The sequence below is a fragment of the Salvelinus alpinus genome, chromosome 35 (assembly GCF_045679555.1).
Source record: "Salvelinus alpinus chromosome 35, SLU_Salpinus.1, whole genome shotgun sequence".
In the NCBI taxonomy this organism is placed as follows: domain Eukaryota; kingdom Metazoa; phylum Chordata; class Actinopteri; order Salmoniformes; family Salmonidae; genus Salvelinus; species Salvelinus alpinus.
In genome coordinates, this window is record NC_092120.1 from 11,790,105 (window position 1) to 11,862,193 (window position 72,089).

The 72,089-nt window shown below is 42.9% G+C and overlaps 2 protein-coding genes and 1 pseudogene across 5 annotated transcripts in view; 1 reads left to right on the forward strand and 2 right to left on the reverse strand.

Moving 5' to 3' along the window:
* Positions 1-8,776: 8,776 nt before the first annotated feature.
* On the reverse strand, positions 8,777-39,524 carry LOC139564254 (fucolectin-6-like). 3 transcript variants are annotated; one of them, XM_071383630.1, is made up of 7 exons: positions 39,294-39,429; positions 38,586-38,625; positions 38,093-38,169; positions 22,381-22,675; positions 21,905-22,059; positions 21,428-21,710; positions 8,777-9,957 (listed from the first exon to the last, which is right to left on the reverse strand). In XM_071383630.1, the coding sequence occupies exons 3-7, from the start codon at positions 38,166-38,168 to the stop codon at positions 9,786-9,788; spliced, it is 981 nt and encodes a 326-aa protein (XP_071239731.1). In that variant the 5' UTR covers position 38,169; positions 38,586-38,625; positions 39,294-39,429; the 3' UTR covers positions 8,777-9,785. The 3 variants fall into 3 exon arrangements, with proteins under 3 accessions (XP_071239731.1, XP_071239730.1, XP_071239729.1); XM_071383629.1 differs by lacking the exon at positions 38,586-38,625 and having other exon boundaries at positions 39,294-39,508; XM_071383628.1 differs by lacking the exons at positions 38,093-38,169; positions 38,586-38,625 and having other exon boundaries at positions 39,294-39,524.
* Positions 39,525-41,106: 1,582 nt separating this feature from the next.
* On the reverse strand, positions 41,107-46,521 carry LOC139564255 (fucolectin-4-like; annotated as a pseudogene).
* A 15,785-nt stretch (positions 46,522-62,306) lies between these two features.
* The window catches only part of LOC139564490 (SWI/SNF complex subunit SMARCC1-like), a 17,868-nt gene continuing 8,085 nt past the window's right edge, over positions 62,307-72,089 (forward strand). The window contains exons 1-19 of one of the 2 annotated variants that reach the window (XM_071384044.1): positions 62,307-62,492; positions 64,178-64,297; positions 64,520-64,605; positions 64,818-64,992; positions 65,098-65,167; positions 65,534-65,603; positions 65,716-65,791; positions 65,922-66,047; positions 66,292-66,410; positions 66,558-66,688; positions 67,325-67,384; positions 67,515-67,552; positions 68,605-68,726; positions 68,824-68,895; positions 69,078-69,191; positions 69,453-69,606; positions 69,895-70,065; positions 70,166-70,424; positions 70,945-71,106. In XM_071384044.1, coding sequence (XP_071240145.1) covers positions 62,307-62,492; positions 64,178-64,297; positions 64,520-64,605; positions 64,818-64,992; positions 65,098-65,167; positions 65,534-65,603; positions 65,716-65,791; positions 65,922-66,047; positions 66,292-66,410; positions 66,558-66,688; positions 67,325-67,384; positions 67,515-67,552; positions 68,605-68,726; positions 68,824-68,895; positions 69,078-69,191; positions 69,453-69,606; positions 69,895-70,065; positions 70,166-70,424; positions 70,945-71,106 — 2,311 coding nt within the window. The remainder of the gene's footprint in view (positions 62,493-64,177; positions 64,298-64,519; positions 64,606-64,817; positions 64,993-65,097; positions 65,168-65,533; positions 65,604-65,715; positions 65,792-65,921; positions 66,048-66,291; positions 66,411-66,557; positions 66,689-67,324; positions 67,385-67,514; positions 67,553-68,604; positions 68,727-68,823; positions 68,896-69,077; positions 69,192-69,452; positions 69,607-69,894; positions 70,066-70,165; positions 70,425-70,944; positions 71,107-72,089) is intronic. The other variant, XM_071384045.1, reaches the window with a different exon arrangement.

Sequence of the window (72,089 nt, forward strand, 5' to 3'; positions counted from 1 at the left end):
CAAATACATGGACATACAATACATTACAATGATAGGAGCCATTACAGTAAGTACAGTTTCAATTAAACAGATCTAAATGAATGTACTCAATATAACTATATTTACAATGTGAAATAACAAATACTCAACTGTTAATACATTTAAACATGGATTTTTCCCTACACATAGCTCCTTTACTTCTAAGAGTGTATCTAGAACCTTAAAGGGTTCTTCGGCTGTCCCCATAGGAGAACCCTTTGAAGAACCCTTTTGGGTTCCATGTAGAACCCTTTTGGGTTCCATGTAGAACCCTTTTCCTCATGGAACCCAAAAGGGTTCTACCAGGAACTTAAAAGGGTTCTCCTATGGGGACAGCTGAAGGACACCCTTTTTTCTAAGAGTGTGGAGAATGTTACCTACAATATAATTTAGGGTGGCAGGTAGCCTAGTGGTTAGAACATTGTGTCAGTAACCAAAAGGTTGCTGGATCAAATCCCATAGCTGACAAGCTAAAAATGTGTCATTCTGAACAAGGCAGTTCACCCACTGTTCCCCAGTAGGTCGAATTGTAAATATGAATTTGTTCTTAACTGACTTGCCTAGTTTAAAAAAAAAAGTAATATAAGTTATCTATCACGTCCAGAAAACAGTGTGTGCTCCAGATTACATTTTGGTAATAAATGCTCTGGATCTATCAGTCCAGTGGTGACCCATAGACCTCCACCTCACACACGGTCAGGTATTCACTTCTTCCTGGAAGGACCACGTTGACGTATCGACCCTCCATTCCGTTACACTGGAAGGTGCTGGAGAAGCCAGCTGGAATAGAAGAGATCACAGCACACCTGCAGGAGGAAATCGAAACTGCTTTAGAACAGTAACTATGACACAAGCAGCTCCATGTTAACTCATCAGACTCATATAGTGAACCACTCAATAATGTTGACAATTCAACACTTTTCCTGGTGTTGTAAGTCAGGCTGCACCATAGAGATAGAGGACTCAAGTGACCAAAAGCCCGTTTTAGCATATGGAGTGCCATTGAGGACTTTTGAAGTACTCAAATGGGTGGGACTTTCTATGGGTTAAGGAAGGATCACATAATTCCAGGAGGGATCAGCCAATGAATTATACTCGTGAGCAAATATTCTGTAACTGCAGGAGGCAGTAAATAGTCAACCTTGGCTTTATACCCGTTCAAACAGCACATTCAACGTGGCAGTACGCATCCTTTCAGTTTGTTTATCAACTCATAGAAGTAGTAGAAAATAGAATGTGCTACTTCAAAATAGAGATGGCCTCAATGGCACTGCTCATGCTCTCAGAGACGCCATAATGGGACAGATAGAATGTTGTGTCCTCTAACTATCTCTACAGTCTGTACACCGTTGTGCTAACCAACCTTTTGTCAAATATAGCATTGACTTTAACTCCCACAGTTCACCTGGGATTGCTGTTGCCATTGTTCTTGTTTTGTCAGGGCATCACCAATGCGGAACTCAGAACCATTCAGTCTACTGAAAGTCCCGTCCATTCGGTTGGGGATGGTGATGGAGAACACTTTATGAGTCCACAGAAGGTCCAACTGCCATCAAGGGTTAACTTTCACTTTGGTGTTGGTGCAGGAGGAGGAACCATCTTCCCAAATATCGTTGTGATTCCCATCAATGGCAAAAACCAAACCCACACAATGATGACTGGGTGGGTTTTCCCTGTAAAGCTGCATTATTTCCTGGACAAGAGAATTGTTAGCACTTGCATTCGTATGCTGATGTTCATGTAATCCCCCTTGTAATTGAAGGAGTATATATATTTTTTTGATTTATTTATTAATTTCACCTTTATTTAACCAGGTAGGCCAGTTGAGAACAAGTTCTCATTTACAACTGTGACCTGGCCAAGATAAAGCAAGCAGTGTGACACAAACAACAACACAGAGTTACACATGGAATAAACAAACATACAGTCACTAACACAATAGAAAAGTCCCTATAAAGTGTGTGCAAATGATGTAAGATTAGGGAGGTAAGGCAATAAATAGGCCGTAGTGGCGAAGTAATTACAATTTAGCAATTAAACACTGGAGTGATAGATGTGCAGAAGATGAATGTGCAAGTAGAGATACTGGGGTGCAAAGGAGCAAAACAAAAAATAATAATATGGGGATGAGGTAGTTATACGAGCTATTTACAGATGGGGTATGTACAGGTGCAATGATCTGTAAGCTGCTCTGACAGCTGATGCTTAAAGTTAGTGAGGGAGATATGAGTCTCCAGCTTCAGTGATTTTTGCAATTCGTTGCAGTCATTGGCAGCAGAGAACTGGAAGGAAATGCGGCCAAAGGAGGAATTGGCTTTGGGGGTGACCAGAGAGATATACCTGCTGGAGCACGTGCGACGGGTGGGTGCTGCTATGGTGACCAGTGAGCTGAGAAAAGGCGGGGCTTTACCTAGCAAAGACTTATGGGTTTGGCAACGAATTTGAAGCGAGGACAAGCCAATGAGAGCATACAGGTCGCAGTGGTGCGTAGTATATGGGGCTTTGGTGACAAAACGGATAGCACTGTGATAGACTGCATCCAATTTGCTGAGTAGAGTGTTGGAGGCTATATACATCTTCAAATTTTACGGATTCGGCAGCCGGCTTTAAACCAATGTTTAACTACTGTTGAGGCAATGATACATGATTTATAATGTATCGTATCATACAGTATGTATATCCAAGACATCACTTGAATATTTGTCTGCATAAAATGAGTCAGTAGAAGACATGATTGCTCTGAGTTACTTACTAAAAGTATTTACTTCAATAATATTCAAATGGAATTAAACGTGATGGGGCTTATCCTTACCAGTTGGGGCGAGGTACTCATAAACCTCCACTTCACAGAACGATAAAAAGACTGTTCTGACCTGGAAGAACCACAGTCACATAACTTGCTCAGTCAGAGATCTACCATCGGAATAACACTGGTGCACCAGTTCCTTGTTATTTGTGAGTGATAAGGATTGTTTATATTACAGGTGTGTCATTAACAAGACAAGAGAACTCTTGGCTACTTGTGAAATGATAAAACTTTTACTGTTGATAACTATAGGTGTTTCTCTGTCAATCTAAATGGCATCATATATCTGGAGATAATAACAAGAGGAAGTGTTTACTTGGAACAATGGCACCAGTAGGCGTTCCTAGAAGAGCCAGCAAAAGGAAGAACATGGCCTGTCTCATCATCCTGGAGGGGAATCACAGAACAAGCCAATGTACAGCTACTGTCGTAGGAGATACAGTGGTACAGACACATTGCAGATACAGTGGTACAGACACATTGCAGATACAGTGGTACAGACACATTGCAGATTCAGTGGTACAGACACATTGCAGATACAGTGGTAGAGACACATTGCAGATACAGTGGTACAGACACATTGCAGATACAGTGGTACAGACACATTACAGATACAGTGGTAGAGACACATTGCAGATACAGTGGTACAGACACATTACAGATACAGTGGTAGAGACACATTGCAGATTCAGTGGTACAGACACATTACAGATACAGTGGTACAGACACATTGCAGATACAGTGGTACAGACACATTGCAGATACAGTGGTACAGACACATTGCAGATACAGTGGTACAGACACATTGCAGATACAGTGGTACAGACACATTACAGATACAGTGGTACAGACACATTACAGATTCAGTGGTACAGACACATTACAGATACAGTGGTACAGACACATTACAGATACAGTGGTACAGGCACATTGCAGATACAGTGGTACAGACACATTGCAGATACAGTGGTACAGACACATTACAGATACAGTGGTACAGACACATTACAGATACAGTGGTACAGACACATTACAGATACAGTGGTACAGGCACATTGCAGATACAGTGGTACAGACACATTACAGATTCAGTGGTACAGACACATTGCAGATACAGTGGTACAGACACATTGCAGATTCAGTGGTACAGACACATTGCAGATACAGTGGTACAGACACATTGCAGATACAGTGGTACAGACACATTGCAGATACAGTGGTACAGACACATTGCAGATACAGTGGTACAGACACATTACAGATACAGTGGTACAGACACATTACAGATACAGTGGTACAGACACATTACAGATTCAGCGGTACAGACACATTACAGATTCAGTGGTACAGACACATTACAGATTCAGTGGTAGAGACACATTGCAGATTCAGTGGTACAGACACATTGCAGTAACGTATAAACATACATTTTTGTTTGATACCATTTATATTCTTTGCAAAGCAGTGCTCCCTATTTTATATTTTTATATGTATGTATTGTAAAACAAAAAAGCAAATAGACTTTCCTCACAGGTAAGCAGTTTAGTTATCTGTGGCAGGTTTGATTAAATCTACAATTACATTCACTGCTGAATTATTACATTGTTATTATGCCATAACTTTTATGTAAATCAAGGGTTGATATATGGTTGTAGTAAGGCAGAAAATATAATATAAAGTAATTCGAACTAGTAATAGATTTTCATATCTTCACACTCAAAATAACAAAGTCACTGTTGATGTTGATGTGATGTGATGTGATGTAGTTAAAGGTCCTGACTAAACTGAATCTGACAGAGTTATTTATACCCCAGTTACCAAATCAATGACCTTGAGATCTTTGTTTTCAACATGTTAAATGTCCGGCACATGCTATTATCAGAATAGGTAAGGCTGAGTAATCTTTGAGATAGATAACTAAAACGTGATTCCAATTTTATGGAGACATACAGACAGTTTAATTGAATGATCAGGATATAGTGATATGGAAGGTAATAACAGGAAACATCTAAACATGTTCAACTTGCAACAGTGTAGTTGTTAACATTACTACACATAGAATCCCAAGAGCATACAGGAACCAGACCTATTATACACTATGTATTCGTATTCATCTTCAGATATTCTACTGTGGTTGATGATTCAATTCGATAAGATTTGTAGTAGGTGTCCAACTTAAAGTGTCTAATCGTGAAATTACTGTACTTCAATGTTTCCTTAAATCTGTGGTCCTGGAGCAATTGCAATCCACATTGTTGCATGACCAAGTGTGTGTGTGTGTGTGTGTGTGTGTGTGTGTGTGTGTGTGTGTGTGTGTGTGTGTGTGTGTGTGTGTGTGTGTGTGTGTGTGTGTGTGTGTGTGTGTGTGTGTGTGTGTGTGTGTGTGTGTGTGTGTGTGTGTGTGTGTGTGTGTGTATACAGTGCCTTCGGAAAGTATTCAGACCCCTTAACTTTTTCCACATTTTGTTACGTTACAGCCGTATTCTAAAATGGACAAAATATTTTTGGGGGAACTCTTAAAACTACACACAATATCCTTAATGACAAAGCGAAATCAGTGTTTTTGAAAATTGAGCAAATTTATTAGAAATTAAAAAACAGAAATATCTTATTTACATAAGTATTTAGACCTTTTGCTATGAGACTCAAAATTGAGCTCAAGTGCATCCTGTTTCCATTGATCATCCTTGAGATGTTTCTACAACTTGAGTCCACCTGTTGTTAAATTAAATTGATTGGACATGATTTGGAAAGGCAAACACCTGTCTATATAAAGGTCCCACAGTTGACAGTGCATGTCAGAGCAAAACCAAGCCATGAGGTCGAAGGAATTCTCCGTAGAGCTTCGGAATAATGATGGCGCCGGAGGGTAGGGCTGCCGTCTTATCGGCTCTCAACCAACCAGGCTATTTTGTTTGTTTTTTCGTAACTTGTTTTGTGCATAATGTTGCTGCTACCGTCTTTTATGACCGAAAAGAGCTTCTGGACATCAGAACTGGGATTACTCACCTCAAAATAGATGAAGAGTTTTTCTTCAATGAGTCGGACGCGAGGGATATACTGCAGACACCCGACCAGGCCCCGATCCCCGTGATTCTGGAAAAGGAAACCGAGATTGAGGCAAAAGATCAGAGTGCCTTGCGAGGATCAGGCAACGAGTGGCTAATCTGCCCTTGCCTTCCGTTCTGCTTGCTAACATTCAATCGCTGGAAAATAAATGGGACGAACTGAAAACACGTATATCCTACCAACGGGACATTAAAAACTGTAATATCTTATGCTTCACCGAGTCATGGCTGAACAACGACATTAAGAACATACAGCTGGCGGGTTATACACTATCGGCAGTACAGAACAGCAGCCTCTGGTAAGACACGGGAAGGGGCCTAAGCATTTATGTAAACAACAGCTTGTGCACCATATCTAAGGAAGTCTCAAAGTTCTGCTCATTGAGGTAAAATTATCTCATGATAAGCTGTAGACCACACTATCTCCCTAGAGAGTTTTCATCTGTATTTTTCGTAGCTGTTTACATATCACCACAGAGCGAGGTTGGCACTAAAACTACACTCAATGAGCTGTATTCTACCATAAACAAACAGGAAAACGCACATCCAGAGGCGCGGTTCCTATTGGCCGGTGACTTTAACGCAGGGAAACTTAAATCAGTTTTACCAAATTTCTTTCAGCATGTTAAATGTGCAACCAGAGAGAAAAAAATCCTAGACCACCTTTACTCCACACACAGAGACGCATACAAAGCTCTCCCTCGCCCTCCATTTGGCAAATCTGACCATAATTCCATCCTCCTGATTCCTGCTTACAAGCCAAAATTAAAGCAGGAAGCACCAATGACTCGGTCTATAAAAAAGTGGTTGATGAAGCAGACGCTAAACTACAGAAATGTTTTGCTAGCACACACTGGAATATGTTCCGGGATTCTTCCGATGGCATTGAGGAGTACACCACATCAGTCACTGGCTTTATCAATAAGTGCACCGAGGACGTCGTCCCCACAGTGACTGTACGTACATAACTCAACTGTTGTTTCAAGGAGCGGGACTCTAACCTGGAAGCTTACAAGAAATCCCGCTATGCCCTCTGACGAACCATCAAACAGACAAAGCGTCAATACAGGACTAAGATTTAATTAAAAAGACATAGTGTTATCTATTAAGGTTGTACCTTTTGTTCCTCCTACTTACCGTAGTTGTATGCACAGAGCATCATTGTTATTGTTGTGTATGAGATGTGTACATTGGTTGAACTGGTTGAACTGATTCTTGCTCCTGTCTCATCATTATTGAATTGTCATAGCTACTGACATGGTCATGAAACCCACGCAGTGGTGCGTACTCATGGATGCCAAGGGAAGCCCCTAAAAATTGACCAAGAAAAATAAAATACTAATAATGTATCTTTCGTCTCTGTGTCATTTTCCTTGAAATCACAAGAGGCTGTATGTATTGTGGAGGATGAATCAGAATTAGTTGGGTAACATACTGTAGATAAATAAGATGTTTTATTTACATAATATGCTTATGTGAGATACTTGTCATTAGAATGTCTCCCTTTGGACTATACTGTTGGCAGTTGCACTTTTCCCTTCTCAGCTAGGGAAAAGTCACTTGGGGCCCAGAGAGGGGAGAGGTCAGGCTTGTATTTTACATGTCTGGTAATATGCAGAATATCAGAAAGGGAGACGTCAGAATGGAACATTGTCTTCATATGTGAATGTATCTGTTGAACCATGTGAAGGGATGGTGTGATTAAGGGGGAACCAATTATCTCTTGGCTCCACAATGTCTGTACGCCAGTCACTCCCTCCTTTTCCCATTGGGGAGAGGAGCATGGCAGTGTCTGGAACCATTGTATGTCCCCTCTGATGTTGCACTTATCCTGAGATAGTATATGATCTAGAGCAGGGGTGTCAAACTCATTCCACGGAGGGCCTAGTGTCTGCAGGTTTTTGGTTTTTCCTTTCAATAAAGCCCTAGACAACCAGGTGTGGGGAGTTCCTAACTAATTAGTGATGTTAATTCATCAATCAAGTACAAGGGAGGAGCGAAAACCCGCAGACACTCGGCCCCCCGTGGAATGAGTTTGACACCTGTGATCTAGAGGCTCACTCCCCTCAGTGAGCTTGTCCAGGAGTGGGGTGTACTTGAGATGGGAGTATCTAAAGTTGACATTTGATATATGCCATTGGATGAGTTGATGTTTTTGTACTATGAAGTACCAGGAACGAGATTAGAACCTCGTCTTTCTGGGTAAGTCTCTAAGAGCTTTCCACACCTGGATTGAGCAACATTTGCCCATTATTCTTTTCAAAGTTGTTCAAGGTCTGTCAGCTTGGTTGTTGATCATTACTAGACAACCATTTTCAGGTATTGCCATAGATTTTTAAGTAGGTTTAATTTAAAACTGTAACTCGGACACTCAGGAACATTCACTGTCTTCTTGGTAAGCAACTCCAGTGTAGATTTGGCCTTATGTTTTAGATTATTCTCCTGATGAAAGGTGAATTAATCTCATAGTATCTGGTGGAAAACAGACTGAATCAGGTTTTCCTCTAGGATTTTGCCTGTGCTTAGCTGCATTCCGTTTCCTATTTATCCTGAAAACCTCCCCAGGCCTTAACAATTACACAAATACCCATAACATGATGCAGCAACCATGTGGAAAAAGTACTTTCAAAGGCACTGTATTCCTTCTCATGTTAATAACCCCATGGTGTTGCCTATGGTAGTATTCACTTGATTTTTCATGTTTGTTTTATTAAGTACAATTAAAATACACATTACGTAAACAAATTAGCATCACTAGTATTATGTCCAAATAAGGTTAAAGGCATTCAATGGACTACTGGAGGATTCTGTCATATTCTCTTACCTAACGTCCAGTGGAGTTTAAATGTGTCACGATCGTCATAAGGATCAAAATGCAGCGCAGTATGTTTCCATCCTTTTTATTAGGAAGAAAAAACTCAAATAACAAAAACAATAAAGCGAACAAACGAAACGTGAAGCTCAGAGTAGTGCTCACAGGCAACTATACCTAGACAAGATCCCACAAAGCACAAAGGGGAATGGCTGCCTAAATATGATCCCCAATCAGAGACAACGATAAACAGCTGCCTCTGATTGGGAACCATAACAGGCCAACATAGACATATAAACACCTAGATGACCCACCCTAGTCACACCCCGACCTAACCAACATAAAGAATAAAAAGCTCTCTATGGTCAGGGCGTGACAAAACGTATGTTGATGTATGCTTGATTTGGTTTGGTCCTCGTCTGGTCATCTGAGTAGCATTCAGCCGTATATTAATGCAGCTGGTAAATATTTGCTTATGTTTATGGTCCTTCAAACTTTGTTCACCATGTCTTATGATACGAGGCCAGCAAGCAATAAAGCTGCAAGCAATAAAGTAATCTGCAGTAATTCCGACCACAATTGAATAATTTAGAGTAGAAGATAGGGTTACAACTTTAGAGGGAACAGGATGTGGCAAAGAGTGGATTATTGTACAGAGGCCAAAATGGACCTATTTACAGACTACAAGCACAAACAACCAAATACATAATGGAATAATTCCAGATCCAAGATATCACCTTTAATTCATTTTAGCATAATAGCAATACTATTACAGCATTATATGTATTTCTAAGTATGAATGAGAACCATCTCACCAATAATTCAGGCTACATAAAATGTATGAATATATTGTTTTTAAGTGTTACAAAAAAATGTTGGCCAATTTATACCCAAACTTCCAAAAACAGTGTGCAAGAAGAACTTCCAGAATAGTGGACCAAATTTGTTTTTGTATACTGAAAGTAAATACACATTTTTGATAATTAACATACTGGAAGTATACTAAATAATATTAATTGTTTTTCGTAAGACAATACATTCCCCAAACATTGCAGGGTGCTGTTAGAATTAATGATGTGATTTAGTTACATGTAGGCCCAGTCCCATCCAGGGGTGACCCGTACACCTCCACCTCACACAAGGTCAGGAACTCCTTCCTCCCTGGAATGACCACGTTGACATATCGACCCTCCATGCCGGTACACTGGAAGGTGCTAGAAGTGCCAGCTGGGATAGAGGAGATCACAGCACACCTGCAGGATAAAACAGAAACAAACTACTATAGTACCTACTGATAGCAACTTCTGTTCAATTCCAAATGGATATTAAGCCCCTATCTCAGGGTACTTAAAGTAGTTAAATAAAGGTTAAATAAAAATAAGAAAGTGCCCATCTGCCAGACACCCCACCAATGTTTTGGTAAAAAGCTGAGGATGAGGCTGGATTAATGTAACCTCTTTCAAATTCATATTCAGAGCTGTGGATGCAAGGACTGACCATCCATAATATGAAAAGTAGAGTTTTAACAATGTTTTGAGGCTATAAAGTGTTTATTTAAATCTAAATTGTTTACAAACATTGGAGAAAACTATTTTAGATTGTGGGTTCTTATGGGGTATTACAGTTGAACTAAGCTTATGAGGTATTTATGAGTTATATACTTCTAAAAAAATCAGCATTACTTTGGGTATGAATCGTTAATTTAAAAGTATAAAAATTGATGTACCAATCACAGATTGCCCCTTTAACATAACCATTAAGTAAATTAGGCAGGATTTAGTGCCTTCAGAAAGTATTCAGACCACTTGACTTTTGACATTTTGGTAGGTTACAGCCTTATTTTAAAATGGATTCAATAGTTTTCTCCCTCATCAATCTACACACTCAATACCCCATAATGACAAAGCAAAAACAGGATTTTAGAAATGTTAGCAAATGTATAAAAAAAACTGAAATATCAAATGTACATAAGTATTCCAACCCTTTACTTTGATGAAGCACCTTTGGCGATGATTACAGCCTTGAATCTTCTTGGGTATGACGCTACAAGCTTGGCACACCTGTATTTGGTGAGTTTTTCCCACTCCTCTCTGCAGATCCTCTCAATCAGGTTGGATGAGGAGCGTTGCTGAACAGCTATTTTCAGGTCTCTCCAGAGATGTTTGATCAGCTTCAAGTCCGGGCTCTGGCTGGGCCACACAAGGACATTCAGAGACTTGTCCCGAAGCCACTCCTGCGTTGTCTTGGTTGTGTGTTTAGGGTCGTTGTCCTGTTGGAAGGTGAACCTTCACCCCAGTCTGAGGTACTGAGCACTCTGGAGCAGGTTTTCATCAAGGATCTCTGTACTTTGCTCCATTCATCTTTACCTCGATCCTGACTACTCTTCCAGTTCCTGCCACTGAAAAACATCCCCAAAGCACGGCTGCTGCCTCCACCATGCTTCACCGTAGGGATGGTGCCAGGTTTCCTCCAGAAGTGATGCTTGACATTCATGCCAGAGAGTCTTGTTTCCCATGGTCTGAGAGTCTTTAGTTGCCGTTTGGCAAGCTCCAAGTGGGCTGTCATGTGCCTTTTACTGAGGAGTGGCTTCCGTCTGGCCACTCAACCATAAATGCCTGATTGGTGGAGTGCTGCAGAGATGGTTGTCCTCCTGGAAGGTTCTCCCATCTCCACAGAGGAACTCTAGACCTCTGTTAGAGTGACCATCAGGTTCTTGGTCACCTCCCTGACCAATGCCCTTCTCTGGACTTCTCTGGAGGCCATTTTTTGGTACCCTTCCCCAGATCTGTGCCTCGACACAATCCTGTCTTGGAGCTCTACAGACAACTCTTTCTACCTCATGTCTTGTTTTTTGCTCTGACATGCACTGTCAACTGTGGAACCTTATATAGACAGGTGTGTGCCTTTCCAAATTATGTCCAATCAATTGAATTTACCACAGGTGGACTCCAATAAAGTTGTACAACATCTCAAGGATGATCATTGGAAACAGGATGCACCTGAGCTCAATTTCGAGTCTCATAACAAAGGGACTGAATACTTATGTAAATAAGGTATTTCTGTTTTTATTTGTATTAAATTAGCAAACATAAAAATAAAAAAACAGTTTTTGATTTGTCATTATGGGGTATTGTGTGTAGATTGCTGAGGATGTTTTTGTATTTAATCCATTTTAGAATAAGGCTGTAACGTAACAAAATGTGGAAAAAGTCAAGGTGCCTGAATACTTTCCGAAGGTACTGTATTTATTTATATGTTTATAGCTCCACCTTTCCTGCTGATAGGCTACGTTGTTTTTCCATGCTTCATTGCTTCAACTAATCTTTAAAATGTATGATGCCAGATTCAAAACTTATAATTTTTCAATTTAAATTATTATACAAGTTATTGCAACCAATAGAATGTTATATACAGTATATGGGGGATACAACTGTCATGACGTGGCCCTCTTTGGGTAGAGCGAGTGCCTTCCCCTCTCTCCTCTCCTACACCCAGATTCTGTTATCTCAGGTCGTAAATTCCTGTCCATGCAGAAAGAGACACAGAGAGAACAAAGGAACATCTTCTACATCACAGATCTTGAGAACTGAACAATATCCATGTTTTGGAGAATGTGTAAACGGTCGGTGGAGAAGCCAGCTACGACCCGGTCCATTTTGTTTCATGTTTGTGACCTCATGAAAGACAATACAGCCACATTACCATAACTTTGTTTATACAGGTGCCTGAGGTTTGCATCTAATTATTGTATAAAATGAATGAGTAAAGATGAAACTATTTGTGAAATGATGTAAGGTGATGTTGAACCGTTAATGTGAGAAAATTGTTTTCCCTTTAAAGTTTAACTAAGTTATTGGCCATGGACAGAATAAGAGCAACTCTTCGATACTAATTACTAGTCTGCAGCTAGGAATGATGTCAACCTGACATGCGAAGACCGACAACCGCCGAAACATCTATTCTATAAGAACATTTCTGAATGGTACTCTGAAGTAACCATTCTAACCACGAAAGACTTCAGGAAAGCAGAGAGAGAGACGTGCGGATGAACGTTCCAACAGAAAGACGGACGATTCCAACAGAGATCACGACGACACACTGAGCGTAAATATATATTGATTACAATTATTCCCGAATGAGTGAGTGTTCATGTGCAAAGGATTAGAATTTTAATTAATAAAATTATCAACTGTGTAGTGACAGCCTTTTCATTTTTCCCGCCCTTCTCAGTCCACATCCACTTCCCTTTGTCCAACAAGCCGTCATATCGGCGTAGCCCACTAGGGAACCTCCCCTAACCTCCCCTATATTTAGTTAGTTGTAAATATTGATTTAGTTAGTTAGTATAATCAATTGATTAAGACAATTGATGTATGGATGATTCATAGTAAAGGCTGGGTTCGTGCAGATAATCAACAATTTACGACGTTTGGAATGAGACTAACGTGAGGTAAAGAATAATTCATTAATTAGATGACTAATTGATTAGATATTAAAATATCTGAAGAGTTATATCAGGAAAAGTATAACTTTGGAATCTGAAGATTTTCCTTGGTGCCCCGACTTCCTAGTTAATTACATTAACATGATTCGTTTAATCACGTAATAATAATTACAGAGAATTGATTTGATAAAATAACAGTCTTCACGTTAATGATGCCAAAGACACGACACAACCATACCTGTAACGATCTTCTTCATCTGAGGAACAGGACAGATCGGACCAAAACGCAGCGTGGTAAGTGTCCATGTTCATTTAATATAACTGAACACGAAATACAAAATAACAAAGTGAAACAACGAAAATCGAAACAGTCCTGAAAGGTGACACAAGACAAAACAGGAAACAACTACCCACAAACACCAGGTGGAAAAAGGCTACCTAAATATGGTTCTCAATCAGAGACAACGATAGACAGCTGCCTTTGATTGGGAACCATACCAGGCCAAACACATAGAAAAGAAAACATAGGAAAAAAACATAGAATGCCCACCCCAACTCACGCCCTGACCAAACTGAAATAGAGACATTAAAAAGGAACTAAGGTCAGGACGTGACAATACCAGCAATGCATATTTTGCTGCGAAGAGACAGAATCGTTAGAGTTTTGGGACAATGTAAAGTCCATGGAGAATAAGAGCACCTCCTCCCAGCTGCCCACTGCACTGAAGCTAGGAAACACTGTCACCACCGATAAATCTACGATAATCGATCATTTCAATAAGCATTTTTCTGAGGCTGGCCACGCTTTCCACCTGGCTAGCCCTACCCCGGCCAACAGCTCAGCACCCCCTGTAGCAACTTGCCCAAGCTCCCCCCCCCGCTTCTCCTTCACCCAATCCAGACAGCTGATGTTCTGAAAGAGCTGCAAAATCTGGATCCCTATAAATCAGCTGGGCTAGACAATCTGGACGCTCTTCTTTGTAAAATTATCAGCCGAAATTGTTGCAACCCCTATTACTAGCCTGTTCAATCTCTCTTTAGTATCGTCTGAGATCCTCAAAGATTGGAAAGCTGCTGCAATCATCCCCCTAATCAAAGGGGGAGACACTCTAGACCCAAACTGTTATAGACCTATATCCATCCTGCCCTGCCTTCCTAAAATCTTTGAAAGCCAAGTTAACAAACAGATCACAGACCATTTTGAATCCCACCGTACCTTCTCCACTATGCAATCTAGTTTCCGAGCTGGTCATGGGTGCACCTCAGCCACACTCAAGGTCCTAAACGATATCATAACCGCCATCGATAAAAGACAGTACTGTGCAGCCGTATTCATCGACCTGGCCAAGGCTTTCGACTCTGTCAATCACCGCATTCTTATCGGCAGACTCAATAGCCTTGGCTTCTCAAATGACTGCCTCGCCTGGTTCACCAACTACTTCTCAGAGTTCAGTGTGTCAAATTGGAGGGTCTGTTGTCCGGACCTTTTGAAGTCCCTATGGGGGTGCCACAGGGTTCAATTCTCGGGCGGACTCTTTTCTCTGTATATATATCAATGATGTCGCTCTTGCTGCTGGTGATTCTCTGATCCACCTCTAGCATCACTACTCTGGACGGTTCTGACCAAGAATATGTGGACAACTACAAATACCTAGGTGTCTGGTTAGACTGTAAACTCTCCTTCCAGACTGTAACGGCTGTCGTCTTCCTCGTCTGAGGAGGATAAGTTAGAAGGATCGGAGGACCCCCCCCCCCCCAAGGTGCGGACTCCGGCCGCAAAACCTGAATCTATAGGGGAGGGTCTGGGTGGGCATCTGTCCGCGGTGGCGGCTCTGGCGCTGGACGTGGACCCCACTCCACCATTGTCTTTGTCCTCTTTCTTAGCGTCCTTTGAGTGGCGACCCTCGCCGCCGACCTTGGCCTGGGAACCCTAATAAAGGGCCCCACCGGACTGAGGAGCGCCTCTGGACTGAGGGGCGCCTCTGGACTGAGGAAACTCCTCCGGACTGAGGGACAGCTCCGGACTGAGGGGCAGCTCATGACTGAGAGGTAGCTCATGACTGAGAGGTAGCTCAGGACTGAGAGGTAGCTCAGGACTGAGGGGCAACTCCGGACTGAGGGGCAACTCCGGACTGAGGGGCAACTCCGGACTGAGGGGCAGCTCCGGACTGAAGGGCAGCTCCGGACTGAAGGGCAGCTCCGAACTGAAGGGCGGCTCTGGACTGAAGGGCGGCTCCGGACTGAAGGGCGGCTCCGGACTGAAGGGCGGCTCCGGACTGAAGGGCGGCTCCGGACTGAAGGGCGGCTCCGGACTGAAGGGTGGCTCTGGCAGCTCCTGACTGGCGGAGCCGTTACAGTCTGGAAGGAGAGTTTACAGTCTAACCAAACACCTAGGTATTTGTAGTTGTCCACATATTCTTGGTCAGAACCGTCCAGAGTAGTGATGCTAGAGGTGGATCAGAGAATCTGGCAGCTCCTGACTGGCGGGCGGCTCTGGCGGCTCCTGACTGACGGGCGGCTCTGGCGGCTCCTGACTGGCGGACGGCTGTGGCGGCTCCTGACTGGCGGACGGCTCTGGCGGCTCCTGACTGACGGACGCCTCTGGCGGCTCCTGACTGGCGGACGGCTCTGCCGGCTCCTGACTGACGGACGGCTCTAGCGGCTCCTGACTGACGGTCGGCTCGCATTGGTCCTCTTTGCTCAGGACAGACGGGCGGCTCTGACGGCTCAGGACAGACGGGCGGCTCAGACGGCGCTGGACAGACGGGCAGCTCAGAAGGTGCTGGACAGACGGGCAGCTCAGATGGCGCTGGACAGACGGGCAGCTCAGGCGGCGCTGGGCAGACGGGCAGCTCAGGCGGCGCTGGACAGACGGAAGACTCTGGCCTGCTGAGGCGTACAGTAGGCCTGGTGCGTGGTGCCGGAACTGGTGGTACCGGGCTGGGGACACACACCTCTGGGCAAGTGCGGGGAGCAGGAACAGGGCATACTGGGCTCTGGAGACGCACAGGAAGCCTGGTGCGTGGTGCTGGCACTGGTGGTACTGGGCTGGTGCGAGGAGGTGGCACCGGATAGACCGGACCGTGAAGGCGCACTGGAGCTCTTGAGCACCGAACCTGCCCAACCTTACCTGGTTGAATACTCCTCGTAGCCCGGCCAGTGCGGCGAGGTGGAATAGCCCGCACTGGGCTGTGCTGGCGAACCGGGGACACCATGCGTAAGGCTGGTGCCATGTACGCCGGCCCGAGGAGACGCACTGGAGACCAGATGCGTTGAGCCGGCTTCATGGCACCTGGCTCGATGCCCACTCTAGCCCGGCCGATACGAGGAGCTGGAATGTACCGCACCGGGCTAAGCATGCATACTGGGGACACCGTGCGCTCCACCGCATAACACGGTGCCTGACCAGTACGACACCCTCTCTCTCCACGGTAAGCACGGGGGGGGTGGCGCAGGTCTCCTACCTGGACTCGCCACACTCCCCGTGTGCCCCTCCCCAAGACATTTTTGGGGCTGCCTCTCTGGCTTCCAGCCGCGCTTCCGTGCTGCCTCCTCATACCACCGCCTCTCGGCTTTAGCTGCCTCCAGCTCTTCACGAGGGTGGCGATATTCTCCAGCTTGAACCCAGGGTCCCTTACCGTCCAGAATTTCCTCCTATGTCCAGGAGTCCTGTGTACTTTGCCGCTGCTGCTGCTGTCCTTTACCACGCTGCTTGGTCCGGTTTTGGTGGTTGGTTCTGTAACGGCTGTCGTCTTCCTCGTCTGAGGAGGATAAGTTAGAAGGATCGGAGGACCAATGCGCAGCGTGGTAATTGTTCATCTTACTTTAATAAAGGTGAACACTCAAAATACAAAACAAAATACAAAACAACAAAAGTGACAACTGAAACAGTTCTATCTGGTGCAGACACACAAAGACTGAAAACAACCACCCAACAAAACCCAACACAGAACAGGCTACCTAAATATAGTTCCCAATCAGAGACAACACAAAACACCTGCCTCTGATTGAGAACCATATCAGGCCAAACACAGAAATAGGAAAACATAGAAATACAAACATAGACTGCCCACCCCAACTCACGCCCTGACCATACTAAATAAAGACAAAACAAAGGAAATAAAGGTCAGAACGTGACACAGACTCACAATAAGCATCTCCAATCCAAAATGTAAATCTAGAATTGGCAACCTATTTATTAAAACTGACTATCCTAACGATCCTTGACTTCGGTAATGTAACTTACAAAATAGCCCCCAACACTCTACTCAGCAAACTGGATGTAGTCTATCACAGTGCTATCCATTCTGTCACCAGAGCCCCATATACTACCCACCACTGCCACCTGTATGCTCTTGTTGGCTGGCCCTCACTACATATTCGTCGCCAAACCCACTGGTTCAAGGTCATCTATAAGTCTTTGCTAGGTAAAGCCCCACCTTATCTCAGCTCACTGATCACCATAGCAACACCCACCCGTAGCACGTGCTCCAGCAGGTATATTTCACTGGTCATCCCCAAAATCCAACACTTCCTTTGGCCGCCTTTCCTTCCAGTTCTCTGTTGCCAATGACTGGAACGAATTGCAAAAATCACTGAAGCTGGAGTCTTATATCTCCCTCTCTAACTTTAAGCATCAGCTGTCAGAGCAGCTTACCGATCAATGTACCTGTACACAGCCAATCAGTAAATAGCACACCCAACTACCTCATCCCCATATTGCTGTTCATCCTCTTGCTTTTTTGCACCCCAGTATCTCTACTTGCACACCATCATCTGCACATCTATCACTCCAGTGTTAATGCTAAATTGTCATTATTTCGCATCTATGGCCTATTTATTGCCTTTACCTCCGTACTCTTCTACTTTTACACACACTGTACATAGATTTTTCTATTGTGTTATTGACTGTACGTTTGTTTATGTGTAACTCTGTGTTGTTTTTGTCGCACAGCTTTCCTTTATCTTGGCCAGGTTGCAATTGAAAATGAGAACTTGTTCTCAACTGGCCTACCTGGTTAAATAAAGGTGAAATAAAAAATGTAAATATATCATTTGTTTTGGTACTTTCCATATGTAGCTTTTTTTGGTTGCAGGTCTAGAAATGGCTGAAGAATTGCTACATTTACCTGGAGCTAACTCTGCAGATAGCACTACAGGGTGATTTGAAAAGTCATAGTCAATCGATCGATAATATAAAAACCTTTGGCACTGTATGTATATATATAAACTCAGCAAAAAAAAGAAACGTCCCTTTTTCATGGAACCTGTCTTTCAAAGATAATTCGTAAAAATCCAAATAAGTTCACAGATCTTCATTGTAAAGCGTTTAAACACTGTTTCCCATGATTGTTCAATGAACCATAAACAATTAATGAACATGCACCTGTGGAACGGTCGTTAAGACACTAACAGCTTACAGACGGTAGGCAATTAAGGTCACAGTTATGAAAACTTAGGACACTAAAGAGGCCTTTCTACTGACTGAAAAACACCAAAAGAAAGATGCCCAGGGTCCCTGCTCATCTGCGTGAACGTGCCTTAGGCATGCTGCAAGGAGGCATGAGGACTGCAGATGTGGCCAGGGCAATAAATTGCAATGTCCATACTGTGAGATGCCTAAGACAGCGCTACAGAGAGACAGGAAGGACAGCTGATCGTCCTTGCAGTGGCAGACCACATGTAACAACACCGGCACAGGATCGATACATCCGAACATCACACCTGCGGTACAGATACAGAATGGCAACAACAACTGCCCGAGTTACACCAGGAACGAACAATCCCTCCATCAGTGCTCAGACTGTCCGCAAAAGGCTGAGAGAGACTGGACTGAGGGCTTGTAGGCCTGTTGTAAGGCAGGTCCTCACCAGACATCACCGGCAACAACGTCGCCTTTTGTCATAAACCCACCGTCGCTGGACCAGACAGAACTGGCAAAAAGTGCTCTGACAAGTCGCGGTTTTGTCTCACCAGCGGTGATGGTCAGATTCACGTTTATCATTGAAGGAATGAGCATTACACAGAGGACTGTACTCTGGAGCGGGATCGATTTGGAGGTGGAGGGTCCGTCATGGTCTGGGGCGGTGTGTCACAGCATCATCGTACTGAGCTTGTTGTTATTGCAGGCAATCTCAACGCTGTGCGTTACAGGGAAGACATCCTCCTCCCTCATGTGGTCCCCTTCCTGCAGGCTCATCCTGACATGACCCTCCAGCAAGACAATGCCACCAGTTAAACTGCTCATTCTGTGTGTGATTTCCTTGCAGACAGGAATGTCAGTATTCTGCCATGGCCAGTGAAGAGCCCGGATCTCAATCTCATTGAGCACGTCTGGGACCTGTTGGATAGGAGGGTGAGGGCTAGGGCCATTCCCCCCAGAAATTCCAGGAACTTGCAGATACCTTGGTGGAAGAGTGGGGTAACATCTCACAGCAAGAACTGGCAAATCTGATGTAGTCCATGAGGAGGAGATGTACTGCAGTACTTAATGCAGCTGGTGGCCACACCAGATACTGAATGTTACTTTTGATTTTGACCCCCCCCCTTTGTTCAGGGACACATTATTCCATTTCTGTTAGTCACATGTCTGTGGAACTTGTTCAGTTAATGTCTCAGCTGTTGAATCTTGTTATGTTCATACAACATGTTCACATGTTAATTAAGTTTGCTGAAAATAAACGCAGTTGACAGCGAGAGGACGTTTCTTTTTTGCTGAATTTATATACACTACTGGTCAAACATTTTAGAACACCTACTCATTCAAGGGGTTTTCTTTATTTTTACTATTTCCTACATTGTAAAATAATAGTGAAGACATCAAAACTATGAAATAACACTTATGGAATCATGTAGTAACCAAAAAAGTTTTAAACAAATCAAAATATATTTTATATTTGAGATTCTTCAAATAGCCACTCTTAGCCTTGATGACAGCTTTGCACACTCTTGACATTCTCTCAACCAGCTTCATGAGGTAGTCACCTGTAATGCATTTCAATTAACAGGTGTGCCTTGTTAATTTGTGGAATTTCTTTCCTTCTTAATGTGTTTGAGTCAATCAGTTGTATTGTGACAAGGTACGGGTGGTATACAGAAGATAGCCCTATTTTGTAAAGGTCCAAGTCCATATTATGGCAAGAACAGCTCAAATAAGCAAAGAGAAACGACAGACCATCATTACAATAAGACATGAAGGTCAGTCAATGCGGAACATTTCAAGAACTTTGAAAGTTTCTTCAAGTGCAGTCGTAAAAACCATCAGGCGCTATGATGAAACTAGCTCTCATGAGGACCGGCACAGTAAAGGAAGACCCAGAGTTACCTCTGCTGCAGAGGATAAGTTCATTAGAGTTACCGGCCTCAGAAACTGCAGCCCAAATAAATGCTTCACAGAGTTCAAGTAATAGACACATCTCAACATCAGCTGTTCAGAGGAGACTGCATGAATCAGGCCTTCATGGTCGAATTGCCGCAAAGAAACCACTACTAAAGGACACCAATAAGAAGAGACTTGCACGAGCAGTGGACATTAGATCGGTGGAAATCTGTCCTATGGTCTGATGTGTCCAAATTTGAGATTTTTGGTTCCAACTGCCGCGTCTTTGTGAGATGCACAGTAGGTGAACAGACAATCTCCGCATGTGTGGTTCCCACGTGAAGATGGTGTGGGGGTGCTTTGCTGGTGACACAGACACTCATTTATTTAGAACTCAAGGCACATTTAACCAGCATGGCTACCACAGCATTCTGCTGCAATACTCCATCCCATCTGGTTTGCACTTAGGGGGACTACCATTTGTTTTTCAACCGGACAACCTCAAGGCTGTGTAAGGGCTATTTGACCAAGAATGAGAGCAATGGAGTGCTGCATGAGACGACCTGGCCTCCACAATCACCCGACCTCAACCCAAATGAGATGGTTTGGGATGAGTTGGACCGCAGAAGGAAAAGCAGCCAACAAGTGCTCAGCATATGTGGGAACTCCTTCAAGACTGTTGGAAAAGCATTCCAGGTGAAGCTGGTTGAGAGAATGCCAAGAGTGTGCAAAGCTGTCATCAAGGCAAAGGGTGGCTACTTTGAAAAATCTCAAATATGAAATATATTTTGATTTGTTTAACACTTTTTTTGGTTACTACATGATTCCATACGTGTTATTTCATAGTTTTGATGTCTTCACTATGATTCTACAATGTAGATAATAGTAAAAATAAAGAAAAACCCTAGAATAAGTAGGATCTTAAAGTTAAATGGACCTCAACTCTCCTACATTAATTCACCTAGGATTGTCGATGCCATTGTTTTCCAGGGAGTTTCCAATGCGAATCTCAGCTCCATTGAGTCTGCTGGAAACACTGTCGACTGTGTTGGTGATGATGATGGAGAACACTTTGTAGGTCTTCAGAAGGTCCACCCTCCACCAGGCGTTGATGTCCTGTAGAGTGTGGGTGCAGGACCCTCCCATCAAAATAGCGTTGCGATTCCCGTCAATAGCATTGCCTGGAATGCCAAACTCATACAAAGATGACTGGGTGGCCTTTCCATATAGAGCCACATTATCTCCTGGACAAAATAGAGCATAATGCACATTAACTATCATCTTATCAAACAATTTGTTTGAATTTGTGTAAGCATTTGCATGCACTGTGATCGTAGAGGTTACTTTCAGAGTGGATCATGTTTAACCTACCATTACAGAGAGAATAACAAAAGTTGCACTTTAAGATACTGTTCATAATATGAATATAAGTTCTGACCGGTTGGGGCAAGGTAGCCATAAACCTCCACTTCACAGAGTGTCAGAAGTCTATGCTGGCCTGGTAGAACCACAGTCACATAGCGTCCTTTGAAGCCTGGGTCAAAAGCCAGGGTGAGAGAACTGCCAACTGGAACGGAGGAAATTGTTTTAGCCCTGGAGAGAGAAATGGGTTTTACTGACCTCTGTCAAGATACTGCATCATATGCTATATAACTTTATTTAAACTAAATAAACAAGACACAGGAGATGATATGCTGATATCTACAACTGTGCCTGTGTTCTGGTGGTAACCTGTGAGTGGGGTTGAAACTTTTCACCAGCATTGCTTGATTCTATCTGTCCTGCCTGCATGGGTTTTTATCTACAGTATGTCCACTATGTATATTCTGGTCACTCTAATTGAGTTCTTCATGGACATAAACAGTAACAACACATTGTAAATGCAACTTAAAAAACCACAGTATCTTGACTCACAGAGGGTTATGAATGCCATTGTCCACTAAAGAATTTCCTATTCGTATCTCAGCCCCGTTAAGTCTCTCAGGAACAGCATCCCCTCTGTTGGTGACGGTGATGGAGGTGACTATGTAGGTATCAAGCAGGTCCACTCTCCACCAGGGGTTAGTGGATTCCTCAGTGGCAGTGCAGGACCCATGATGAAAATGTGAATCGCGGTTCCCATCAATGGCATTGGAGGCATGACTGTAACCGTGCCATATGCTCTCAATGAGGTCTGACTGTGTAGCTTTTCCACGCAAGGCAAGATTTCCTGCAGGGAAACATATCATTGAGTGAGTATAGAGGAGCAATTTAATGATGCTGTCAAAACAGAATAACAAAGTTTTCTAATCTGCTGAAAGTCCGGGCGGGGCCTTAGCGAAATATATATGTTACGTGGTAGATAAAAGTATGACATTTGGAACAAACATGAATTCAGGTGATATGAAAACATCCTAGAAGGGATGCTCATTGCAAACTTAACGTGGAGGCGCAAGACTGAATGGCCGCCGATGTAGATGATAATGAATCCATAGTCATGTTTAAAATAACGTATTAAGTGACATTTTCATAAAATAAAATGACATTAAGTAATAATACATTAAATGTATTCCTTAAGTTCTGATACGTGGAGAAAATAAAATACTCAAGGCTCTGGTTCACACAATGGCACAATGGCACAATGGCATAATGCAGTGCATGATAATCCAGCATCCAGCCATCATCACTTCTGAGAACAGAGCGGATCACTTTTGCAGCGGTATTGAAACTACAACATGAAAAACGGTTTGGTTATAGAATTTTGTTACTTTTGGTACTTCTATTAAATTTGTCTCACGTTTGGAAATCAACTAAATGTATTTAACTTATTATAAATTATTAAATTTGCTCTGTGTGTGCGGTGCGGGTATGCTTTCCTAAGAACTTTTTCATTTAAAAGTTATCTACAAAGTGGCCTATGCCTACCTGTCAGAATCATGATTATTTGCATCAATCCAGTGGCCATGTGTTTTGCAAACTCCATCACATGTGTGTGTGTGCTACAGAAATGCTGCTAACCAAACAAAAATTGTCACGTCCTGACCATAGTTCTTATGTGTTTTGCTTGTTTAGTGTTGGTCAGGACGTGAGCTGGGTGGGAATTCTATGTTGTGTGTCTAGTTTGTCTGTTTCTGTGTTCAGCCTGATATGGTTCTCAATCAGAGGCAGCTGTCAATCGTTGTCCCTGATTGAGAATCATATATAGGTGGCTTGTTTTGTGTTGGGGATTGTGGGTGGTTGTCTTCTGTCTTTGTGTTCTGCACCAGATAGGACTGTTTTCGGTTTTCACATTTATTGTTTTGTTGTTTGTATTGTTCACATATTCTTTATTAAATTATGTTGAACACTAGCCGCGCTGCGTTTTGGTCCTCTCCTTCATCCCAGGAAGAAAACCGTTACAAAAATGTTAAGTGCATGCGCACTTGAATTAAAGGTTAACAACACTCAAAATATTATTTTTGCCGTTGTATGGTTTTGGCATCATATATCATGATACTAAACCTGGTATCGGTATCGAAATAAACTTTTTTGTATCGTGATAACACTAGCAGGCAGTTTGGCACCCTCTGGTAAAAGCGTCCACAAAGTTGTAATGGGCACGTTTTGCGGTCCCCTGACCAATTGTGCTATTGTGTGTGTTTTATCAAGTTATTTGTAACTTATTTTGTACATAATGTTTCTGCCACCGTCTCTTATGACCAGGCAGAGCTTCTAGATATCAGGACAGCGATTGCTCACCCTGTACTGGAAGAAGATTTTTTTCTTTAACGAGTCTGACGAAAAGGATTTACTCCAGACACCCGATAAGGCCCTCATCCCCGTCATTCGCTGGAGAAAGAGAGGGAGATATCGGGGACGTAGGTCTGGGTGCCTTGTAAGTATCCGACGGCGAGTGGGTAATCTGACTTTACCATCGGTCCTATTAGCCAAAGTACAATCATTGGATAATAAAATGGACAAACTACGAGCACGTATTTTCTACCAACTGGACATTAAAAACTGTAATATCTTACGTTTCACCGAGTCGTGGCTGAACGACGACATGAATAACATACAGCTGGCGGGTTTTACACTTATTCGGCAGTATAGAACAGGCGCCTCTGGAAAGACGAGGGGTGGCGGTCTATGTATATTTGTAAACAACAGCTGGTGCATGACATCTAAGGAAGACTCGAGGGTTTGCTTGTCTGAGGTAGAGTATCTCATGATAAGTTGTAGACCACACTATTTACCAAGAGAGTTTTCATCTATATTCTTCGTAGCTGTCTATTTACCACCACAAACCGTTGCTGACACGAAGACCGCAATTAATGAGCTGTATACGGCCATAAGCAAATAGGGAAAGCTCATCCAGAGGCGGCGCTCCTAGTGGCCGGGGACTTTAACGCAGGGAAACTTAAATCCGTTTTACCTAAAAAGATCTCTAGACCACCTTTACTCCACACACAGAGATGCGTACAAAGCTCTCCCCCAGCCTCCATTTGAAGCAGATGAAGCAGATGCTAAGCTACAGGACTGTTTGCTAACACAGACTGGAATATGTTCCAGGATTCTTCCGATGGCATTAAGGAGTACACCACATCAGTCACTGGCTTCATCAATAAGTGCATCGATGACGTCGTCCCCACAGTGACTGTACATAAATACCCCAACCAGAAGTCATGGATTACAGGCAACATCCGCACTGAGCTAAAGGGTAGAGCTGCCGCTTTCAAGGAGCGGGACTCCAACCCGGATGCTGTTAAGAAATCCCACTATGCTCTCTGACGAACCATCAAACAGGCAAAGCATCAATACAGGACTAAGATTGAATCGTATTACACCGGCTCCGACGCTCGTCAGATGTGGCAGGGCTTGCGAACTATTACAGACTACAAAGGGAAGCACAGCCGCAAGCTGCCCAGCGACACGAGCCTACCAGACAGTTAAATCACTTCTATGCTCGCACTCGAGGCAAGTAACACTGAAACAGGCATGAGAGCATCAGCTGTTCCAGAAGACTGTGTGATCATGAGCTCCGAAGCCGTTGTGAGTAAGACCTTTAAACATGTCAATATTCACAAGGCCGCAGGTGCCAGACGGATTACCAGGATATGTACTCCAAGCATGCACTGACCACCTTGCAAGTGTATTCACTGACATTTTTAACCTGTCCCTGACTGAGTCTGTAATAACAACATGTTTCTAGCAGACCCCCAAAGTCCCTGTGCCCAAGAACACTAAGATAACCTGCCTAAATGACTACCGACTCATAGCACTCACGTCTGTAGCCATGAAATGCTTTGAAAAGCTAGTCATGGCTCACATCAACACCATTATACCAGAAACCCTAGACCCACACCAATTTGCCCACCGCCCCAACAGATCCACAGATGATGCCAACTCGATTGTACTCCACACTACCCTTTCCCACGTGGACAAAAGGAACACCTATGTGAGAATGCTATTCATTGACTACAGCTCAGCGTTCAACATCATAGTGCTCTCAAAGTTCATCACTAAGCAAAGGACCCTGGGACTAAACACCTGCCTCTGCAACTGGATCCTGGACTTCCTGACGGGCTGCCCCCAGGTGGTAAGGGTAGGTAACAACACATCCGCCACCTCAACAAAGGGGCCCCTCAGGGGTGCGTGCCTCATATACTCCCTGTTCACTCATGACTGCATGGCCAGGCATGACTCCAACACCATCATTAAGTCTGCCGATGACACAACTGTGGTAGGCCTGATCACTGACAACGATGAGACAGCCTATAGGGAGGAGGTCAGAGACCTGGCTGTGTGGTGCCAGTGTAAGAGAGTTAAAATGGTTATTACATCAAACTAGTGCACAACGCAAAACAGAACCTCCAGGTTAAGGGTCAGTGGCCCAAGCCCGCAAAAAGGAATATTCCAAGTTCAGACAGAAGGGGGGAGTCAGATCGCTATGATCGCCAGGAACTTAACCTTTGGTTTCTATTTTCAATTGTTGCGCTACTAGTATTGCCTGTTAATGTTAAGTAGGCAGCTACAGTAGCTTGATGATATTAACATCTTCGGTTTTTCTTTCATTGAATGTATTTTATTTAATCTGGGTGCTTACGTCACCTACTAACACCCTGATACTAACCGTAGCTACCGTTCTTCTCAGTCCAAGAAAACACAGAGAGAAAGGTATGTGTCGCAGATTACTCCGGTGTAGAAGTCCGTAATGTTAAATAAATAAAGCATCCCAAGGTGAATCATATAGGTATTGTTATAAGGGAGTGTGAGACGATTGAAACAAGTAAGTTTCAGAGTTTTATCATTGCTATTGATATAGTTTTACAGAGTGCTAAAAAGTATTGCTGTCTGTAAAACTATATCAGCACTCTGTAAAACTATACATATTGGAGTGCCAACAGAGGAAGCTTGTCAAAGGTAAGGCATGAATTATATCTTTATTTCTGCGTTTTGTGTCGCGCCAGGAGGGTTGAAATATGATGGTCTGTGATTGTTTGCTTGGGTGCTATCCTCAGATAATAGCATTGTTTGCTTTTGCCGTAAAGCATTTTTGAAATTTGACACGTTGGCTGGATTCACAACAAGTGTAGCTTTAATTTGGTATATTAAATATGTGATTTCATGTAAGTTAAATTTTTATAGTAATTTATTTGAATTTGGCGCTCTGCATTTTCACTGGATGTTGGCCAGGTGGGACGCTACCGTTCCACATATCCCAGAGAGGTTAAACAGCCAACACTAACATAGACAGGCTGCTGCCAACATACATACTCAAATCACTGGCCACTTTTAATAAATGGATTTAATAATGGTATCACTAGTCACTTTAAATAATGCCACTTTAATAATGTTTACATATCCTACATTACACATCCCATATGAATATACTGTATTTTATACCATCTATTGCATCTTGTCTAGGCCGCACGGCCATTGCTCATCCATATATTTATATGTACATATTCTTATTCCATCCCTTAACATTTGTGTGTATAAGGTAGTCGTTGTGAATTTGTTACATTACTTGTTAGATATTACTGCACTGTCGGAACTAGAAGCATAAGCATTAAGCTACACTCACATTAACATCTGCTCACCATGAGTATGTGGCCAATAAAATTTGATTTGGTGTGTGCTTGTCTCCACCCCCCTCCAGGTGTCGCCTATCTTCCTCATTATCCCCAGTGTATTTATAACTGTGTTCTCTGTTTGTCTGTTGCTAGTTCATCTTGTCTTGTCAGGTCTTACTAGCGGGTTTTCCCTTCTCCCTGCTTTCTCAAGTTCTGTTTCCTAGTTTCCCCGGTTCTGACCATTCTGTTTGCCCTGACCCCGAGCCTGCCTGCCGTTCTGTACCTGCCTGACTCTGCCCTGAATTACGGACCTCTGCCTGCCTTTGACCTGTCTTTTGCCTGCCCCCTGTTTGGGTCAAGAAACATCTGTGACTCTAGCTGTCTGCATCTAGGTCTTATCCTGAGTTCTGATAGTCTCTTCATTGTTGGTAAGCAGGCCTACTATAGTTGTGTCGTCTGCAAACTTGATGATTGAGTTTGAGGCATGTGTGGCCATGCAGTCATGAGTGTAAAGGGAGTACAGGAAGGGGCTGAGCACACAACTTTGTGGGGCCCCTGTGTTGAGGATCGGTGAAGTGAAAGTGGTGTTACCTACCTTCACCACCTGGGGGCGGCCCATCGGGAAGTCCAGGACCCAGTTGCACAGGGCGGGATTCAGATCCAGGGCCCTTACATTCTTACATAGGTATTCCTCTTGTCCAGATGGGATAGGGCAATGTGCAGTGCAATGGCGATTGCATCATCTGTGGATCTTTTGGGGCGGTAAGCAAATTTAAGTGGGTCTAGGGTGTCAGGTAAGGTAGAGGTGATATGATCCTTAACTAGCCTCTCAGAGCACTTCAGGATGACAGAAGTGAGTGCTACGGGACGATAGTCATTTAGTACAGTTACCTTTGCTTTCTTGGGTACAGGAACAATGGTGGACATCTTGAAGCAGGTAGGGACAGCAGACTGGGATAGTGAGAGATTGAATATGTCGGTAAACACTCCACCCAGCTGGTCTGCTCATGCTCTGAGGATGCGGCTAGGGATGCCATCTGGGGCGGCAGCCTTGCGAGGGTTTACACGCTTAAATGTCTTGGCTGGTTTTCCCTTTGTAGTCCATGATTGTCTGTAGACCCTGCCACATACGTCTTGTGTCTGAACCTTTGAATTGTGACTCCACTTTGTCTCTGTACAGAGGAAATAACTTCACTGTTTGTATTCAAGCATATTCGCAGTCACCTTGCCATGGTTAAATGCGGTGGCTTGCGCTTTCAGTTTAGCATTAATGATGCCATCTACCCACGGTTTCTGGTTTGGGTATGTTTTAATAGTCACAGTGGGAACAGCATCCCCTTTACACTTCCTGAGGAACTCAGTGAAGCATGGATTCTGATTGGTTAGACCAGCGTTGAATAGACCTTAGCACAGGTACTTCCTGTTTGAGTTTCTGCCTATAGGAAGAGAGGAGCAAAATGGAGTTGTGATTTGATTTGCCGAGGCGGGGGAGGGCCTTGTAGGCAAAGAATAGCAGTGGTCGTGTGTTTTCCCTTCACTACAGTCAATTTGTTGATAGAACTTCGGTAGCATTTTCCTCAAATTTGCTATGTTAAAATCCACAGCTACAATAAATGCCGCCTCAGGATATGTGGTTTCAGTGCCACTGACATGGCCCGCTACTAAAACCTGCGGGCTCTCCTTCACAGCAGCCAACGTAAGTAAAACATTTAAATGTGTTAACCCTCGCAAAGCTGCCGGCCCAGATGGCATCCCTAGCCGTGTCCTCAGAGCATGCGCAGACCAGCTGGCTGGTGTGTTTACGGATATATTCAATCAATCCCTATCCCAGTCTGCTGTTCCCACATGCTTCAAGTGGGCCACCATTGTTCCTGTTCCCAAGAAAGCTAAGGTAACTGAGTTAAACGACTATCGCCCCGTAGCACTCACTTCCGTCATCATGAAGTGTTTTGAGAGACTAGTCAAGGATCACATCACCTCCACCCTACCTGACACCCTAACCTATCTGGACAAAGAGGAATACCTATGTAAGAATGCTGTTCATCGACTACAGCTCAGCATTAAATACCATAGTACCCTCCAAACTCTTCATTAAGCTCGAGACCCTGGGTCTCGACCCCGCCTTGTGCAACTGGGTCCTGGACTTTCTGACGGGCCGCCCACAGGTGGTGAGGGTAGGAAACAACATCTCCAGCCCGCTGATCCTCAACACTGGGGCCCCACAAGGGTGCGTGCTCAGCCCTCTCCTGTACTCCCTGTTCACCCATGACTGCGTGGCCATGCACTCCTCCAACTCAATCATCAAGTTTGCAGACGGCGCTACAGTGGTAGGCTTGATTACCAACAACGACAAGACGGCCTACAGGGAGGAGGTGAGGGCCATTGGAGTGTGGTGTCAGGAAAATAACCTGTCACTCAACGTAAACAAAACAAAGGAGATGATCGTAGACTTCAGGAAACAGCAGAGGGAGCACCCCCTATCCACATCGACAAGACAGCAGTGGAGAAGGTGGAAAGTTTTAAGTTCCTCGGCGTACACATCACGGACAAACTTATATGGTCCACCCACCCAGACAGCGTGGTGAAGAAGGCGCAACAGCGCCTCTTCAACCTCAGGAGGCTGAAGAAATTTGGCTTGTCACCAAAACACTTACAAACTTTTACAGATGCACAATCGAGAGCATCCTGTCGGGCTGTATCACCGCCTGGTATTGCAACTGCTCCACCCACATCCGCAAGGCTCTCCAGAGGGTAGTGAGGTCTGCACAACGCATCACCGGGGGGCAAACTACCTGCCCGCCCTGACACCTACGCCACCCGATGTCACAGGAAGGCCAAAAAGATAATCAAGGACAACAATCACCCGAGTCACTGCCTGTTGTCCCCGCTATCATCCAGAAGGCGAGGTCAGTAAATCAAAGCTGGGTCCGAGAGAATGAAAAACAGCTTCTATCTCAAGGCCATCAGACTGTTAAACAGCCATCACTAACATTGAGTGGCTGCTGCCAACATACTGACTCAAATATCTAGCCACTTTTAAAATAAAAAATGTGATGTAACAAATATATCACTAGTCACTTTAAACAATGCCACTTTATATAATGTTTACATACCCTACATTACTCATCTCATATGTATATACTGTACCGTTCGGCCATCGCTCATCCATATATTTATATGTACATATTCTTATTCATTCCTTTACACTTGTGTGTATTTTTCTGTACATTTTTTAAATTTCACCTTTATTAACCAGGTAAGCTAGTTGAGAACAAGTTCTCATTTACAACTGCGACCTGGCCAAGATAAAGCAAAGCAGTGCGACACAAACAACAACACCACAGAGTTACACATGGAATAAACAAGCGTACAGTCAATAACACAATAGAAAAAAAAGAAAGTCTATATACAGTGTGTGCAAATGGCGTGAAGAGGTAAGGCAATAAATTGGCCAAAGAGGCGAAGTAATTACAATTTAGCAGATTAACACCGGAGTGATAGATGAGCAGATGATGATGTGCAAGTAGTGATACTGGTGTGCAAAAGAGCAGAAAAGTAAATAAAAACAATATGGGGATGAGGTAGCTAGATTGGGTGGGCTATTTACAGATGGACTATGTACAGCTGCAGCGATTGGTTAGCTGCTCAGATAGCTGATGTTTAAAGTTAGTGAGGGAAATGTAAGTCTGCAGCTTCAGCGATTTTTGCAATTCATTCCAGTCACTGGCAGCAGAGAACATACAGGAGCATACAGTGAGGGAAAAAAGTATTTGATCCCCTGCTGATTTTGTACGTTTGCCCACTGACAAAGAAATTATCAGTCTATAATTTTAATGGTAGGTTTATTTGAACAGTGAGAGACAGAATATCAACAAAAAAATCCAGAAAAACACATGTCAAAAATGTTATGAATTGATTTGCATTTTAATGAGGGAAATAAGTATTTGACCCCTCTGCAAAACATGACTTAGTACTTGGTGGCAAAACCCTTGTTGGCAATCACAGAGGTCAGACGTTTCTTGTAGTTGGCCACCAGGTTTGCACACATCTCAGGAGGGATTTTGTCCCACTCCTCTTTGCAGATCTTCTTCAAGTCATTAAGGTTTCGAGGCTGACGTTTGGCAACTCGAACCTTCAGCTCCCTCCACAGATATTCTATGGGATTAAGGTCTGGAGACTGGCTAGGCCACTCCAGGACCTTAATGTGCTTCTTCTTGAGCCACTCCTTTGTTGCCTTGGCCGTGTGTTTTGGGTCATTGTCATGCTGGAATACCCATCCACGACCCATTTTCAATACCCTGGCTGAGGGAAGGAGGTTTTCACCCAAGATTTGACGGTACATGGCCCCGTCCATCGTCCCTTTGATGCGGTGAAGTTGTCCTGTCCCTTTAGCAGAAAAACACCCCAAAAGCATAATGTTTCCACCTCCATGTTTGACGGTGGGGATGGTTTCTTGGGGTCATAGGCAGCATTCCTCCTCCTCCAAACACGGCAAGTTGGGTTGATGCCAAAGAACTCCATTTTGGTCTCATCTTACCACAACACGTTCACCCAGTTGTCCTCTGAATCATTCAGATGTTCATTGGCAAACTTCAGACGGGCATGTATATGTGCTTTCTTGAGCAGGGGGACCTTGCGGGCGCTGCAGGATTTCAGTCCTTCACGGCATAGTGTGTTACCAATTGTTTTCTTGATGACTATGGTCCCAGCTGCCTTGAGATCATTGACAAGATCCTCCTGTGTAGTTCTGGGCTGATTCCTCACCGTTCTCATGATCATTGCAACTCCACGAGGTGAGATCTTGCATGGAGCCCCAGGCTGAGGGAGATTGACAGTTCTTTTGTGTTTCTTCCATTTGCGAATAATCACAGAAACTGTTGTCACCTTCTCACCAAGCTGCTTGGCGATGGTCTTGTAGCCCATTCCAGCCTTGTGTAGGTCTACAATCTTGTCCCTGACATCCTTGGAGAGCTCTTTGGTCTTGGCCATGGTGGAGAGTTTGGAATCTGATTGATTGATTGCTTCTGTGGACAGGTATCTTTTATACAGGTAATAAACTGAGATTAGGAGCACTCCCTTTAAGAGTGTGCTCCTAATCTCCGTTCGTTACCTGTATGAAAGACACCTGGGAGCCAGAAATCTTTTTTGATTGAGAAGGGGTCAAATACTTATTTCCCTCATTAAAATGCAAATCAATTCATAACATTTTTGACATGCATTTTTCTGGATATTTTTGTTGTTATTCTGTCTCTCACTGTTCAAATAAACCTACCATTAAAATTATAGACTGATAATTTCTTTGTCAGTGGGCAAACGTACAAAATCAGCAGGGGATCAAATACTTTTTTCCCTCACTGTACATGTAAAGCATACAGGTTGCAGTGGTGGGTGGTGTAAGGGGCTTTGGTAACAAAACAGATGGCACTGTGATAGACTGCATCCAGTTTGCTGAGTAGAGTATTGGAAGCTATTTTGTAGATGACACCGCCGAAGTCGAGGATCGGTAGGATAGTAAATTTTACTAGGGTAAGTTTGGCTGCGTGAGTGAAGGAGGCTTTGTTGCGAAATAGAAAGCCGATTCTAGATTTGATTTTGGATTGGAGATGTTTGATATGAGTCTGGAAGGAGAGTTTACAGTCTAATCAGACACCTAGGTATTTGTAGTTGTCCACATATTCTAGGTCAGAACCATCCAGAGTAGTGATGCTAGTCGGGCGGGCAGGTGCGGGCAGCGAACGGTTGAAAAGCATGCATTTGGTTTTACTAGCGTTTAAGAGCAGTTGGAGGCCACGGAAGGTGTGTGGTATGGCATTGAAGCTCGTTTGGAGGTTAGTTAACAGTGTGTCCAAAGAAGAGGTAGAGGTGGATCAGGGAATCACCCGCAGCAAGAGCGACATTGTTGATATATACAGAGAAAAGAGTCGGCTCTAGAAATGAACCCTGTGGTACCCCCATAGAGACTGCCAGAGGTCCGGACAACAGGCCCTCCGATTTGACACACTGAACTCTGTCTGCGAAGTAATTGGTGAACCAGGCGAGGCAGTCATTTGAGAAACCAAGGCTATTGAGTCTGCCGATAAGAATACGGTGATTGACAGATCCGAAGGCCTTGGCCAGGTTGGTGAAGACGGCTGCACAGTACTGTCTTTTATCGATGGCGGTTATGATATCATTTAGGACCTTGAGCGTGGCTGAGGTGCACCCATGACCAGCTCGGAAACCGGATTGCACAGCGGAGAAGGTACGGTGGGATTCGAAATGGTCAGTGATCTGTTTATTAACTTGGCTTTCGAGGACTTTATTAAGGCAGGGCATGATGGATATAGGTCTATAACAGTTTGTGTCTAGAGTGTCACCCCCTTTGAAGAGGGGGATGACCGCGGCAGCTTTCCAATCTTTGGGGATCTCGGAGGGTCCAGATTGTCTAGCCCAGCTGATTTGTTCGGGTCCAGGTTTTGCAGCTCTTTCAGAACATCTGCTATCTGGATTTGGGTGAAGGCGAAGCTGGTTGACGCTCGGGCAAGTAGCTGCAGGGGTTGCGGAGCTGTTGGCCGGGGTTGGGGTAGCCAGGAGGAAAGCATGGCCAGCCGTAGTCTAAAATTTCAATAAGCATTTTTCTATTATGGATTTATCGGTGGTGACAGTGTTACCTAGCCTCAGTGCAGTGGGCAGCTGGGAGGAGGTGCTCTTGTTCTCCATGGACTTTACAGTATCCCAAAACTTTTTGGAGTTAGAGCTACAGGATTCAAATTTCTTTTTGAAAAGCTAGCCTTTGCTTTCCTGACTGATTGGTTCCTGACTTCCCTGAACAGTTGCATATCGCGGGGACTATTAGATGCTATTGCAGTCCGCCACAGGATGTTTTTGTGCTGGTCAAGGGCAGTCAGGTCTGGAGTGAACCAAGCGCTATATCTGTTCTTAGTTCAAAATTTTTTTGAAAGGGGCATGCTTATTTAAGATGGTGAAGAAATAACTTTTATAGAACGACTAGGCATTCTCGACTGACGGGATGAGGTCAATATCCTTCCAGGATACCTGGGCCAGGTCAATTAGAAAGGCCTGCTCGCCGGAATGTTTTAGGGAGCGTTTGACAGTGATGAGGGGTGGTCGTTTGACAACGGACACATAGCATATGCAGGCAATGAGGCAGTGATCGCTGAGCTCCTGACTGAAAACAGCAGAGGTGTATTTGGAGGGCAAGTTGGTCAGGATAATATCTATGAGGGTGCCCATGTTTACGGATTTAGGGTTGTACCTGGTGGGTTCCTTGACAATTTGTGTGAGGTTGAGGGCATCTAGCTTAGATTGTAGGACTGCTGGGGTGTTAAGCATATCCCAGTTTAGGTCACCTAACAGAACGAACTCTAAAGATAGACGGGGTCAATCAATTCACATATGGTGTCCAGGGCACAGCTGGGAACTGAGGGGGGTCTATAACAGGCGGCAAAAGTGAGAGACTTATTTCTGGAGAGATTAATTTTTAAAATTAGAAGCTTGAATTGTTTGGGCATAGACCTGGAAAGTATGACAGAACTTTGCAAGCTATCTCTGCAGTAGATTGCAACTCCTCCCCCTTTGGCAGTTCTATCTTGACACAAAATGTTGTAGTTGGGTATGGAAATCAAATTTTTGGTGGCTTTCCTAAGCCAGGATTCAGACATGGCAAGGACATCAGGGTTGGCGGAGTGTGCTAAAGCAGTGAGTAAAACAAACTTAGGGAGGAGGCTTCTGATGTTAACATGCATGAAACCAAGGCTTTTTCGATTACAGAAGTCAACAAATGAGAGTGCCTGGGGACACGCAGGGCCTGGATTAACCTCCACATCACCCAAGGAACAGAGGGGGAGTAGGATGAGGGTACGGCTAAAGGCTATCAAAACTGGTCGTCTAGTGCGTTGGGGACAGAGAATAAAAGGAGCAGATTTCTGGGTGTGGTAGAATAGATTCAGGCCATAATGTGCAGACAGGGGTATGGTGGGGTGCGGGTACAGTGGAGGTAAGCCCAGGCACCGAGTGGTGATAAGAGAGGTTGCATCTCTGGACACGCTGGTTATACTGGGTGAGGTCACCGCATGTGTGGGAGGTGGGACAAAGGAGGTATATGAGGCATGTTGAGTGGGACTAGGGGCTCCGCAGTAAACTAAAACAATGATAACTATCCTAAACAACAGTATACAAGGCATATTGACATTCAAGAGAGACATAAAGCGAGGCATAAAGCAATCACAGGTGTTGATTGGGAGAGCTAGCTAAGATAACAACAGCTAATCAGCTAAGATAACAACAACAGGTAAAATGGCGATGAATGGGCAGAGAGTGTCGGTTAACTACAAACAGGGCCTGAGTTCGGGGCTAGGGCCGACGGATTAACAAAAAGTAAACAAAGTGGAGTACCGTGATAAATGAACAGTCCAGCAGGCATCAGCTTTGTAGCCAAGTGATCATAGGGTCCAGTGAACAGCAATCGATGGAACAGGGAAGCCGCGGGGTAGTAGTTACTACGCTAGCACGCGGGAGACACGGCGTTTAAAGTTAGCAGGCCAGGGTAAGTAGAAGCGTCTGCTCCGACATCCGGCAAAGGCCGGTTGAGGGCACAGCGGATGGAATTACGTTTGCGGACTAGTCGTGGTGGTACGGCGGGGCGCCGTGTCGACGAAGGGGTCGGGCCAGATGGCGAAAGAGGTATTGTAGTTGTAGTAATTTCGTTTGCTAGCCGGGAGATGCGCCTGGCTCAGGGCTAGCTTCGGGGCTGGGTCACTCAGCGGCAGCTAGCTAGCTGTGATGATCAGGAGTAATGGTCCAGGGTTTCGTTGTAGTGGAGAAAAACAGTCTGAGGCTGGCAGGTATTATCCAGGCTAAAAAACGGCTGGTGCCTGTGCAGGTAAAAGGTAGAAGGTAAAAGGCGCTAGCAGTGGCTAACAGTGACTAAATAGCTAGTAGCTAATTAGCTGGTTAGCTTCTGATGGCTAGCTTCTGATAGAGGTTCTGTCTAAGGTCTAAAAAAATAAATTGCGGATCCGTGTCACATTGAGAGAGGCAAGGTTACCGGAAGGTATATTTAGTTTAAAAATGGAAAAGAGATTGAAAAATAAATTGAAATATATACAAAAAGGACGAAAAATACAAAAAGTAAAAGAGAGGACGACAAACCACGTCTGCACTGCTACGCCATCTTGGAAAAAAGAGGTAGTTGTATAAGGTAGTTGTTGTGAAATTGTTAGATTACTTGTTAGATATTACTGCACGGACGGAACTAGAAGCATAAGCATTTCGCTACACTCACATTAACATCTGCATATGTGACCAATACAATTTGATTTGTCTACTTTATTGTCCAGAGTCTGAACTTTAGCAAGTAATATACTCTGAAGCAGTGGATGGTGTGCCCGCCTCCTGAGTCGGACTAGAAGTCCACTCCGAATACCTCTTCTTCGCCGGCGTCGTCTTGGAGCAGACTCTAGGATAAGTTAAATTGCCCTGGGTGGTGCGAACAACGCAACCAATTCAGGAAAGTTGTAATCCTGGTCGTAATGCTGGTGAGTTACCGCCACTCTGATATCCAAAAGTTATTTCCGGCTGTATGTAATAACACAAAAAACGCTATGGGATAATAATGTTAAAAATTCCACACACAAAAACGAAATACTGCAAAGTTGCTTAGGAGCTGGAAGCAGAGCTGCCAGGTCAGTCGGCGCCATCTTTCAGCCATCACTTTTTAACACCAAGGCCAATGATATGATCCTAGTACATAAATCTGCAAGTTGTGTCATAAATACATTGAGATATAATATTACCTCACATTTCATAGTAAGAGACCTTGCCCTGTTAATTTAAAGGGCATTATATCTCAACCTGGTCTCAGAGCATTTCATATTATTCTGTATGTAAATGCATAACACACACATTTAGCACGATATGTTATGTTTCATATGGTATGTATTAATTTGTGGATGTTCATCACTCATTTCGTATGATATGTTAAGAATTACAATTCGTATTACATATTACGAATTTGCTAAACGTTTTATATGTTACATATTTGCAAACTTATGATATGTTACGAATTTGCTAAAAGTATGGTATGTTACGAATTTGAAAAAGTATGATAAGTTACAAATACTAGCTAGGTGGCTAACGTTAGCTAGGCTAGGTGTTAGGGTTAGGAGTTAGGGTTAAGGTTAGGGTTAGGGTTACTTTTAGGAGTTAGGTCAAGAGTTAAGGTTAGGGTTAGGGGAAGGGTTGGTCGAAAAAGGTTGAGGTTAGGTTAGTTAATATGCTAAGTAGTTGCAATGTAGCTCAAAAGTAGTAAGTAGTCAAAAAGTTGCCAATTAGCTAAAGTTGTCCATGATAGGATTCGAACTCACGATTTTAGGGTTGCTAGAGGTTCGCGTTATACGTCCGCCCATCCATCCAACTAACCACACTACTATAGTTTTCGCCTTAAGTAACCATCTGTCTTATGTAACCATATCAAACGTAACATATCATACTAAATGGAGAGTCTTGGATTTATGTACAGAATGATACGAAATGCTCTCAGACCAGGTTGTATATCTATCAGTTAACAGGAGGAAAGGAATTAGAGATGTGATTACTTGGGATGGTCGCACCAATAGAGCATGCCAGTTCCAGCAGAGTCAACAAGATGAACATCATGGCTGATCTCACCATCCTGGAGGAAAAGCCCAGAGCAAGTCAACAATGGGTCTGATAGGAACCAGTCCACAGAAACATTGACAGAAAAACTGAAACTATCTGTTAGGCTGCAATTCAATCACAATTTATAATTTGTATAAATTCAGCTCACTTGAACAAAGACATTTTAAATATTGTTTTACTCACCGCTCAAGAAGAACAATAAACACCAAGAGAGTGCATTTTGGGTAGTGTAATATTTAAATGTTTTATACTATTCATTTCAACTCATTTTAACATTCTGTCATAAAGAGCACATGTTGACGTTCATTTTATAATTTTTTTCAACATTTCTAGTCTATCATCTATGTGTAACATTGTTGACGTGTTATTCTTCACTTGCTCAGTTTTCCACCATGTTTTAATTGAAAATATTATTTAAAAAGTAATCACCATATGACAATAAGACTTCAGTTCCCGTAGCATAGTTGAGCTTGAAAATGAGGGACAAATGTAAATGTATCACTAATCTCGTGAAATTAGTAATAATCTTCAGAAATGACATTGTCAATGCAACAAAATAACTAGTGCTTTACTATTATGGTGAAGACCTGGGGAAATTTTTGGGTTAAAATCTTCCTCAGAAAAGGGACATGTCAAAAGGCAGATGGCTTTGGCTATTTAGAAATACTTTATTCATATAAAAAATCTGATGTATAAAACTTTTCTTTAAAGGCACTTATTTTAATATAACAGGCTTAAATGTCTGCAAGAATTCTACTTAATAAAGAACGTAATTCAAGAGAGTATGATATTAGCAGAAAGGACAATGAGAGGTATTGCATTACTCTTAGCACTATTCTCTCCTTTCATGAACTTGCTACTTTTAAAAATAGAATACAAGTCTTTCAGTATAAAATACAGTCCAGCTTGTTGTCTCTTTGCAATCACAGCCTCCTTGCAAACACATCAGCATGCATTTAAGTAAAGGATTATGGGAACATCATGCCCATCTGAATTCAATCCACTGCTGAATTAAGACATTATTATTATGAAATAACTGTTATGTAAATCAACAGTTAATGTGTGGTTGTGTAAGGCAGAAAATATAACGTAATAGAAGACAATTTCAAATAGTATTAGATTGTAATATCCTCTTACCTTCACACTCAACAAAAATAAGGTCACTGTTGATGTTGATGGTGATGTAGGTAAAAGCTCTGTAGACAGCTGAATCTGACTGATTCATTTATACACCAGTCACAAAGTCAAACACCCCCCACCTCTCGTCTCCAAAGACATCCTCCTAACAATTTACCATACCATGATAATTAGTCACCTGCACTACTGTTCCATAGTTTGACTTCCAGCCCTACATCAGTGCGATAAGACAGGTCTCAACCAGCTCCAGTTAATCATCAACAGGGCTGCTTGTTTCATGACCGGGCATTCATGGAGGGAACACAAGAGAAACTTCTGTAAAATGCTGGAATCTAACCACTGACGGACAGGATCCATTACAACATCCTAGTGACGTTTCTTTGGGACCATTAAAGACATCCTGACAACTGATACACTGAATGTCCTGAGAACGTCCTAAAAACATCCTTATCTGGTCCTCAATGACATCCCAGGACCATCCTGGGAACTAGACAAAAGCCTCCTAGAGAAAGTGCCCTTGTGACATTCACACATTCGTCCCGATGACGGGAACAATAATGTGTTGGCTTGTGTCTTGTAGAAGGCTACAAGAGTGGCTCTGGCTGTCCAAGGACACCATGTGGGAGAGCTGCTAGCAGGTATTGGAGGACTTCATGCTCAAGTGGACTTTGGTATTTGCTATGAGTAAATATGGGTTTTTATTTATTTTTGTGTGAAACATTTGCTTCAGTGGATCCTTTTTGTAACCTGCCTTCTGGCCTGCACTGCTTAATGTGCCCCTTTGTTTCTTTGGTTTAGATTATATGTTTGTCTGATGATTTGAAGTAACATGGTTTTTAAATTAAAAGTAAAGAGAACATTTTATTCGGAGATAAAGCATTCTCACTGAATTGTGAAAACGAATTGAGAACGTATTGAAACTTGATTACTGAAACGGTGACAAGTGAAAACCACGCCGTATGAAAATAAAAAATATACCTTTTGTTGTTTGCCTCTGCTTCACTCTGCTCAACTCAAACCTTAGAACATGTCACTTTTCCACCCTGTGACATAAATAATTAAACATGATTCCAATTTATCGCAAGATACAGACAGTATAATTGAATGATCAGGATATAGTGGTGTGGAAGGGAATAACAGGAAACATGTTCAATGTGTTACAGAGTAGTTGTTAACATTGCTACTTATAGAATCTCAAAAGCATACAGGAACCATACATATTGCATGTATTCTTATTCCACTTCAGATATTCTATTGCAGTTGATGACTAAATTCAATTCAATAAAAATAGACTAAAAGGGTATAATTATAAAATTACTTCAATGTCTTCTTACTGTCTAGTGCAATTGCAATCCACACTCTTCTACCTGACCAAGTGAGTGTGTATACAGTATGTGTGTGCTTGCATATGTGAGTGTGTGTGTACATGCTTGACACCATGAAATGCTTCCGAAACGTAGGTGCTGTGTTACACTTTATCTTCTCCAAATACATGGACATACAATACATTACAATGATAGGAGCCATTTATAAATGTACTCAATATAACAATATTTACAATATGAAATACAAATTCTAAACTGTTAATGAATTTTAACATGGATTTATCCTACACATAGCTCCTTTTTATCTAAGAGTGTATCTAGAACCTTAAAGGGTTCTTCGGCTGTCCCCATAGGATAACCCTTTGAAGAACACTTTTTGGTTGCAGGTATGTAGAACCCTTTTGGGTTCCATACAGAACCCTTCCTAAAGAGGGTTCTACATAGAACCCAAAAGGGTTCTACCTGGAGCCCAAAAGGGTTCTCAAATGGGAACCGCCGAAGAACATTTTTGGAACCCTTTTTTCTAAGTGTACATAACTACAATATAAGTTATCTATCAAGTCCAGAAAACAGTGTATCTTGTTCTCCAGATTACATTTTGGTAATAAATGCTCTGGATCTATCAGTCCAGTGGTGACCCATAGACCTCCACCTCACACAGGGTCAGGTATTCACTTCTTCCTGGAAGGACCACATTGATGTATCGACCGTCCATGCCGTTACACTGGAAGGTGCTGGAGAAGCCTCCAGGTATAGAGGAGATCACAGCACACCTGCACAATCAAACACACTGATAACTTACTGCAGCAAAGGTGTCTATGACACTGTTTGCACCCTGTCATATGTGGATTACACACTTTAGCGTTGACCAATTTTACACTAAACCGACAGTAGCAAATCTGATCGGTTAGAACGCTTATTGGTTCCAGGTATAACTCTTTTAGGTTCAGTGTAGAACCCTCTGAGTAAAGTGCTTTACACTTTTGTTCACCTGGGATTGTTGTTGCCATTGTTGTTGTCCTTTGAGTCTCCGATGCGGATCTCAGCTCCATTCAGTCTGTTGGGAACACTGTCCACTCTGTTGGTGATGGTGATGGAGAACACTTTGTAGGTCTTTAGAAGGTCCAGTCGCCACCAGGGGTTATAGTTGGCTTTGGTGTGGGTGCAGGAACCATCTCCATAAATACCATTTCGGTTCCCGTCGATGGCATTGTTAGCAAACCCAAACCCATATAATGATGACTGAGTGGCCTTTCCTGTTATCGCCACATTCATTCCTGGACAAAAGTTTTAAGAATTTTATTTTCTTCTGTGAAACACTGTATAATAACGGTAACACTTTATATGAAGGGGGAATACATAATGCGTTCATAACACCTTTATGAAACCATTCATGACCCCTTCGTCAATGTTGCAGTTTCATTCATAACAACCTTCATAACCCATTTATTCAACATCATTCATAAAGAACCTTAAAAATATATATATTTTTCATTATAAGTTATTTGAATAGAAAAATCTAGTGGGAGTGAGCTGGATGGTTGTTGGTATTACTGACTGGGTCAGTCCTGCACACCACAATGCCTCTGAGCTAAAGCCAGGGTATTAGCTTGGGGAGCTAATGCAAGTTCTCATGTCTTAGTCAAGGTTACTCAACACATTACAATAACATCAATTGCTCTGGTGCCTTCCAGACCTGAGATCAAATAGCATTTTAAATATTTCAGGGTTTGCACTTTTGGGACTATTCCAATTGTTCCACTGTGCCAGGCAAGCTCAATCATGTGAAATGTACTATTTACACCCAGGTCTGATTGCAATCCCTAAAGCGGGTGTTAAACCAATTTCTGGAGGACAGAGTGTCTGCGGGTTTTCAGGCCTTCCTTTATTAATCAATTAAGGTAATTGACTAGTTAGGAACTCCACTCACCTGGTTGTCTAGGTGTTTACTGGATACTAATTGAAAGGAAATAGCAAAAACCATTAGACACATGCTCCAGGAGTTGAATTTGACACACCTGCCTTACTGTCATTGCGGCCTTGAGCAAGGCATATAAACCCCTTTACTGCTACCTGGGCAATGCTCTGAGGCTTACCCGGTGCTCCCAGACTGTTGCGTGAATAGTGTGTCAGGGGGTTGGGTACTGTTACAGTGGAAATATGAATTTCCGTTGAAATGATAAATAAAGAGCTATTCGAGGGGACTTTTATTTTGAACATTTCTTACGAATTATGTTGAATAAATATGTTATGACTGTTGTTATGAATGACACTGCATTACTTATAAAGATGTTATGACTGGTTTCATGAAGGTGTTTTGTACAGGTAACTGCCAAAATAATGGAAACACTTGAGTAAATTAGGGATACAAAGTACAGTGCCTTTAGAATGTATTCACACCCCTTGACCTTTTACACATTTTGTGTTACAGCCTGAATTTAAAATGGATTAGATTGAGATTGTTTTGTTGCTGGCCTACACACAATACCCCATAATGTCAAAGTGGAATTATGTTTTTTCCAAAAATTGACAAATTAATCAAAAAAAGTAAGCTAAAATATCTTGAGTCAATAAGTTTTCAACCCCTTCATTGTGGCAAGCCTAAATAAGTTCCAGAGTAAACATTTGCTTAAAGCAAAATAATAAGTTGCATTGACTCACTATGTGTGCAATAATAGTGTTTGGGAGAGACCCGCACACTGTCAAAAAAAAAGATTAAATCCAAAACTTAGGCTTGAATCCAAAATAAAGATGTTTATTAAAACATCATGATGCCCAAAAACTCTTAGTGCAAGAAAGTGCATAAATGAAAGGTGAAAACAAAACAAATGTTTAGGCCTCAGGCCATCATCAGTGTAAGGAGAAATGACCCTAAATCACCCATGTAGGGGTGTCTCTAGCCTCCTACTCTTACAATCCTGTCTTATTTATTCTGAGGAAATGTTCACATTGGATATGTAAAAGTAATAATTGATGATGTTTCTCTTTCCGCTTATATTGTAGATATAATGTAGATCATGCATTCTATTGTAGTAGGTACTGATTTATAGATTTTCTGATGTTTTCTTGATCATGACATACACAATTATAATTGTAATAGAAACCAGGTGTGTGTGCCGATGATTTACACTGACGATGGCCTGAGCCCGAAACGGTGGTTTTGTTTCCACCTTTTATTTATGCAACTTTCTTGCATTATGATTTTTTGGACACAGTGGTGTTCTAATAAACGTCTTTATTTTGCACTCAAGCCGCAGTTTTGGATTTATACATTTTTTCGACAGTGTGTGGGCCTCCATCTCCTCCAAGACTCTTATTTTGACTACTACACACCTGGAACAGACACTATTCAGTAGTACAGACCTTAAAATAGTGCAGATGGACTCTTATCATTCATCAATAATAGTGTTCAACATGAGTTTTGAATAAGTATTCAACCCCTTTGTTATGGCAAGCCTAAATAAGTTCAGGAGGAAACATTAACAAGTCACATAATAAGTTGCATGGACTCACTCTGTGTCAATAATAGCTTAACAAGATTTTTGAATGAGAACTTCATAAGGTCCCTCAGTCGAGCAGTGAATTTCAAACACAGATTCAACCACACAGACCAGGGAGGTTTTTCAAAGACTCGCAAACAAGGGCACCTATTGGTTGATGGGTTAAAATAAAGAAAGCAGATATCCCTTTGAGCATGGTATTAATTACACTTTGGATGATGTATCAATACACCCAGTCACTACAAAGATACAGGCGTCCTTCTTAACTCAGTTTCCCGAGGAAATCGCTCAGGGATTTCACCATGAAGCCAATGGTGACTTTAAAACAGTTACAGAGTTTAATGGCTCTGATAGAAGAAAACTGAGGATGGATCAACAACATTTTAGTTACTCCACAATACTAACCTAAATGACAGAGTGAAAAGAAGGAAGCCTGTACAGAATACAACTATTCCAACACATGCATCCTGTATGCATCAAGGCACTAAAGTAATACTGCAAAGTGTTATGTTTGGGGAAAAATCCAATACAACCCATTACTGAGTACCACTCTCAATATTTTCAAGCATAGTGGTGGCTGCATCATGTTATGAGTATGCTTGTAATTGTTAAGGACTGAGGAATTTTTTGTGGAATAAAAAATTAATGGAATGGGGCTAAGCACAAGCAAAATCCTAGAGGAAAGCCTGGTACATGTCTGCTTTCCACCAGACACTGGGAGATAAACCCTTTCAGCAGGGCAATAACCTATTATACAAGGCCAAATCTACACTGGAGTTGCTTACCAAGAAGACAGTGAAGGTTACTGAGTGGCCGAATTACAGTTTTTACTTAAATTTGCTTGAAATCTATGGAAAGACTTGAAAATTAGACAGAGTATTAACCAATTAGACAGAGCTTGAAGAATTTTGTAAAGAATAATGGCCAAATATTGTACAATCCAGGTGTGCAAAGTCTTAACCAGAAAGACTCACAGCTGTAATCACTGCCAAAGGTGATTCTAACATGTATTGACTCCGAGGTGTGAATACTTATGGAAATTAGATATTTCTGTATTTAATTATCAATCAATTTGGACAAATATCTGAAAACATGTTTTCACTTTGTCATTATGGCCTATTGTGTGTAGATGGGTGAGATTTTTTATTGATTTAATCCATTTTGAATTCAGTCTGTAACACAACAAAATGTGGAATAAGTCAAGGGGTATGAAAACTTCCTGAAGGCACTGTATGTGCCTACAGTATAATACTAGTGCTAATAACATGTACAATTCCAAAACTACATGCATCCATTCAAGTGATAGCTCTTATCCTTACCAGTTGGGGCGAGGTACCCATAAACCTCCACTTCACAGTGTCAGTTGTCTTCCTGTCCCTGGTAGAACCACAGTCACATAACGTCCTTCCACACCTGATGTCCACCTCAGAGTTAGAGATCTACCTGCTGCAAGGGTGGAGATCACACCAGCTCTGGAGAGAGAGAGAGAGAGAGAGAGAGAGAGAGAGAGAGAGAGAGAGAGAGAGAGAGAGAGAGAGAGAGAGAGAGAGAGAGAGAGAGAGAGAGAGAGAGAGAGAGAGAGAGAGAGAGAGAGAGAGAGAGAGAGAGAGAGAGAGAGAGAGAGAGAGAGAGAGAGAGAGAGAGAGCAATCGAAAGAACAATCATATATAACAAATTCCTGGAAAGTAATTGTGGTCTTACAGTGTGTTGTGAATGCCCTCATCCTGTAAGGAGTTCCCAATGCGAACTTCAGCACCGTTGATGTTTGTATGGCAGCAGTCACCTCTGTTGGTGATGGTCACAGAGGTGACTATGTAGGTATCAAGCAGGTCCACTCTCCACCAGGGGTTAGTCTCAGAGTCAGTGAGAGCACAGGACCCATGATGGAAATGTGAATTGCGGTTCCCATCAATGGCATTTGAGGGATGGCTGTAACCTGACCATGGGTTCTCGAGGAGGTTTGACTGAGTAGCTTTTCCACGCAAGGCAAGATTTTCTGCAGGAGGATAATATTGTTTGACTGCAGGAGAGCATTTTAATGGTGTACATGACACAATAACATTCTAATCTGCTCATTCCAATTTCTAGTTCCTTGTGTGTGATTATTATCTGCTCTATTACAGACGTGTCGTAAATGAGAACCAGACAACAGTACTCTTGACTACTTAGAAACTGATATCACTCTTAGTATTGATAATGAGAGGCTTTGCCCTGTCAATCTAAAGGCATCATATATCTGGAGATAACAACAAGAGGAAGTGTTTACTTGGAACAATGGCACCAGTAGGCGTTCCTAGAAGAGCCAGCAAGAGGAAGAACATGGCCTGTCTCATCATCCTGGAGGGGAATCACAGAACAAGCCAATGTACAGCTACTGTCGTAGGAGATACAGTGGTACAGGAACATTACAGATACAGTGGTACAGACACATTACAGATACAGTGGTACAGACACATTGCAGATACAGTGGTACAGACACATTGCAGATACAGTGGTACAGGCACATTACATATTCAGTGGTACAGAGACATTACAGATTCAGTGGTACAGGCACATTGCAGATTCAGTGGTACAGACACATTACAGATTCAGTGGTACAGACACATTACAGATTCAGTGGTACAGACACATTACATATTCAGTGGTACAGACACATTACAGATACAGTGGTACAGACACATTACAGATACAGTGGTACAGACACATTACATATTCAGTGGTACAGACACATTACAGATTCAGTGGTACAGGCACATTGCAGATTCAGTGGTACAGACACATTACAGATTCAGTGGTACAGGCACATTGCAGATTCAGTGGTACAGGCACATTTGTCACGTTCTGACCATAGTTCTTTTGTGTTTTCGTTGTTTTAGTGTTGGTCAGGACGTGAGCTGAGTGGGCATTCTATGTTGTGTGTCTAGTTTTTTCGTTTCTATGTTTGGCCTGATATGGTTCTCAATCAGAGGCAGGTGTTAGTCATTGTCTCTGATTGGGAACCATATTTAGGTAGCCTGTTTTGTGTTGGGTTTTGTGGGTGGTTGTCTTCTGTCTTTGTGTCTATGAACCAGATCGGACTGTTTCGGTTTTTCACATTTATTGTTTTGTAGTTTGTAGTGTTCACGTTTTTGTCATTATTAAAACATGATAAACACTAACCACGCTGCGCTTTGGTCCGATCCCTGCTACACCTCCTCTTCAGACGAAGAGGAGGAAATCTGCCATTACAACATTGCAGATTCAGTGGTACAGACACATTACAGATTCAGTGGTACAGGCACATTGCTCAGACACAGGGCTCACATTGCAGTAACATATAAACAGACCCATATTGCAACAGCAGAAACATATTTTTTTGTTTGACATTATTTATATTCTTTACAAAGCAGTGCTCCCAATTTTATATTTGTATGTGTATGTATTGTAAAAAACAGCAAATAAACTTTTCTCACAGGTAAGCAGCTTAGTTGTGTAAAGAAAGATACAGTATACAATGCATAAGAATGTCCAAGTCACTGCTGAATTATGACATTGTTATTATGCCGTAACTGTTATGTAAATCAAGGGTTGATGTACTTTTGTAGTAAGGCAGAAAATATAATATAATATAAAGCAATTCCAAGTAGTATTAGAAATATCCTCTTACCTTCACACTCAAAATAATAAAGTGACTGTTGATGTTGATGTAGGTAAAGGTTCAGTAGAGTAACCTGAATCTCACAGAGGTATTTATACACCAGTCACCAAGTCAATGACCTTGTGATCTTTATTGTTTTCTACAAGTAAAACGTGTGACATATGATATTATCAGAATAGATAAGGCTGAGTAATCTTTGAGACAACTGAAACATGATTCCAATTTATGGCGAAATACAGACAGTATAACTGAATGATCAGGATATCGTGATATGGAAGGGAATAACAGGAAACATCTACACATGTTAAACGTGTTACAGAGTAGTTGTATACTTTGCTACTTATAGAATCTCAAGAGCATGTACAGGAGCAGGCAACATATTGTATGTATTCTTATTCCACATCAGATATTTTACTGCAGTTGATGACTAAATTCATTCCGATAAAAGTAGATTAAAAGTGTCTAATTATAAAATGACTTCAATGTTTCCTTACGGTCCTGGTGCAATTACAATCCACACTCTTCTACATGACCAAGTGAGTGTGCATACAGTATGTGTGTCCATGCATGTGTGAGTGCGTACACAGGTGACTAAGCTAAATGTCTTGGTTTTGAGAATTTAAAAACATAGGGTTAGGCCATAATATTCCAATCCAAATATCTTTGATAATTGCATTCTAGGTGAAACCATGAAATGCTTCTGAAAAGTAGGTGTTGTGTTACACTTTATCTTCTCCAAATACATGGACATACAATACATTACAATGATAGGAGCCTTTACAGAATATGCATTTTCAATTAAACATATCTAAATGCATGTACTCAATATAACTATGTTTACAGTGTGAAATAAAAAATACTCAACTGTTAATACATTTAAACATAGACTTTCCCTACACAGAGAGAATGTTACCTACAATGTAAATTATCTAAGTACAGTGCCTTCAGAAAGTATTCACATCCCTTGACTTAAAAAAATATATTGTTGTGTTACAGCCTGAATTTAAAATGGATTATATTGAGATTGTTTGTCACTGGCCTACACACAATACCCCATATGTTTTTTTCCCCCGAAATGTTTACAAATGAATGACAAATAACAAGCTGAAATGTCTTGAGTCAAGAAGTATTCAACCCCTTTGTTATGGCAAGCCTAAATAAGTTCAGGAGAAAACATTAACAAGTTAATAAGTTGCATGGATTCACTCTGTGTCAATAATAGTTTAACAAGATGTTTGAATGACTACTTCATCTCTGTACCCGACATATACAATTATCTGTAAGGTTCCTCAGTCGAGCAGTGAATTTCAAACACAGATTCAACCACACAGACCAGGGAGGTTTTCCAATGCCTCACAAACAAGGGCACCGACTGGTAGATGGGTAAAAAAAAGCAGACATTAATTATCTCTTTGAGCATGGGGAACTTTTTAATTACACTTTGGATGGTGTATCAATACACCCAGTCATAAAGATACAGGCGTCCTTTCTAACTCAGTTACGAGGAAGGAACGAAACCTAATTGACAGAGTGAAAAGTAGGAAAAATCCAAACCATGCATTCTGTTTGCAACAAGGCATAAAGTAATACTGCAAAAAATGTGGCAAAGCAATTAATAATAAACAATTAGCATTCGTCCAGGGTATCTACGATGCAGATCTCAGCTCCATTGAGTCTGCTGTAATAATGAATGTTCTTTCTGTTGGTCATGGGGAACACTTTGTAGTTATTAAACAGGTCCACTCACCACCAGGGGTTAAGGTCCTGGTCAGTGAACGTGCAGAATCTATGTGCCAAATCACTGTCAAGGTGTTTTGAGCATAATAAAATTCCCACATTGATGACTTGGTGGCTTTCCCCGTAGAGCCACATTCTTTCGGCACAAGATAGTACAAAAAAGAGTTGAAACAACCTAATTGTGGTTACACATTTTAATGAGTCGGTCAAAGAGATGATTGCTCTGAATAAGTTAATAATAACCTTTATGATTCCTTACTCCAATAATACTCAAATGGAATTAAAAGTGATGGCACTTATTCTTACCAGTTGGGGCAAGATAGCCATAAACCTCCACTTCACAGAATCTGTTCAATGATCTGTTCAATGATTCCCAACCAAATTTCCTGAGCTTGAGCAATTTTGACAAATACAGTGAATATACAGTCTGTTGACTTAAGAGTTGTGCTAGGCTGGTGGAATCTTATTCCAAATGATTCACAGCTGTAATGGCTGCCAAAGATGCTTCCACCAAGTGTTAACTCCAGGGTGTGAAGACATACACAATCAACACATCTTCATTTTTGATTAATTTGAAAAATGTTCTATAATGTTTCTTTCACTTTGAAAATGTGGAGTAGGTTGTGTAGATCGTTAGGGGGAAAAAATGTATTTAATCCCTTTTTAAATGTAATTTTAATGCAGCAAAATGTGAACGCTGCAAGGGCTGTGTAGACTTTCACTAGTGGCTGTATACACCAGTCAGATACCAATTCAAAGATAGTGAGATTTTATTGCTTTGTTTTTTCATGCATGGTATTTTTCAGAACAGATAAGGTGCAATAACATTCAAGTAAATACCTGAAACGTGATTCCAGTTTATAGAGTTATACAGATGTGATCAAATGTGTGGGATTGTGTGTGATACAACAACAGGAAGCATTTGCAGAAAAATAAGGGAGGAATGAGGGCAAAGGACAGGCACAGCAACAAGGAAACTGTTATCAAATCAAATCAAATTTATTTATAAAGCCCTTCATACATCAGCTGATATCTCAAAGTGCTGTACAGAAACCCAGCCTAAAACCCCAAACAGCAAGCAATGCAGGTGTAGAAGCACAGTGGCTAGGAAAAACTCCCTAGAAAGGCCAGAACCTAGGAAGAAACCTAGAGAGGAACCAAGCTATGAGGGGTGGCCAGTCCTCTTCTGGCTGTGCCGAGTGGAGATTACAACAGAACATGGCCAAGATGAATTAGAGAGAGCATACTTAAATTCACACAGGACACCGGATAAGACAGGAGAAATACTCCAGATATAACAGACTGACCCTAGTACTGCAGCATAAATACTGGAGGCTGAGACAGGAGGGGTCGGGAGACACTGTGGCCCCATCCGACGATACTCCCGGATAGGGCCAAACAGGCAGGATATAACCCCACCCACTTTGCCAAAGCACAGCCCCCACACCACTAGAGGGATATCTTCAACCACCAACTTATCATCCTGAAACAAGGCCGAGTATAGCCCTCAAAGATCTACGCCACGGCACAACCCAGGGGGGGCGTCAACCAAGACAGGAAGATCACGTCAGTGACTCAACCCACTCAAGTGACCCACCCCCCCCTAGGGACGGCATGGAAGAGCACCAGTAAGCCAGTGACTCAGCCCCTGTAATAGGGTCAGAGGCAGAGAATCCCAGTGGAGAGAGGGGAACCGGCCAGGCAGAGACAGCAAGGGCGGTTCGTTGCTCCAGTGCCTTTCCGTTCACCTTCACACTCCTGGGCCAGACTACACTCAATCATAGGACCTACTGAAGAGATGAGTCTTCAATAAAGATTTAAAGGTTGCGACCGAGTCTGCGTCTCTCACATGGGTAGGCAGACCATTCCATAAAAATGGAGCTCTATAGGAGAAAGCCCTGCCTCCAGCTGTTTGCTTAGAAATTCTAGGGACAGTTAGGAGGCCCTGCGTCTTGTGACCGTAGTGTACGTGTAGGTATGTATGGCAGGACCAAATCGGAAAGATAGGTAGGAGCAAGCCCATGTAATGCTTTCTAGGTTAGCAGTAAAACCTTGAAATCAGCCCTTGCCTTAACAGGAAGCCAGTGTAGAGAGGCTAGCACTGGAGTAATATGATCACATTTTTTGGTTCTAGTCAAGATTCTAGCAGCTGTGTTTAGCACTAACTGAAGTTTATTTAGTGCTTTATCCGGGTAGCCGGAAAGTAGAGCATTGCAGTAGTCTAACCTAGAAGTGACAAAAGCATGGATTAATTTTTCTGCATCATTTTTGGACAGAAAATTTCTGATTTTTGCAATGTTACGTAGATGGAAAACAGCTGTTTAGAGATCACGGTCTAGAATAACGCCGAGGTCCTTCACAGTTTTATTTGAGACGACTGTACAACCATCAAGATTAATTGTCAGATTCAACAGAAGATCTCTTTGCTTCTTGGGACCTAGAACAAGCATCTCTGTTTTGAGTTTAAAAGTAGAACATTTGCAGCCATCCACTTCCTTATGTCTGAAACACAGGCTTCCAGCGAGGGCAATTTTGGGGCTTCACCATGTTTCATCGAAATGTACAGCTGTGTGTCATCCGCATAGCAGTGAAAGTTAACATTATGTTTCCGAATGACATCACCAAGAGGTAAAATATATAGTGAAAACAATAGTGGTCTTAAAACGGAACCTTGAGGAACACCAAAATGTACAGTTGTTTTGTCAGAGGACAAACCATCTGTAGCGAGGTGCGTACTGGCGACAGAGAAGTCAGGCGCAGGAGAGCGAAAACGGATTTAAAACAGTGTCGTTTAATAACACATAACCCACCGTCAACAGCACAATACATGAAATGGTTAAAACAAAAACCCGGTAATCACCAGCATACCGTGCACAAGCACTGCATGAAACAATTACGGACAAGGACATGAGGGGGAACAGAGGGTTAAATACACAACATGTAATTGATGGAATTGGAACCAGGTATGATGGAAGACAAGACAAATCCAATGGAAAATGAAAAGTGGATCGGCGATGGCTAGAAGGTTGGTGATGTCGACCTCCGAACCCCGCCCGAACAAGGAGAGGGACCAACTTCGGCGGAAGTCGTGACACCATCCACAGAGACAAACTGATATCTTTCCGACAGATAAGATCTAAACCAGGCCAAAACTTGTCCGTGTAGACCAATTTGGGTTTCCAATCCCTCCAAAAGAATGTGGTGATCGATGGTATCAAAAGCAGCACTAAGGTCTAGGAGCACGAGGACAGATGCAGAGCCTCGGTCTGACGCCATTAAAAGGTAATTTACTACCTTCACAAGTGCAGTCTCAGTGCTATGATGGGGTCTAAAACCAGACTGAAACATTTCGTATACATTGTTTGTCTTCAGGAAGGCAGTGAGTTGCTGCGCAACAGCTTTCTCTAAGATTTTTGAGAGGAATGGGAGATTCGGCCGATAGTTTTTTATATTTTCTGGGTCAAGGTTTGGCTTTTTCAAGAGATGCTTCATTACTGCCACTTTTAGTGAGTTTGGTACACATCCGGTGGATAGAGAGCCTTTTATTATCTTCAACATAGGAGGGCCAAGCACAGGAAGCAGCTCTTTCAGTAGTTTAGTTGGAATAGGGTCCAGTATGCAGCTTGAAGGTTTAGAGGCCATGATTATTTTCATCATTGTGTCAAGAGATATAGTACTAAAACACTTGAGTGTCTCCCTTGATCATAGGTCCTGGCAGAGTTTTGCAGACTCAGGACAACTGAGCTTTGGAGGAATACACAGATTTAAAGTTCGTAATTTGCTTTCTAATGATCATGATCTTTCCTCAAAGAAGTTCATGAATTTATCACTGCTAAAGTGAAAGCCATCCTCTCTTGGGGAATTCTGCTTTTTAGTTAGCTTTGCGACAGTATCAAAAATTAATTTTGGATTGTTCTTATTTTCCTCAATTAAGTTGGAAAAATAGCATGATCGAGCAGCAGTGAGGGCACTTCGATACTGCATGGTATTGTCTTTCCAAGCTAGTCGGAAGACTTCCAGTTTGGTGTGGCGCCATTTCCTTTCCAATTTTATGTAAACTTGCTTCAGAGCTCGGGTATTTTCTGTATACCAGGGAGCTAGTTTCTTATGACAAATGTTTTTTATGCTCAGTGTATTTACATTACATGCTCACTTATATCACTTCACATATTTAATTGTAACCTTAACAGATTTGTTAGCTTCCTTGTACACTTTGAAATAATATTAAGTAGTGTCGTTTTAAACTTGTTTTAATTGTTAACTTAACTATTATTCAAGGTGCACTAGTGTTGATGTTGATAAATCACAGATCACAATCCTGCAATAAATAGGGGAAGGGAATCTGCCTCTAATTTGCCTGTTTCTGTGTTGTATTCTCAAATGAACATGACCTTTTTGTTCAGTCATAAGCTCTCCAATTAGCTTTATTTGATTGTCACTCATTTTTCAGGATATCAGCCATGTGAACCCATTTTGAAGCTGATAATGGCATGCAAAGCCAATACAGCCATAGGCCTGCCCTACAGTATGATGGCATTAGCTATGATGGCATTAGATGCACATTTGCAATGTGCATCTGAAGCAGAGAATAGCTTAACTCACACATTGTTTACATATTGTTCAGCTAGCTATATGTCCTCAATTGAAAAACGATACCAGTAAAAAATGTATATGAGGCTATTAATTTGACTAGATTTTGTAAATGCCTTGTGCTGACATTAAATGTTTTAGTGCAAATCCAACCCTTGCAATGTACAGTCTTGGCCAAAAGTTTTGAGAATGACACAAATATAAATTTTCACAAAGTTTGCAAATGTTACTATGGAATACTGAAGTATAATTATAAGCATTTCATAAGTGTCAAAGGCTTTTATTGACAATTACATGAAGTTGATAGAAAGAGTCAATATTTGCAGTGTTGACCCTTCGTTTTTGAAGACCTCTGCAATCCACCCTAGCATGCTGTCAATTAACTTCTGGGCCACATCCTGACTGATGGCAGCCCATTCTTGCATAATCAATGCTTGGAGTTTGTCAGAATTTTTGGTTTTTGTTTGTCCACCCGCCTCTTGAGGATTGACCACAAGTTCTCAATGGGATTAAGGCCTGGGGAGTTTCCTGGCCATGAACCCAAAATATCGATGTTTTGTTCCCCGAGCCACTTAGTTGTCACTTTTGCCTTATGGCAAGGTGCTTCATCATGCTGGAAAAGGTTTTGTCCGTTTTGCAAACTGTTTCTGGATGGTTGGGAGAAGTTGCTCTCGGAGGAAGTGTTGGTACCGTTCTTTATTCATGGCTGTGTTCTTAGACAAAATTGTGAGTGAGCCCACTCCCTTGGCTGAGAAGCAACCCCACACATGAATGCTTTACTGTTGGCATGACACAGGACTGATGGTAGCGCTCACCTTGTCTTCTCCGGACAAACTTTTTTCCGGATGCCCCAAACAATCGGAAAGAGGATTCATCAGAGAAAATGACTTTACCCCGGTCCTCAGCAGTCCAATCCCTGTACCTTTTGCAGAATATCAGTCTGTCCCTGATGTTTTTCCTGGAGAGAAGTGGCGTCTTTGCTGCCCTTCTTGACACCAGGCCAACCTCCAAAAGTCTTCGCCTCACTGTGCGTGCAGATGCACTCACACCTGCCTGCTGCCATTCCTGAGCATCCTCTGTACTGGTGGTGCCCCGATTCCGCAGCTGAATCAACTTTAGGAGACGGTCCTGGCGCTTGCTGGACTTTCTTGGGTGCCCTGAAGTCTTCTTCACAACAATTGAACCACTCTCCTTGAAGTTCTTGATGATCTGATAAATGGTTGATTTAGGTGCAATCTTACTGGCAGCAATATCCTTGCCTGTGAAGCCCTTTTTGTGCAAAGCAATGATGACGGCACGTGTTTCCTTGCAGGTAACAATGGTTGACAGAGGAAGAACAATGATTCCAAGCACCACCCTCCTTTTGAAGCTACCAGTCTGTTATTCAAACTCAATCAGCATGACAGAGTGATCTCCAGCCTTGTCCTCGTCAACACTCACACCTGTGTTAACGAGAGAATCACTGACATGATGTCAGCTGGTCCTTTTGTGGCAGGGCTGAAATGCAGTGGAAATGTTTTTTGGGGATTCAGTTCATTTTCATGGCAAAGAGGGACTTTGCAATTAATTGCAATTCATCTGATCACTCTTCATAACATTCTGGAGTATATGCACATTGCCATCATACAAACTGAGGCAGCAGACTGTGTGAAAATTAATATTTGTGTCATTCTCAAAACTTTGGCCACGACTATAGGTGGTGAAATGTCTGGAAGCAGCTTAAAACATACACACAACAACTACTACCAAGTTCAATGCCAGATACTTTTCTCCAAGAAGGTCTGAGGGACACTTGGCGGTGCCACTGTGACCATGAAGATGGTTTGTCTAAGACTACCACAACAATGACATTGTCTATGCTAAATATGTTTCAATTGTAAAGAAACAAAATAGTTGGGTTAAAATAAATACTTTTTATTCAATGGGGCTCTGCAAAATACTTTTCATTTCACCCATACAACAATATAGCCTACTGTTAAAGTACAGTATGTTTACAATATCATAAACAATAGTCTTTCACGCGTTCCAAATGATATGTTACTGTATTTATTCCTACGGTTTAAGTGGTCACTTTAGTCATGACGACAAGGTGAAAGTGCTCTACTCAAATAGCACAACAGAATCATTCGGATTGACGAAAGCACGGCATATAACAACCATCTCGTATAACTGAGGGATGTCTCCTTTCATATCTGGAAAAAAACAAAGTAGTAAAAGTAAAAACTGATGTTGCTGCGACATTGCTCATCTTCACAGTGGGAATCCAGTTGACATGGGTGTCTTCATAGAGGTCAGCTGGTGAACCTACAGTAGGACATAAACAAATGGAAAGCACTCCTGATGTTAGAATAGCACTTCTTCAGGTCACCTATATCATCAGTGCTCTTAAGTGTTTGGTTGTGTTCAATTCATTCAGGTGTTTTAGTGTCATATAAAGATGAAATCTATTGTTGGGCTGGAACAACCAATAGTCAATACAGCAGGTTGTCCTATCCCAGAGCCCCACCTGTTTTGATCCCCACATTTTTGTTTTTGGGGCTTGCCTGTTTTGCATGTTATTTTGGCATTAATAAGTGTCACATATCAGTTTGCAAACAATGTACAAAAAGATATACTGTATATCATTGATTTCTTGCGTAAGGCAGCTCCAATATGCAGGTGTTTCAGCCTAGCTCAGTGCTTTCTGTGGTGGTGGGGCAATCCAGCAAAAAATAGGAGCATTGCACCGTGACTGGCTTAGTGTTCTGTCACTCATGGGGACAGTACGTCATCGCCAAGTTTAAGTCCTTAGTAAGGATAGACATCCAACATGTCAGCCCTTTGGGTCCTGCCATAGAGTTATATTACAAATGCCCTTCCAAGAAGGCTCAAGGTCATTGACCACAGATAAAATGACGTCAAATCACGTTATATGTACAGTAGCTTTGATTGGACTGATCATGTCAACATCTACTTTCAAAGCCTTAGCTAGCAGTCATCATCATGAATCAAGTCGACAATCTACTGGCAAATCATTTTTAATCCTTGTCACATGAAGGGAAATAATGAAGAGAAAATATAGATAAATGGGTAGTTGTTCCCCCAGAGCAATGGGTAGTTGTTCCCCCAGAGCAGGGGGAACAACTACTTCAAGGTCTCAGATCGAGTGACGTCACCGATTGAAACGCTATTAGCGCGCACCCCGCGAACTAGCTGCCATTTCACATCGGTTACACCTCACCCTAATAATTTGGTCTATTTTCACCAACGCGGTATTGTAAACACATTGTTCATGGCCGGTGTGTGCTTGTTTGCAAACGTTTTTTGTACAGCTTTGACAGTGGTACTGATAGAAGTGGTAGCACTTGGCTTGCACGTGTAAATTCAGCACACACAACTTCTATAATAGAAATGTGTTATTTGACGTGTCAAACTAAAAGCTTATTTAACCCGTCTAATAGTGTTAAACAGCCACCACTAACATTTAGCGGCCGCTGCCAACATACTGACTCAACTCCAGCCACTTTAAAAATGGGAATTGATGGAAATTATGTAAAAATGTACCACTAGCCACTTTAAACAATGCCACTTAATATAATGTTTACATACCCTACATTACCCATCTCATATGTATATACTGTACTCTATATCATCTACTGCATCTTGCCATCTTTATGTAATACATGTACCACTAGCCACTTTAAACTATGCCACTTTATGTTTACATACCCTACAGTACTCATCTCATATGTATATACCGTACTCTATACCATCTACTGCATCTTGCCTATGCCGTTCTGTACCACCACTCATTCATATATCTTTATGTACATATTCTTTATCCCTTTACACTTGTGTGTGTATAAGGTAGTAGTTGTGGAATTGTTAGGTTAGATTACTTGTTGGTTATTACTGCATTGTCGGAACTAGAAGCACAAGCATTTCGCTACACTCGCATTAACATCTGCTAACCATGTGTATGTGACTAATAAAATTTGATTTGATTTGATTTGATTTTATATGACATGTATCTTTTTTGACACGCAAAGACCCAAACGTTCAATGTGCCTCACCCTTATAATTTGGTCTATTTTCACCTCTTAATTTCGCCTAATGTTCTAACTTGGTCGTGCACATGTAGCCTATAACCTGTTTTAGATAAATGTAATCATCGAATATTGTATGAGCTTTCATTGTCTGTTTATATGCCCCCTTTACTTATCCTATGGTTCTGACTTGTTGTACAGGGAGTACACTGTAAGGATGGCCCATGTTCTGAATTCTGACGCTGTACATTTCAAAAGTGCTGAAAAAATTGTTATATTGACTACGTCCGTCATTATAACTATTTGCTCATGAATGTCTTAATTTTAATTACGGATTGCATCTTATCCGCTTGATGTCCCCTTATGCCATAGTTTGTACATCTAAATTGTCAGTAGAAACCACATTTGTTTAAGCAAGTCAGCCATATCAGCTATGATTTTTTTAAAGGCAGTAAATGAGACTGAATGAACTGTTTCGCAGTTTTGTTACACAACACAATGCCACAGATGTCTCAAGTTTTGAGGGAGGGCATGCTGACTGCAGGAATGTCCACCAGAGCTGGTGCCAGAGAATTTAATGTTAATTTCTTTACCATAAGCCACCTCCAACGCCATTTTAGAGAATTTGGTAGTACGACCAACCGGCCTCATAACCGCAGACCTCGTGTAACCACCCCAGCCCAGCACGTCCACAACCGGCTTCTTCACCTGCTAGATCGTCTGAGACCAGCCACCTGGACAGCTGATGAAACTGTGGGTTTGCAAAACCAAATAATTTCTGCACAAACTGTCAGAAACTGTCTCAGGGAAGCTCCTCTGCGTGCTCGTTGTCCTCAACAGGGTCTTGACCTGATTACAGTTTGGCGTCGTAACAGACTACAGTGGCCTCTGGCAGGCTGGAGAAGTGTGCTGTTTATGGATGAATCCAGGTTTCAACAGTACTGGGCAGATGGCGTTGTGTGGGCGAGCAGTTTGCTGATGTCAATGTTGTGTGTACCCAGCTGTTTGATCTGACAATTAATCTTGATGGTTGTACAGTCGTCTCAAATAAAACTTTGAAGGACCTCTGCCTTACTCTGGACCCTGATCTCTCTTTTGATGAACATATCAACAATATTTCAAAGGCAGCTTTTTTCCATCTTCATAACATTGCAAAACTCTTAAACTTTTTGTCCAGATATTATGCATAAAAACGAATCCATTCTTTTGTCACTTCTAGATTAGATTACTGCAATGCTCTAATCTCTGGCTACCCAGATAAGGGACTAAATAAACCTCAGTTAGTGATAAATACGGCTGCTAGAATCTTGACTCGAACCAAAATATTTGATCATATTATTCCAGTGCTAGCTTCTCAACACTGGCTTCCTGTTAAGGCTAAGGTTGATTTCAAGGTTTTACTGCTAACCTAAAAAGCATTACATGGACTTGCTCCTACCTATCTCTCAATTTTGGTCCTTCCGTACATACCTACACGTATGCTATGGTCACAAGACGCAAGCCTCCTTATTGTCCCTAGAATTTCTAAGCAAACAGCTGGAGGCAGGGCTTTCTCCTGTAGAGCTCAATTTGTATGGAATGGTCTGCCTACCCATGTGAGAGACGCAGACTTGGTTTCAACCTTTAAGTCTTTACTGAAGACTGCTCTGTTCAGTAGGTCCTATGATTGAGTGTAGTCTGGCCCAGGGGTGTGAAGGTGAACGGAAAGGCACTGGAGTGACGAATCACCCTTGCTGTCTCTGGCTGGCCGGCTCCCCTCTCTCCACTGGGATTCACTGCCTCTGACCCTATTACGGGGCTGAGTCACTGGATTACTAGTCCTCTCCCATGCCGTCCCTAGGAGGGGTGCGTCACGTTGTGCCTGGCTTTTTTCGCTATACTTGACTTGAGTCGGTTGAGTCACTAACATGATCATCCTGTCCGGTTTTGCGCTCCCTCGGGCTCAGGCGGTGGGGAAGATCTTTGTGGGCTATACTCAGCGTTGTCTGTTGGTAGTAAATTGGTGGTCTGTTGATATCCCTCTAGAAGTGTGGGTGCTGTGCTTTGGCAAAGTGGGTGGGGTTATATCCTGCCTTTTTGGCCCTGTCCCGGGGGTATCGTTGGCCCTGTCCCGGGGGTATCGCCTTTTTGGCCCTGTCCCGGGGGTATCGTCAAAGTGTCCCCCGATCCCCAGTCTTAGTCTCCAGTATCTATGCTGCAGTAGTCTATGTTCTGGGGAAAAGGGTCAGTCTGTCCTATCTGGTGTAATTCTCCTGTCTTATTAGGTGCTCCCTCTAATTCTACCATCTCTCTCCCTCTCCCCTCCTGCAGGACTACCTGGCCTGAGGACTCCTGGCTGCCCTTTAACGAAAAAAGATTGCAGATAGAGTGCAGTATAACTGCAGTATGCCACAAATACTGAGTCTAAATTAACACCGTCAACTGCAGTGTACATTAGAGTTATTATGCAATTACTGCGTCCAAAATACCACAGTCGACTGCAGTTATTGCAAGTTTCAAAACTGTAATATTTTTTTGTATGTGTGTCCCCGTCCCCAGTCCACCTGGTCTTGCTGCTTATCCAGTTTCTGCTGTATTGCCTGTGGCTATGGAACCCTGACCTTTTATTTATGATTATTGTTCATTTATTTTGTATTGCAGAAAAACCAGTATACATGCTTCTACACCTGCATTGCTTGCTGTTTGGGGTTTTAGGCTGGGTTTCTATACAGCACTTTGAGATATCAGCTGATGTAAGAAGGGCTATATAAATAAATTTGATTTGATTTGATACATACAAGAAGTATACAAACAGACAATGATAACATATGCTAGGGTGTACAACAAATTACAGATTATACAAAGACCTTAAAAGATGCACACATATTGATTGTTTTAACAGCTTTCTTATTAGAAGAATGTAGAATGGTCTTAATGTACTGCTCGAATTCCTTATAGAAAACACGGAAGAGTGTTTTTTTATTCGTGAATTTACATTTATGAATATGAAATTTTGCCATTAGCACAATTAGATTTATGAGGTAAAATTGTTTTTCTTTATCTTTTTTATAGTTAAGGAAACCGAGCAGCACATTCTCACATAAAAACAAAAGTCATGAAGAATATTAACAATTATAAAACTATGAATACCTTTCCATACATGTAGACAATGCCAAAATAAATGCTAAACCGTTTCTGGATGCTCAACACAAAAAGTACAGTTAATGTTAATGTATTTTTTGAGTTTCTTCAGGAAATGATTCGCAGGGAAATACTTATGAATCATTCTAAAAGAGACCTCTTTGACCTTGTTAACAAGCAGGTATTTGTGTGGTAATAACCAGGATTTTCCCCAACAGAAATGATTGACAAATGTATTCCAGAAAGTTGTGACATAAGGAATGGATACAATATCCATTTGAAATATAGATCTGTTGTTCTGAGGGAGCAAGGAGAAAACATGTTTTCCTATTGGAGAGTCAACTGGATTATGCGAGGGTAGGTCAAGAAGGTGAGGTCTGGTTAGTGGTTACACCTCTAAACAACATGAGAGTTCCAGATGGAATAGCATCAAAGACTATGGCGACCTCTCTGGGTATTGTAACGAGATAAAAATGCGTCATAATTGAGTAACATTCCTTCTATATTAAAAAGTTGTCTCACCAGCAGGATATGATTATGAAACCAGTTCTTAAAAAATAAAGACATGTTTCTATACAAAATATCCTTATTGTTCCAAATGAAATACCTATGCGGGAAACATTATGTTTATATATTAACGGCCACGCTAAGAATACTTGTCAATGAAAAGCAGATAATTTTGTAGGAACCGTATCAATGTTATAGTTACAAAGTAACATACATTTGAAGCCACCAAAACTGGAGAAGATATAATGCGGGATGAAATTCGATATTGAAGTTGGATTCTTTAAGAAATGTTTATCCCAATTTATCTTAAAAGTATTTTTCAAAGTATGAAAATCAAAAAAATGTAGACCACCATATTCATATGTGTTCATAACGACAGATTTCCTAATATAAGGTGTACATTTTTCCAACCCTGACTTTCACACGGACTCTTCCCATATGAACCCTCTTTATCGCGAGATTCAGAAACTTTACCTTATTTACGAATATGCGCATGCGCACTCCCTCCCGAAAATTTCCTTGGTGAGTGACGCGGTTGAGAAGCGAAATAGCAGCGAACAGGACAATAAACAATGGCGACAGTGGCAACTGCAGCGGGTGGAACGGGTTCAGGGGGACCTGCAGCCGGCCCTGTGGGCGTCGGTACTGCGGTGGGACGTAAGAAAGATGGAGGTCCTTCGTCGAAATACTGGGAGTGCTCAGAAACGGTCTCTCAGATCGATTCGGTGCGCCAATGGATCGGGAAACACTACAAAAAGGTTAGCGAGCGCTGGTTTTAACCTCCATTGATTTCCATCGTCAAGGCACGCGTCTCTAGCACAATGGAAGTGCTATCTCTTTCAATCTATCGCTCCCATTAGGTACTTGTGGCAAACTAGATATTAATAGATAGCTTCATGCATCTAAAGATATCCATCACAACATTACCCAACAACATGAACATTACATGTCAAGCGATAGCTAGGCAAGCTAACATTAGCTGCTAACTGAACAGCTATCGTACCGTCCGTTTGATTTGTTGCACGGCCAACACTAACGTTAGCTGAAGAGTTGTCTGTTTGTGTAACCTACCAATCTAGGGTAGCAAGGTAACATAATTACTCCTGTTTTCATCTGACTCTCTATCTGAGCGTAACGTTAGCTGGCTAGCTAACGTAACGAAAACTAGTTTAGGTAGGTAAGATAATCTAGTTAGCATGTCTTGAGACGGTATCATTGATGTAAACATTGTTGTGGTGAACAGGTGTTGTGCCGAAAATCTCCCCCCTGCAGGAATCCCCCCTTATAATTTCCTTGATTTTGTGGCTAGAGTCAAATACTTTCTGTGGCACACATCAGTCAAATACTTTATATATAACGAACTTCGTCAGGATAGGCAACCGAAATGCTTAATGAATGTATGTGTGTTATATTAAACATAGAGGGAGTAAAATGTTGGCAAGCAATAAACATTTCAGAACAACTATGGCTGAATTATTATCCTTACACTCTCAAAAATACTAGTCGAATAAGACATGGGAGAGATGACGAATTTTGGCAACGAGATTTATTTATAGACTAATACAAATCAGTAGCGGATGTAGGTACGGAAGGCATCTTGCCTGGTGCGCTCCCGGGGGCGGTCGGGCGCTGAAGGGGGGGTTCGCCCAGGGCGCCATACAAGCTAGAACCGCCACATACACTTGAAACAAATAGCCAACCCGAAAACTGCAGACAAAAATGCTTTATGCTACTAAGATGAGTGAAATATTAGCTGAACGGACAACGGAGTGAAGTGCAGAAATCTAAGCAAGCAAGTCACCGCAATGAACGCGAAGGGGGGAGATTTTCGGCACAACGCTGGCAATGCACGGGACTTGATGTAATTAACAACATTGGTTAGCTACAGTAACATTGTTATTGACCAGAGAATAGCAGACAGGTCGATTGGTCCACTGATGACTTACATTATGTCTAAGTAATTAGCTGAATCGTCTTGATGGGAAACCTCGACTACCTCATGTACTGAACTACTTTGCGCTGGAGACAAACAGTGTTCCACACACAACCAAGCAATGGCTGACTGCAGCAAACCATCAAAACATCTCAGCCGTGGATTTCCCAAAACAACTTTGTTGAAAAGAAGTAGCTAGCTACTGTAAACTATTTTCTACTGTATTTATTTTCTTGAAACTAGGGAGCCACTCTTTTCAGTGACCAGGGAAGGGGCCTCACTGAAAGAAAAAGTGATGTCATATCACCCCACATTTACCTAAGAAAGGCTGCTGTTTTGGTCTTATAGTATGATCTATCTACTCATGAGATCTTGTGTGTGCCTGCATTAGCCATGTGTTAGTCTGACCAATGTAGCCTAACACTTCTGTGGTCTCACAATATTCAATCCCTCCTTTGTCACACATGAGTGTGCCGCCCTCACTAACTCAGTGGTTTTGTTGTGTCTCAGTATGTACAGGCAGACTCTCCCTCCAATAAGTCCCTGGCAGGGCTGGTGGTGCAGCTGCTTCAGTTCCAGGAAGATGCTTTCGGACGGAGGGTCAACAACCCTGCCCTCACCAAGTTACCTGTGAGTATCTCTTCCACACGCGTCTTTACACCTGACCAGACAGGGACGGGACCTACACACACAGTGATATTTTTTGGGCAAGGGAAGTGTGGGCTGTAGAGTGTTGTAGGGCTTCCCAATTTCTTCTTCACATTTTGTGTCACAGTAGTTTGCCATGTCTTTATCTATCTGAGCTAGCTTGTGTGAATGTCCCTCGCCTTTTCTTCTGTATTGCCTCATCAGACCAAGAGCTTCCTGGACTTCAAGGCAGGGGGTGCTCTGTGTCATATCCTGGGCTCCACCTACAAGTTCAAGAGCGAGCAGGGCTGGTGAGTAGGGTCTTGATTTGAATACTTTTTTTTTTTTTAATGCATAATTTCCACCTTGGACTAATCATGTATATGTGGAATGGATATTTGACACGTTCTTTCTCCTATGGAATCACATAGAAGGTAGCGGTTGCTCCAAGAGAGGGAGGGGAAAAGATGCCCTGTGGAGTTGAGACTGTAAGTAACATGTTCTATCCCTCCTATCTGTGCAGGCGTAGGTTTGACCTGCAGAACCCCTCCAGGATGGACAGGAATGTGGAGATGTTCTTGAATGTAGAGAAGACCCTGGTTCAGAATAACTGCCTGACTCGACCAACCGTGTTCCTGGTGCCTGACATGGAGCAGAAGCAGGCCAATAAGCTGAAGGACATCATCAAAAGACACCAGGTAAGACACGCCCACCCAAATCGCACCAACCAATGGTAGGATTGTTTCACCACTCACCAGAAATTCAAATGGCATCATAAAGCTACTCTCCTTCCTTTCCTTTAGGGCTCCATCACTGAGGACAAGTCTAAGGCCACCCATCATATCTACCCCTCATCAACCCAGCAGGAGGATGGTAAGTGATGTGCTCTGCTGAGAAAGGAAATAAAGCTCCCCCTTGCAATGTATATATCATCTACTTTGTTACTTGGTCCCATGTGGCTCAGTTGGTAGAGCGTCTGCTAAATTGCTGAAATGTACAAAAATTATATATTGTTATATACATATGCCTAAATTCTGGTGTAGTCTGGATTGTGCTGTATTCTTTGAATCTAATTCCTTATGGTCACCTTACAGAGGCTTATTCTACTCTCATATCACATTTCAAAGAAAGTGAAATGTGTGTATACAGTAATATACTATTATGAATACAGTAGTCTGTATGCATTACTTGAGGATGTGTGTGTATACGCTGATAAAAAGGTGTGTGTTTGTCTTGCAGAGGAGTGGCTGCGTCCGGTCATGCGTAAGGACAAGCAGGTGCTGGTGCACTGGGGCATGTACCCAGACAGGTGAGAGACTGGCACCGTTAGACTTCAGCTTTGCTGGTTCACTCTGCCCTCTTACACATCCACCCACTGTGACCTGTTACTGACCTTTAAACCCTCTTCTCTGTGTGGTCAGTTATGACACCTGGGTGTCCACCAGCGACGTGGAGGGGGATGTGGAGGACCCACCCACCTCTGAGAAGCCCTGGAAGGTGAGGATGGAGCAGCCAGTCATGTTAATGTTTTATATAGGCCAAATCAACCCCTGCCTCCAGCCTGAAAAGTACTAGCAGACAACACCACCCTTGAGTAGTGGATTAGTTTCGACTCCTCCTCTCCCAGGTGCATGCCAAGTGGGTTCTGGACACCGACGCCTTCAACGAGTGGATGAATGAGGAAGACTATGAGGTGGACGAGAACAAGAAGACTGTGAGCTTCCGCCAGAGGATCTTCCCAAAGGAGGAGGAGGTAGGCCAAACTCTGAGGTGTGTGTTATGGATTCTTAGGAAGTGTGTGTTTAAGTGAGTTGCTGCACCCTGTGGATTGTTGTCTTGTTTGTCTGTCTGTGTCGTGTCACCCATCCTTTCAAATTCTTCCTCTCCTCACCACCACATCCTCCCTCTTCTCCTCCCCCGCTCCCCTCTGTGTGAGACCGTTCCATCCTCTCATTCTCTCTCTCTCTCACCTGGCCATCCCTCGTGGTTCTGATCAGTCTTCCCGTACACCCGATCGCAAGGAGCGCAAGGCCAACGCCGCCGGGAAGAAGAGGAGGCGCTCGCCATCTCCCCCGACCACCCCAGCCGAGTCCCGCAAGAAGGGTGGCAAGAAGGGGTGAGTCCCCCTATAGCCACAGATCTAGGACCAGCTTAACCTTCCCAAAACCTAACCTTAGCCATTAGGGAGAAAAACACTAAACTGACCATGGATCAGTGTCTTGGGAAAACTCCACCGACCCTTGACCTCTTCTCCTGTCCCCAGGAACCCTGCGTCTCACTGGAAGCGTCGTGGCCACCGTGGCGAGGACGAGGAGGAGGAAGAGGACCTGACCAAGGACATGGAGGACCCCTCGCCTGTTCCCAGCATGGAGGAGGTCACTTTGCCCAAGAACGGTCAGTTGATTGTCCAACTCGTCCCTCTCATTGTCTCCCTCTCCCACATCTGCTCTCCTCCCTCTTGATCCTTCACTCTGTCTTCTTTCTCACCCATACCCCTCCTCCTCCTCGTGTTCCTCCCCTCTCTTCTCCTTCATTGGCTCAGTCACTCTAAATCACATGTTGTAAATCTCCCATTCTCTCTCTCATGGTCCTGTTTCTTTCTCTCAGTGCATCCATCTTATGCTTGTCACCGTGTTGACTTGCAGTTTATTCAACTCTGTAGTAACTGCAGTTTTTTCCCCTGAATTATTTATTTTCTAACTGTTACACACCACACATGTACACTCTGTCCTTGCCAAGATGGCATGGAGTTGCCCGGGGGGACTTTCTTCAGTGGTGCATTGAATGGAGTGCTATTTGAGCTGGAAGTGCTCTAAGCCAAACGCACTTAACTAAAAATTGCCTTTTTGGACCCAGTCCCATCTGCAATGTCCCACTTCTGCAACCCCCTCCCCCCTCTATCTATTTCCGTGGTTGCTTTTGAAAAGAGAGCTTACAAGAGAAAAGAGAGCCAATAGCCACTGTCAGTGTATTTCACCACTACCATACTCTGGCTATTCTTCAGCCTTTTTTCCCCTTCCCTGTCCTCAGTGAACTCTAAGAAAGACAACGAGAACACCCCAGTGAAGGGAGGGGCAGTGGCTGATTTGGGTGAGTGTGTGCAGAACTATTTCAGTGTTTAAGTATCTACCTGTCTCAGTACTAAACTGTCAATCACCGAGATGTATTGAGTCAAGCAATGGATAGAGTGATGTCATAACGTCCCCTCTCGGTCTTCCAGATGATCTGGAGGATGACTCTGTGGTCTCTGGAGGCAAGGTAACACCAGCTTTTCCTTAACCTTTAATGATTGCCTCTAAATGCGGTCTCTTCTTCATCGTAAACTGTTCCCTATTCACCCACAACCATAGTCGTCATTGATAGATCTATGGTCAGATTATCCTAACCCCCACTTCTTAGCAAATCCAGAAGGGAGATGGAAAAATATCTCACCTGGTGTCTGTTTTAGAGGCAATGTCTACCCATTTGTAGATTTGGGCCCGGTTTCCCGATAGCGATGGAACTTAGGCCTACGGCTGTTTTTAACAATGCATATTTCCTACAACTGCCGAAGACATGCATTTCCAAAAACACCACGCTGAGAGAACGGTCACGAAGTGCAGCGTTGGAACATGTGTCCATACTGATAGGATCGAAAGAGAGTGCTGGTCTCGATCAGCTTTCTCCATTCAAATCTTTCTTTAAAATTAGAATTATTTCACAATACTGATGACGGATCAGCTCCTATTACCACCTATGGCTGCTAATATTGAGTCTGTTTATTATAATGCTTACCCAATGACAACGCACTAAGTCACCAATTTGTCACATCATTGAGCACGTTAGGCTACACATCATGAAATATATTGAGACAAATTAGACAGTAGCCTACAAGTACCAAAATAGAACTCTGTTGTATCCATCGCAAAGATATTGGCAACTTTTGTATTTGTAGTCAACTTTGTTCTGAAGTTATCAGCAGTCAGAGACTGATAAATCATGTGATTCTATGTTTAGCGGAGGTCTACTGTGTATCAAGTGACGCGGGAGGGCAAAAAAGCAGCTAACAATGCACTTAGCTGTTCTACGAGTGGTTTGAGGCATGCGTTAGATTACGAGTGTTTTCCAGTGCAGCGTTAACTCATTCAGATCCAGTTTTTCTACATTTGGGATGGGATTATTCCTGATTTAATCTGGAAATACTGCTTTTCTAACATTTTATCCTCTGTTCATATATAATAGAAACTGACCAAGAACTAGCCAAAATTCTGCTCTCCTTTCTTGCCTATGTTGATCTGATCCCATCCGTGTGACTCTGTCTCCCCCTGCAGGAGGAGGAGGAGCAGGGCAAGGCCGAGGTCAACCGCCTCATCGACTCCAGCGAGGACAACGTGACCGAGCAGACCCACCACATCATCATCCCCAGCTACGCCGCCTGGTTCGACTACAACTGGTGAGGATGGCCCCACTGTTCTTAGTGTGTGGGGAGTGTATCATGGGCTGTATTTTATGTTTGTGTCTTGAGTTTACCCCGCCCCCTTCTCTTTCAGTATCCACGAGATTGAGAGGCGTGCACTGCCAGAGTTCTTCAACGGCAAGAACAAGTCCAAGTCCCCAGAAATGTGAGTCAGTGGAGAACACTGCCCAACACATCAACTCACTCAACCCATTAAAGAACTGCAGACGCACGCTTTCACTAAGAATCTTTCATAGTACAAACACACCCATTGCTGTCTAACACATGGCGTCCCTATTTGTTCCGATCCTTCTGTGTTTTTTTTCTCAATGTGTTTGTCCCTGTCAGATACCTGGCCTACCGTAACTTCATGATCGACACGTACCGGCTCAACCCCCAGGAGTACCTGACCTCCACCTCCTGCCGCAGGAACCTGACGGGAGACGTGTGTGCCGTCATGAGGTGAAGGGTCAAGGGGTTAACGTGAAATGGATTCCCTAGGGCAGAAGTTAGGACATTGTTCGTCAGGGCACACCGTATGCAAGACACTTTGTAATATGTGTTGTTTTTATAGGACACGTTTAGGTTGTCCCTTACTGTTCCAGTTAATTTTTTCCCGTTTGGTGCTTAATGAATATGACCCAGGTTTAGTTGGACTCACTGATCAAGAGTGATGATTGTGGAGTAAATTCTTTGCATATATCTGTCATGTCTCTCTACTAGGGTCCATGCGTTCCTGGAGCAGTGGGGGCTGGTGAACTACCAGGTGGATGCTGAGAGCCGCCCCCTCCCCATGGGCCCCCCGCCCACCCCCCACTTCAACGTGCTGGCTGACACCCCCTCTGGCCTGACGCCGATGCACCACCGCCCCCCACAGGTTAGATAGACAACTACATGGAGCTATGGTCATATTTCTTTCATCTGTCTAGTCCTTTCAGGTTGTTGGATACTGAGGGAGTAGGGGCTAGGGGAAGGGTCTTTAAACCCAATCCTGTTAGTGCCGATAGCGAATTATATCCAAATACACATACAGGCGTTGTGTGTATGTAACCGTTGATTTTGATTATTTAATGGGTCATACATGTTGTGAAAGTATTCACTGCATCCTCTGACCACAGTGTGATTCCTTTCAACCTCCCCCCTGTCTCTCCATCCATCCTTCTAGATCCCCTCTGGCCAGCAGATGCTCAACTTCCCAGAGAAGGGCAAAGACAAGCCCTCTGACATGCAGAACTTTGGCCTGCGTAATGACCTCTACTCCAAGAAGAACCCCAAGAGTAAAGGAACCAGCGGCGGCCGAGAGTGGACCGAGCAGGAGACTCTGCTCCTATTGGAGGTATGTCAGTCACAACAGACCAGCTGACCAATCACAAACATAATCTAAAACCTACCAGCCTATCAGAGCCCTTCTCATTCCTCCATCTCCTCCCTACCAGGCTCTGGAGATGTACAAAGACGACTGGAACAAGGTGTCGGAGCACGTGGGCTCGCGCACCCAGGACGAGTGTATCCTGCACTTCCTGCGTCTGCCCATCGAGGACCCTTACCTGGAGAACTCTGAGTCGTCCCTGGGCCCCCTGGCCTACCAGCCCGTACCCTTCAGCCAGTCAGGCAACCCCGTCATGAGCACCGTGGCCTTCCTGGCCTCCGTGGTGGACCCCCGTGTGGCCTCCGCTGCTGCCAAGGCAGCCCTGGGTACGTGTTGTGGGGGCTGGGTACGTGTTGTGGGGGCTGGGTACGTGTTGTGGGGACTGGGTACGTGTTGTGGCGACTGGGCACGTGTTGTGGCGACTGGGCACGTGTTGTGGCGACTGGGCACGTGTTGTGGCGACTGGGCACGTGTTGTGGCGACTGGGCACGTGTTGTGGCGACTGGGCACGTGTTGTGGCGACTGGGTACGTGTTGTGGCGACTGGGTACGTGTTGTGGCGACTGGGTACGTGTTGTGGCGACTGGGTACGTGTTGTGGCGACTGGGTACGTGTTGTGGCGACTGGGTACGTGTTGTGGCGACTGGGTACGTGGGTCATTTGCAAGGGTGTTTTATCACAATGTGTTGATTCACAAAATATATATTTTTAATTTGTATGTAATATCACGCTTCATGTAGTGTGTCGTAATATCGCTGTGTGTTTGAACATATCTGTGTGTGTGTGTGGAGGAACTATCACAAGGTGTGAGTCTGTAGCTAACTACAGTGTCTCCCTCTCTCTCCAGAGGAGTTTAGCCGTGTGCGTGAGGAGGTGCCAGCAGAGCTGGTGGAGGCCCATGTGAAGAAGGTGCAGGAGGCGGCCCGCAGCACGGGCAAGGTAGACCCCGCCTATGGCCTGGAGAGCAGCGGCATCGCAGGAACCGCCCCCGAGGAGCCCGAGAAGACCGGTAACACACACACTCGGAGCAGAACACATGCATTCAGATATTCGTACACACAGTCACACATTTGCAAAGATGGATAAAAAATACTCTTGTGCGTACACAAACATAAAAACGATCACACGGTATACAACATTGATCGGGAGGGGGGGAAACAATAGTTATATATTGGGATAAAAATTTTTTTACTGTTTTGTCAAGATCACTATTTTTGCGATAGTTGGTTGTACCTGCACCAAAACTCCAGTATTTTTTCTTCATAGCTCATTCTCCATCTTTTTAAATAAGGAGCCAATTTGATATCAGCAATTTTATTTCCATGACTGATAGACTCGTTTTCATGGCTCTCTTGTCTCTGCAGAAGACCTCTGGTGAGCAATTTGTTTGGAACATCAAATCTCAATAAAGTCACAGTATCGAATAGCAATACATATAGAATCGTGTAAACACACAGGCCTTCATATAAACACACAAAAGCATTCTCTCATCACATACATCCAACATACTCATGCATGCAATACTCACTCACACAAAATACCCACCCATATACACACCCCCCACATTTAGACGGAGTACTGAGTGTTACCAGTGGAGGGCAGCAAATGGCCAAGACACAGACAGCCCACAGCTAACAGGTTAGGGCGAGGCTGCTCGTAGCCAGCTGTCCGCAGGTCACCTTATACCTACCTCCTGCGTGTGTGTGCGCTCACGTGGGTAAAGCCAGATGTTTATTCTCACCAATACATTTTGAGGTACCAGCTGAAATCAGGATGGCCAGTGGGGGGCGACGTAGAGGTTTCTTCCGAGTGTTATGTCTATGTGTCCGGCTGTCGTGGTAACCAGTGGATTAGAACAGCAGATGGGGCGTGGGGGAAGGGGTTGAAACTGGGTCAACACACTATGCTACGGCCTCAATGCCTGGTACACACACAGCAATCGCTCAATCAGCAATTATACATGAATAAATACATGTTACACATACATGCATT

Coding starts and splice junctions, on each gene's coding strand:
- LOC139564254 (XM_071383628.1), bottom strand. CDS start 39,381: ATGAATCAGTCAGATTCAGCTGTCTACAGAGCTTTTACCTACATCACC. Junction 22,676..39,293: donor TATTTTTGTTGAGTGTGAAG/GTAAGAGGATAT, acceptor GTTTCCCTGCAG/GAAATCTTGCCTTGCGTGGA. Junction 9,958..21,427: donor AATGGCATCGACAATCCTAG/GTGAATTAATGT, acceptor TTTATCCTGCAG/GTGTGCTGTGATCTCCTCTA.